The 72089-nt window shown below is 37.0% G+C and overlaps 4 protein-coding genes across 4 annotated transcripts; 2 read left to right on the top strand and 2 right to left on the bottom strand.

Annotated features, from left to right (window-relative positions):
- The first annotated feature begins 24353 nt into the window (after positions 1 to 24353).
- LOC135231808 (olfactory receptor 5AL1-like) lies at positions 24354 to 25439 on the top strand. Its single transcript, XM_064288994.1, has one exon. It carries the CDS (start codon positions 24354 to 24356, stop codon positions 25293 to 25295), a length of 942 nt encoding a protein of 313 aa, XP_064145064.1. The 3' UTR covers positions 25296 to 25439.
- A 5619-nt stretch (positions 25440 to 31058) lies between these two features.
- LOC135231807 (olfactory receptor 8U3-like) lies at positions 31059 to 32018 on the bottom strand. Its single transcript, XM_064288993.1, has one exon. The coding sequence runs from the start codon at positions 32016 to 32018 to the stop codon at positions 31059 to 31061; it is 960 nt and encodes a 319-aa protein (XP_064145063.1).
- Positions 32019 to 51297: 19279 nt separating this feature from the next.
- LOC135231806 (olfactory receptor 8U3-like) lies at positions 51298 to 52369 on the top strand. Its single transcript, XM_064288992.1, has one exon. The coding sequence runs from the start codon at positions 51298 to 51300 to the stop codon at positions 52252 to 52254; it is 957 nt and encodes a 318-aa protein (XP_064145062.1). The 3' UTR covers positions 52255 to 52369.
- A 13976-nt stretch (positions 52370 to 66345) lies between these two features.
- On the bottom strand, positions 66346 to 67310 carry LOC135231805 (olfactory receptor 5M9-like). Its single transcript, XM_064288991.1, is given in 2 exon segments — positions 66346 to 66662; positions 66664 to 67310. Coding segments are annotated over 2 exon segments (918 nt in total). The 3' UTR covers positions 66346 to 66391.
- Positions 67311 to 72089: the final 4779 nt, after the last annotated feature.

Raw genomic sequence — 72089 nt, 5'->3', positions numbered from 1 at the left:
TGGGTAGGAACTTGGATTCTTCATTCAGTTTGGCTAACCATTTTAGCGTTTCCAATTAATGTGATAAGAGAGTCAGTTCACATTTCTGTATTTCAACTGCTTCATCTGCAGAAGGCAGTAAGAGTTTCTTTTTCTCAGACTGACTGTAAGTAGAACGGTAACATAGAGTTTCCAAGAAGCAGCTGGTGGATTCAAACTTCAGACCTTTTGTGCTCTTCACTACTGTGCTACTGTCATGGAATGAGTTATGTCCCCCCAGAAATGCGTATCAACTTGGTTAGGCCATGATTCCATGATTCCAAGCATTGTATGGTTGTCCTCCATTTTGTGATTGTAATTTTATGTTGAGAGGATTAGGGTAGGATTATAACTCCACCCTCACTCAGGTCAGCTGCCTGATCCAAGGTAAGGGAGCTCCCCTGGAGTGTGGCCTGCACCAACTTTTATCTCTCAAGAGATAAAAGGAAAGGGAAGCAAGCAGAGAGTTGGGGACCTCGTACCACCAAGAAAGCAGTACCAGGAGCAGAGTGTGTCCTTTGAACACAGGGTTCCTGCGCCTGAGCAGCTCCTTGACCAGGGGAAGATTGAGGACAAGGACCTTTCTCCAGAGCCTACAAAGAAGGAAAGCCTTCCCCTGGAGCTGACACCCTGAATTTGGACTTGTAACCTACTAGACTGTAGAAAATAAATTTCTATTTGTTAAAGCCATCCACTGGTGGTATTTCTGTTATGGCAGCACTAGATGACTAAGAAAGCCACTAAGGCTCTGATTGTGAGGATTAGACCAGGTTATAAATATGAAGGGTATTGCACAGTTCTTAGCACATAGCAAGCAATCATAAATGTTGACTATTACATTTAATTATTAACATTATAATTGCATTAATGATTCCTTTGATTTGGTCTTAGAAAATGGAGTAACCTTTTTGTAAATAATTGCCAGAATGATGTACTTCATTTTAAAAATCCTCAAAATGGTACTATAAAAGCCAAAAAGTTATTTTGTAGTGATCTCTTAAAGCAATGCAATGCTTTTAAATTAATTTTTATGTGAGTTGATGAACATATTGTCAACTGATTTTTTTATTGGAGAAAGCAGTTCCCTCATACCTTCTACTCAATGTTATTAATTATATACATCATTTTCTTAAAAAAAATCATTAATTATAAATTATTAATATACTCAGATACAAACATTTAAAATAAAATTAGAACAAACATCCAGTGAATCTTTTTGTTGTTTCAAGTGCTTAGTGCAGTGCTTTAAGTTAACTTTCTCAGTTTATGTTCATAATACCCAGCTGTGTTATGAACAAGTTATTATTCTCATTCTATCAAGAGAACAAAATTACATAAATTTACTAGTATTCACATAGCCAATATCTGGAAGAACCAAGATTTGAATTTAGTTTTTTTTCAAACCAGAAAGTTCAATTTTTAATTACTTTCCTATACTTGCAAGTACAGTGGTAGAAGGTTGGAATTTTTCTTTTTTTTAATTGAATGCCGATTCCCAGAACATATATTTCTATAAAAAATTTTTGTAAGTTTGAATGCTCAAAAAGGTATGTGAGCCTGAGTCTGGTACAGAATCTAGACTCTTCACCCATGTAGCTTATATATTCAAAAATAGATAAATAAAGGGGAAGGTCACCACACATAGGGGCAGAGAACTTCTGCCTTTATCATTCTTTTGTCTATCAGTGACGTTAACTTCAAATGTGTCTCAGAATCTCCCACTTGTTTCCACAGCCAGATTCTTAGCTGTTCCTATAACGTATAACCAAATTCCACCTTGACACTTTGATGTCACTGGGTCCCGCTGCTCAACTGTCTTTGTTTAGAACATAAGAAAAGGACCCTAAACAACTCTGAGGTACAATTTTTTCTTAACTATAAATTGGGTCCTTGGGAGAAATAATCTCAAATGGATCTCAACCTGTGTGATCAGTAATCTAGTAAAATGCCAACTTCCTATGCTTAGTAACAGACCAAATTGAATGCCAAGAGGAAGGAATCAATATACATGTATAGTATATATGTTAATACCAGTAGTTTGAACCCATCCAATGGCTTTTCAGGAAAAAGACCCAGAGTCTGCTCCCATACAAACTAAGATTACAGGCAACAAAATCCTATGGGATGGGGCAGTTCTACTCTGACACAGGGTGTCTATGAGTTGGAATCGACTTGAAGGTACCTGACAACAACAGCAACACTAGTTATTCATTGTCTATAATACTGAATATACCACGGACTGCCAAAAGAACAAACAAATCTGTCTTAGAAGAAGTACAGCCAGAATGCTCCTTAGAGGCAAGGATGGTGAGACTGTGTCTTACAAACTTTGGTCATGTTGTCAGGAGGGTTCAGGCCATGAAGAAGGACATCATGCTTGGCAGAGTACAGGGTCAGTGGAAAAGAGGAAGACCCTTAACAAGGTGGATCAACACAGTGGTTGCAACAATGAGCTCAAGCATAGCAACGATTGTAAGGTTGGCTCAGGACCAGGCAGTGTTTTGTTCTGTTGTGCATAGGGTCGCTACGAGTCGGAACTGACTCGACGGCACAACAACAACAATACTCCAATATTACTTTGAGGGGATAAAAAATCTGTACAAAGAATATGGGCTTCTCTAAACTAATTCTTAAATAAGAAATATATTTGAAGGAATATGAAGGCATTACAAACTAGTCCACAAAAAAGGTGTAAATGAAATTCTATGAGAATAGTTACATTCTAAAAGTATTCCCAAAAAATTATCTTAAAATAATTTTATAATTATATTAGAGCATACTTTTAAGGAATTTTAACTTCATGCATTTTTAGATTATATATTTTTTGATAAACAGATTAATCCTGTTAATCCTATTTTTCACATATTGAGTTTGAATATGTGACTATGATTTATTAGCTGTGTAAAGTTAGATAACTTCTTTGTCCATATTTACTTTCACATTTATAAAATTGTAAATAATAGTTGTATATACTTCTTAGTATTAATAAGAGGATTAAATGAATTGATAAATGCTTTTACCACTTAGAATGGAGCCAAATAATGGCAAACACTGAATGAATGTTAGCAATTTTATTATTATTATTACAAATAGTACAAAAATGTTAGAACTTGGTGACGCTCTTTTATGCAAATATGATATTTAAGAATCTTATGTTGTATGGGGAGGAATCTGTTCTGTTTAGAACAAGGCAGTCTTTATTCAACCAGCTTATAAGGGTTGAAAACCAGCTAAGGCTAAAAAAAAATCTAATACAAAGTCTAAAACTTTTAACATCAATATCCAAAAACTATCACTTTGACTTTTATTCATATTATACTACTAATCCATTGTAGATACAAAATAATAATACTTTCATTTACAAGAAAATTTCATTGTGATATGGTTAATGAAGCAGGCAATATTGATAATAAAGTTATTTATTTAAGTCTCTCTTAGTTTTCATCCATTTTGCTAAGGTATTTACATAGATTTCTATCTGAATTTTTACACCCGGACGTGAGTTGAAATCAACTGCAGACTCCACAGGAAGAGATTACATCTCACTGAACTCTCAGGCTTGTTTGATTAGAATTAGTAGGACAGCTTGATTAAATACCTGGCAGGTAGTAGAATGCCACCAGGTTGTGTCCCTCTTAGTTAAACACTGATAAATGTTTGAGAGTTCAATGAGCTCATCTATTATTACATGTAACAAACATTTACATATCTAACATTCATTTAAAGGACATTTACATAGCACTTTTTATCACGGATTTTGTTCTAAGCAATTCATAGATTAGCCTATTTAATCCTCAAAAGAAACAAATGAGTCGAGCCTTATTATTTCCAAAACTGGGTACAGAGGACAGTACAGTTTAAGTCAGTTCTCCAATAATACGCAGCCAATAAGGAAAGGAAATGGCAGTCAAACTCGGTCAGCCTTATTCCTGAGCACAGAGTTCTTACAAAAACATCCTGCTCCCTTTGTTTTGGATTCACTTGTGTGTTTTTCTTTTCATGTCTGTGTTTGTATTTGACCACAATTTCACTAGCCTGTAAAGGTGCTGGTGGCTGGAACAGGAATCTAAAGTATACTGACTATCCAAGTGTGACCCTGATAGCTACAGATAATGACGATGTCTGTTGAAATAACAGTCAAATTTTCAGTCAGTTGGGAAAGAATTATAAGAAATAAAAGCAAGAGATTCCTTTCCCTACTTTTATGTAACAAAGATTTTTATTATTATTTTCTAGATTGCAACATCTTTAAAGTTTCATAGCCTTTATCTAAGACTTACTTCAAGGCTTCTTTTACCTCTTCGTTCCTTAGACTATAGATGAGAGGTTTGACACAGGGATCACCACAGTGTAAAAGACAGAAGCCATTTTGTCTGTGTCCAGGGTGTGATTTGATTTAGGCTGTAGGTACAAAAAACACTAGTGTGCCACAGAAAATAGTGACAGCTACAGGTGGAGATGGCCTTGCATCACCCCTGAGTGGAACAAATCCTTATGATGGAGATAATGATAAAGGTGTAGAAGAGTACAATCGAAGAGTAAGGGGTCATATAAAGCCAGTAAAAGCAAAGGTCAGAATTTCCTTCATATGTGTGTCTGAACAGGACAGAGCTAAGAGAGGAACGTCATTGTAATAGAAACCTCAATTTTATTGGGGCCCCTGTAAGTTAGACAGAAGGCGATAATGGCATGGAAAAGGGCAACTAGAAAGCTATATATATAAAATGGAACAACAATTAACTGAATGCAGGCTCTTTTTGACATCAATATTGAATAATCCAGAGGACTAGAGATGGCCATGTAGCTATCAGAAGCCATAGACACTCAAAGGACTCACTCATGCATCAAGCAGCCCAGTTGTGTTTCACAAACATGGAAAGGAATAGTGTTGTGTTCAACAACAAAGTTCACCATCATCTTTGGGGTAATGGCAGAAGAATAAAAAAGTACTACAGATTTCTAGCCAACATAGCGCTATAGAAAGAACCACCACGCCGTCCCTCCACAGAAAAGACTTGAAAAACTAAGTGAAACAGAGATAAGCATCAATCCTGGAACCTGAAGTGTCAAATGAAGAGAATAAGAATTCAGCCAAGCACTTAATGGAATAAGAAACTGACAGAGAACGGGGAGCAAGGAGAGATACGTGCAGAGGTACCCTGTCTGTTAATGAAGCTCGGGTTCCCCAGCTTGGACTCCTGTTGGAGATCAGCGGACAGGGAGCATAGGAAAGCAACTTCACAGAGCTCTCAGCAGGAGACAGAGCACCAGGTAACTAGTGATACAGACATTTCCACCTCCCATCCTCTTCCCTGCTGTTCCTTTACACTTCCCGGCTGGCAGCAGTGGCTTGGCCAGCCAGGAAGTGCAGCACCCATGCCACTTGGATTCACCCCACCCACATCGAGATCAGCCGACAAAGAGTATGAGAAAGCAGTTTCACAATATTCCCAGCAGAAGACAGAGCACCTGGTAGCCAGCGATATATGCTTTCCTAATCCCCACCCTTCCTCCTTCTGAGTTGGCCTACTCTACTTCCTGCCAGCCACAGTCTCTTTGCCAAGAAGCAACCGCTTAGGCCCTGGGCTGCTAGGATTCACGCCGCCCACACTGGCCAGTTCCCTGAGTGCCATTTGTCTGTTGCTGGAGTTGCTTTTATCCATTTCTTTTGGTTTCTTCAGTGCCTTCAAGCACCTCCCACTCCTTTCTCTCAAACACATGGCGCCATGTGCCATCTTTGCTTCTTCTTGAAAGGCTGTGAAGTTCTGCTCAACTGGGAAACCACTCTCCCAGCCCCCGGCCCACAACACAAAGCTGGTGGGTTCCCTGGGGCTTTGTTTTGTTTTGTTTTTTTGCTTTGTTTTGTTTTGCTTAGTTCTTGTTTGTTTGTTTTCTTTTTCTTTTCAAGGCTTGGGAGCGTCCTTTAGCTGGGCCTCACTGCAAGGCTTAGGAGCCCCTTTCCCAGTTAATGCAGCCGTGTCGGCGGGATCCCTGGGGGCATTTCTTTTTTCTTTTCTTTTTCTCTTTTTTCCTTTCTGTCTTTCTTCATTTCTCAGTTCTCCTCTCTCTATACTTACCTTCTATCCCTGTCTCCTGAATACCTGGAACTGTGTGGCATCCATCCCCCTCTAGCCAGGCTATATGGCTCAGCTTGGGAGATGCTTTCCCAATCTTCACAGCTGCAGCAGTGGGACACCTGGGGGCTTTTCTTTATTTTTTTATTCCAAATTTTTACCCAGTTATTTTTTCCCATTTTTTTTTCCTTTTTGTTTTTCTCCATTTCTTTGTTTCTCATCTCTCCACACCAATGGCAAGTTCCTTTAACACAGTTTTTTTTTTTTTTTTTCTGTTTTCTGGCTCATGTTTCCCCTCTCTCCTCTTCCCCATAACCATATAGGCTTCACACATCACAACCTCCCCCCTCCTTCCTGCCTACCTGCACCGTGTGCTGAATATCACACCTGCAAGCAGCAGAGGCACGGCCTACTGGAACCTGCCCACACTGATTCCTGGCCTGACCTGTTGGCCTGAGTACTGCTGCAACAACCTAGCCCAGCCCCTTCCCTTCAGCTGGACCTGACCTGTTGCACCATAGCTTAGCAAATGGCTCAGCTCATTGGACAAGGAGGTGAAAAGTGCTGTGACCACAGATGAGCTAACATCAAAGAACGCACAGCCCACCTGCTAAGATATAACCAAATAAACCAAAAGGCAGGGTGAAACAAACAGATCTACAATCACTAAATGAAGAAAATACTACTGAATGTCCTAAAGGCAGCAGAAAATATCAAAACATTAAAAAAAAAAAAAAAAGGCAAGGATGGTTCTAGTGGGCATCCAAAATAAAACACTGGTTGACTTTCCAGGAAAAGAAAAGGCCTAGAACTACCTAATGGGGAATTCAAATCTCTAATATTCAGAGTTATCCAAAAGTTGAAGCAAAAAGCAGATAAAAATGAGGAAAAAAATAGAAAACTTCATGGAAAACACAGAGGAAAAAATGAAGAATTTGGGGAAATAATAAATCAAAATAAATTCGCAAATAGAAATCATACAAAAACAATAATTAGAAATCCAGAAGATAAAGAACAAGATTTCAGAAATGGACAGGTTCATAGAAAGGCTGAGAAGCAGGTTTGAAATGATGGAAAACAGAATCAGAAAATTGAAGACAAACATTTGGATACAACTCGGTTTCAGGAAAAATCAGAACAAAAAACGAAGAAAAATAAGGAAACCCTGAGAATTATGTGGGATACAATCAAAAGCAAAAATTTGAGAGCAATCAGAGTTCCAGAACAGGAGGATAAACAGAAAGCAAAGAGAGGATCATTGAAGAACTGCTGACAGAAAACTTCCCTAATATCATGAAAGATCAAAAGTTGACCATCTGAGAAGCTTAACAAACCCCATATGGAATAAACCCCAAAGAATATCACCAAGGCATGTCATAATCACACTCGCTAAAACCAAAAACAAAGAAGGACTCCTGAGAACAGATCAAAAAAGTAAAAAACAAAAAGTCAGATACAGCGAAAAAGAAGTAAGATTAAATTCTGCTTATCAGGCAGAAATCATGCAGGCAAGAAGGCAATGGGGTGACATATATAAAACCTTGAAATAAAGAAAAAAAAATTTACAACCAAGGATAATATGTCCTACAAGACATTCTTTCAAATATAGTGGTGAAATTGGGGGATTTCCAGATAAACGGAAAATGGAATATATAAAAACCAAACCAAACTTACAAGAACTATTAAAGGGAGTCCTTTAGTCTGAGAGTGAACAGCATCAGACCACAGCCTGAATCTAGGACACAAGATTGTACCAGACAGATATGAACCTAGGAAATGAACTCTCAAGGAGTATCCAAAACCAAAAGAATTGGAACAAGGAACCAGAGAAGTTAAACTGTAAATGACCACAATGTCAGAACAATAAAAGAGGGAATAAACAGTGTAGGTATAGAACTTTCTTATGGAGAGGAAGGCAAGATGATACCAAGTAATAATACACTGCTTCAAACCTAGGAAGATAAGGGTAAATTTCAAGGTAACCACAAAGGAAGTTAACAACTCTGTTCATCAAAATAAGGAAGAAAAACATAAACTCTCAATAAAAACAAAGAAATCCACAAACAAAAGGAATTCAGCACAGGAGAGTCAGAGGAATAAAGAAAATGTCAGCATCAAAAAATAAAAAGCACTACAAAATGACAGCAGTAAACTCACACCTATCAATAATTACACTGAATGTAAATTGCCTAAATGTACCCTTAAAGAGACAAAGAGTGACAGAAAGGATAAAAAAGAAACAAGATCCATCAATATGCTGTCTACAAGAGGCACACCTTAGAAACAAGGACATAAATTTATTAAAAATCAAAGGATGGAAAAAAAAAATCAAGCAAATAACTACCAAAAAAGAGCAGGAATGGCAAAGCAAATCTTAGATAAAACAGGCTTAAAAAAAAAAAAAAAGATAAAGAAGGACACTATATAACCATGAAAAGGAAGATCCATCATGAAGACTTAACCATAATAAACATTTATAGACCCCATGACAGGGCTCCAAAATACATAAAACAAACTCTAACAGCACTGAAAAGAGAAATTGACAGTTCCACGATAATAGTAGGAGACTTCAACACAACACTCTCGGTAAAGGACCAAACATCTAGAAAGAAACTCTACAAAGGTACAGAAGAGCAAAGGAGCACAATCAGCCAACTTGACCTCATAGACATATGTGGAACACCCCACCCAGCAGATGCAAAGTACACATTCTTCTCCAAAGTACATGGAATGTTCTTCATAATAGACCTCATCTTAGGCCACAGAGCAACCCTCGACAAAATCCAAAATACTGAGATAATACAAAGTATCTTCTCTCACCAAAAAGCCATCAAAGTAGAAATTAACAACAGGAAGAGCAAAGAAAAAAAAATCAATTACTTGGAAACTGAATAATGCCTTGCTTAAAAGCCACTGGGTAATAGAAGAAATCAGAGATGAAATCAAATTATTCCTAGGATCAAACAAGAATGAAAACACATCATAATAAAACCTTTGGGTCACAGCAAAGGCTGTGTTCAGAGGTCAATTTATAGAAATACATGCACACATCAAGGGACAAAATCAAAACATTAACTATGAAACTTGAACAAATAGAAAGATAACAGCAAAAGAACCCCACAGCCACCAGAAGAAGGAAATAATAAAAATCCGAGCAGAAATAAATGAAACAGAGAATAGAAAAATAATAGAAGGAATCAATAAAGTCAAAAGTTGGTTCTTGGAGAGGTTCAACCAAATCAACAAACCACTGGCCAAGCTGACAAAAGAAAAGTAGGAAAGGATGTAAATAACACAAATAAGAAATGAAATGGGGGATGTTAAAACAGACAGAATTGAAATAAAAAGGATCATAACAGAGTATTATGAAAAACTATACTTCAACAAATTCGAAAACCTAGATGAAATAGACAAATTTCTAGAAACTCACTACCTACCCAAACTAATACAAAATTAAGTTGAAAATCTGAACAGACCTATAACAGATAAGAGACTAAAAAGGTAAAAAAAAAAAAAAACCTCCCACCAAAAAAGTCCTAGCCCAGATGTCTTCACTAGAGAATTCTACCAAACATTCAGAGAAGAGCTTACACCAATATTACTCAAACTATTTCAGAACATAGCAAAGGAAGAGATACTTCCAAATTTATTCTATGAGCCAGCATAACCCTGATACCAAAACCAGGCAAAGATGCCACAAAAAAAAAAAAAAAAATTACAGATCAATATCTGTCATGAAATAGATGGAAAAATTCTCAACAAAATTCTAGCCAATACAATTCAGCATCATATCAAAAAAATAATACACCACCACCCAGTAGAATTCATACCAGGTATGCAAAGATGGTTCAACATTAGAAAATCATTCAACATAATCTACCACATAAATAAAAGGAAAAAAAAGAATCACATGATCATCTCAACCAACTCAGAAAATGCATTGGACAAATTTCAACATCCATTCCTGAAAAAAAAACTCTCAATACAGTAGGTATAGAAGTGACCTTTCTCAACTTAGTAAAGGGCATCTATGCAAGACCAAGGGTCAACACCATTTTTGATGGTGAGAGGATGAAAACATTCCCCCCGAGAACAGGAATAAGACAGGAGGCCCTTTATCACCACTCCTATTTAACATACTGCTGGAAGTTCTAGCTACAGCAGTAAGGCAAGAAATAGAAATAAAGGGCATTCAAATTGTTAATGAAGAAGTTAAGCTGTCCCTATTTGCAAATGATATGGTACTGTACATAGAAAACCCAAAAGACTCCATGAGAAAACTACTAGAACTAATAGAAGGATTCAGCAGACTAGCAGGATACAAGATAAGCATTAAAAATCAGTTGGATTCCTATACACTAATAAAGAGAACAATGAAAAGGAAATCACAAAAACAATATCATTTATAATAGCCCCTAAAAAAAATAAAATACTTAGCAATAGTCTAACCAGTAATGTAAAGGACCTATACAAAGAATAGTACAAAACACTACTGCAAGAAACCAAAAGAGATCTACATAAATGGAAAAACATACCATGCTCATGGATAGGTAGACTCAACATTCTGAAAATGACAATTCTACACAACTCAATTTACAAATACAACACAATCCTGATCCAAATACCAACAACATTCTTTAGAGAGAGGGAAAAACATCACTAACTTTATATGGAAAGGGAACAAGCCCCAGATAGAAAAGCCAATTGAAGAGGAAGAATAAAGTAGGAGGACTCCCACTACTGATCCTCAGAACCTACTATACAGCTAAGGTATTCAAAACAACCTGGTACTGGTATGACTACAGATACACTGACCAATGGAACAGAATTGAGAACCCAGATCTATGGTCACCTGCTCTTCGACAAGGGCCCAAAGTCCATCAAACGAGGAAAAGACAGCCTTTTTAACAAACGGTGTTAGCAAAACTGAATGTCCATCCGCAAAAAAATGAAACAAGACTTATACCTCACACCATATGTCTTGGATTGGATTATGTCCCCCCAAAATGTGTATATTAACTTGGTTAGGCCATGACTCCCAGTATTCTGTGATTGTCTTCTATTTTGTGATTGTAATTTTATGTTAAAGAGGAGGAAGCAGAGTTGCTATCTCAGTGGGCCTGGAAGGTGGAGCTGAAGCCCAGGGCCAAGGGGCCTCCACTCAGAATCTGGACAGTGTGGCCAATACCTGGAATCTGGTGGGCAGGGTTATCGTGTAAATTGTTTCAGAGAACAGAGAATTATCTTGAAAGCTTTGAGGGCTAATGTAAAATGTCCTGCTGATTTGCTTGGTGCCTGCTATGCCTTTTCCTCCAAGTTTCTTCCATTTATAATGGAAGTGTCTAGCTTGTGCCTGTTCTGCCATTGTTCTTGGAAGCAGATAACTTGTATTCTAGATTTCACAGATGAAGAGGAATTTTTGGATTTTGGACTTGGAGTTTAGGCTTTTGCTATGATCTGATGGGGTGGATATGTTTTGCATGTTGCAAGGATGTCATTTTTGGAGGATCAAAGGGTGGAGTGTCATGGATTACGTTGTGTTCCCCCAAAAATGTGTGTATTAACTTGGTTAGGCCATGAATCCCAGTATTCTGTGATTGTCTTCCATTTTGTGATTGTAATTTTATAAAGTGGGATTGTAACACTGCCCTTACCCCAGTCACCTCCCTGATTCAAGGTAAAGGGAGTTTCCCTGGGATGTGGCCTTCACCACCTTTAATAGAAGAAAGGGAAGCAAGGAGAGAGTTGGGGACCTCATACCACCAAGAAAACAGCACGAGGAGCAGAGCGTGCCCTTTGAACATGGAATCTCTGCGCCTAAGAAGTTCCTTGACCAGGGGAAGATTGAGGACAAGGACCTTCCTCCAGAGCCAACAGAGAGAGAGAAAGCCTTCCCCTGAAGCTGACACCCTGAATTTGGACTTGTAACCTACTAGACTGTGAGAAAATAATTTTCTCTTTGTTAAAGCCATCCACTTGTGGTATTTCTGTATGGCAGCACAAGATCACTAAGACACCATACAAAGAAAAAAAAAAAAAAAAACTAATTCAAAATGGATCAAAGACCTAAATATAAAGCCAAAAACTATGAAGTTCATAGAAGAAAAAATAGAATCAATGCTAGAGGCCCTAATACATGGCATTAACAGGATACAAACCACAACCAACAACACACAAACTCCAGAAGATAATCTAGATACCTGGCATCTTCTAAAAACTGAACTCTTAAGCTCATCAAAAGACGTCACCAAATGAGTAAAAAGGAAACTTACAGACTGGGAAAAAAAAAATTTTGACTATTACAAATCAGACAAAGGTCTAATCTGTAAAATCTACAAAAAATTCAACACCTGTAAAAAAAAAAAAAGGCAAATAATTCAATTAAAAAATGGGGAAAGGAAATGAACAGAGACTTCACTGAAGAAAACATTCAAGTGGCCAACAGACACGTGAAGAATTGTTCGTGATCACTAGCCATTAATGAAATGCAAATCAAAACCACAATGAGATACCATCTTACCCAGGTATTACTGGCAGGAATCAAAAAAAAAAAAAACAGGAAATAACAAATGTTAGAGAGGCTGCAGGGAGATCGGAACTCTCATGCACTGCTGGTGGGAATACAAAATGATAAAACCATTTTGGAAAAAGACATGTGCTTACTTAGAAAGCTAGAAATAGACATACCATATGAACCAGCAAGCCCACTCCTGGGAATATGTTGTTGTTATTGTTGTTAGGTGCCGTTGAGTCAGTTCCGACTCATTGCGGCCCTAGCACAACAGAACGAAACACTGCCCAGTCCTGCGCCGTCCTTACAATCGTTGTTATACTTGAGCTCATTGTTGAAGCCACTGTATCAATCCACCTCGTTGAGGGTCTTCCTCTATTCCGCTGACCCTGTACTCTGCCAAGCATGATGTCCTTCTCTAGAGACTGAACCCTCCTGATAACATGTCCAAAGTATGTAAGACACAGCCTCTCCATCCTTGCTTCCAAGGAGCACTCTGGTCTTACTTCTTCCAAGACAGATATGTCCATTCTTTTGGCAGTCCATGGTATATTCAGTATTCTTCACCAACACCACAATTCAAAGGCATCAATTCTTCTTCCTTCTTCTTTATTCATTGTCCAGCTTTCCCATGCATATGATGCGATTGAAAATATCATGGCTTGGGTCAGGCGCCTATTAGTCTTCAAGGTGACATCTTTGCTCTTCAACACTTTAAAGAGGTCCTTTGCAGCAGATTTGCCCAATGCAATGCGTCTTTTGATTTCTTGACTGCTGCTTCCAGGGCTTTTGATTGTGGATCTAAATAAAATGAAATCCATGACAACTTCAATCTTCTCTCCGTTTATCATGATGTTGCTTTTTGGTCCAGTTGTGAGGAATTTTGTTTTCTTTATGTTGAGGTACAATATATACTGAAGGCTGTGGTCTTTGATCTTCATTAGAAAGTGCTTCAGGTCCTCTTCACTTTCAGCAAGCAAGGTTGTGTCATCTGCATAACACAGGTTGTTAATGAGTCTTCCTCCAGTCCTGATGCCCCATTCTTCTTCATATAGTCCAGCTTCTAGTATTATTTGTTCAGCATACAGATAGAATAGGTATGGTGAAAGAATACAACCCTGACACACATCTTTCATGACTTTAAACCAATCAGTATCCCCTTGTTCTGTCCAAACAACTGCCTCTTGACCTATGTAACGGTTCCTCATGAGCACAAATAAGTGTTCTGGAATTCCCATTCTTCGCAATGTTATCCATAATTTGTTATGATCCACACAGTCGAATGCCTTTGCATAATCAATAAAACACAGGTAAACATCCTTCTGGTATTCTCTGCTTCCAGCCAGCATCCATCCAACATCAGCAATGATATCCCTGGTTCCACATCCTTTTCTAAAACTGGCCTGAATTTCTGGCAGTTCCCAGTCGATATACTGCTCCAGCCGGTTTTGAATGATCTTCAGCAAAATTTTACTTGCATGTGATATTAATGATATTGTTCTATAATTTCCACATTCGGTTGGATCACCTTTCCTGGGAATAGGCATAAATATGGATCTCTTCCAGTCAGTTGGCCAGGAAGCTGTCTTCCATATTTCTTGGCATAGACGATTGAGCCGCTCCATTGCTACATCTGTTTGTTGAAACATCTCAATTGATATTCCATCAATTCCTGGAGCCTTGTTTTTCGCCAATGCCTTCAGAGCAGCTTGGACTTCTTCCTTCAGTACCATCGGTTCCTGATCATATGCCACCTCTTGAAATAGTTGAACATCGACTAATTCCTTTTGGTATAATGACTCTGTGTATTCCTTCCATCTTCTTCTGTTGCTTCCTGCATCGTTTAATATTTTCCCCATAGAATCCTTCACTACTGCAACCCAAGGCTTGAATTTTTTCTTCAGTTTTTTCAGCTTGAGAAACACCGAATGTGTTCTTCCCTTTTAGTTTTCCATCTATAGCTCTTTGCACATGTCATTATAATACTTTACTTAGTCTTCTGGAGAGGCCCTTTGAAATGTTCTGTTCAGTTCTTTTACTTCATCAATTCTTCCTTTTGTTTTAGCTGCTTGACATTTGAGAGCAAGTTTCAGAGTCTCCCCTGACATCCACCTTGGTCTTTTCTTTCTTTCCTGTCTTTTCAGTGACCTCTTGCTTTTTTCATGTATGATGCCCTTGATGTCATTCCACAACTCATCCGGTCTTCGGTCACTAGTGTTCAATGTGTCAAATCTATTCTTCAGATGGTCTCTAAATTCAGGTGGGATATATTCAAGGTCATATTTTGACTCTTGTGGACTTGCTCTGATTTTCTTCAGTTTCAGCTTGAACTTGCTTATGAACAATTGATGTTCTCTTCCACAGTTGGCCCCTGGCCTTGTTCTGACTGATGATATTGAGATTTTCCATCATCTCTTTCCACAGATGTAGTCAATTTGATTTCTGTGTGTTCCCTCTGGCAAGGTCTGTGTGTATAGTCACCATTTATGTTGGTGAAAGAAGGTATTTGCAATGAAGAAGTCGTTGGTCTTGCAAAATTTTGTCATTCGATCTCCTGCATTGTTTCTATCACCAAGGCCATATTTTCCAACTACTCATCCTTCTTTGTTTCCAACTTTCTCATTCCAATCACCAGTAATTATTAATGCATCTTGACTGCATGTTCAATCAATTTCAGACTGCAGCAGCTGATAAAAATCTTCTATTTCTTCAACTTTGGCCCTAGTGGTTGGTGCACAAATTTGAATAATAGTCGTATTAACTGGTCTTCCTTGTAGGTGTGTGGATATTATCCTATCACTGACACACCATTGTACTTCAGGATGGATCTTGAAATGTTCTTTGTAATGATGAATGCAACTCCATTCCTCTTCAAGTTGTCATTCCCAGCTTAGTAAACTATATGATTGTCCAATTGAAAGTAGCCAATACCAGTCCATTTCAGCTCACTAATGACTAGGATATCAATGTTTATGTGTTCCATTTCATTTTTGATGATTTTCAGTTTTTCTAGATTCATGATTCATACATCCCAGGTTCCTATTATTAATGGATGTTTGCAGCTGTTTCCTCACAATTTGAGTCAGGCCACATCAGTAAATGAAGGTCTTGAAAGTTTACTCCATCCACATCATTAAGGTTGACTCTCCTTGGAAGAGAAATAAGAGTCGCCACACGAATAGACATATGCACATCCCTGTTTATTGCAGCATTGTGCACAGGACCAAAAGAATGGAAACAACCTAGATGCCCATCAACAGAGAAGAGGAAAAATAAACTCTGGTATATACCCACAATGGAGTATTACACATAGATAAAGAACAACAATGAATCTGTGAAGCATCTCATAACATGAATGAATCTGGAAGGCTTTATGCTGAGTGAAATAAATCAATCATAAAAGGATAAATATTGTATGAGACCATTATGGTAAAAACACATAAAAAAGGTTTACATAGAAAAGGAAACAATCTTTGATGGTTTTGAGGGAGGGGAGGGGAAAAGTGGGGATGGAAATACACTAAAAAGATGATAGATAAGTGGTAAATTGGTAAAGGGTGAGACACTACACAATACTGGGGAAGCCAGCACACCTTGTACAAGGGAAGGTCATGGAAGATCCATAGACACATTCAAACTCCCTGAGGGACTGAATTGTCGGGCTGAGGGCTGTTGGGACCATGGTCTTGGGGAATATCTAGCTCAATTGGCATAACATAGTTTATAAAGAAAATGTTTTACATTCTACTCTTGTGAGTAGGGACTGGGGTCTTAAAAACCTGTAAGTGGCCATCTAGGATACTCCACCGGTCTCACCCCCTCAGGGGCTAGGAAGAATGAAGAAAACTAAAGATGGGAAAGATTAGCCCAAAGGACTAATGGACCACACCTACCACGACCCCCACCAGATGGTGCTTAGCTATCACCTCTGACTCCTCTGACAGGGATTACAATAGAGGGTCCTGGACAGAGCTGGAGAAAAATGTAGAACAAAATTCTAACTTGGACTGAAAGACCAGACTTGCTGGTCTGACAGATACTGTGAAACCCTGTGAATAAGGCCCCCGGACACATTTTCAGCTCAGTTATGAATCCACTCCTGAGGTTCATCCTTCAGTCAGATTGGACAAGCCTATAAAACAAAATGAGAGTAAAGGGGCACACCAGCCCAGCGGCAAGTACTAAAAGACAGGGGAGGACAAGAAAGCTGGCAATTGGGAACCCAAGGTTGAGTACAGACAGTGTTGACATGTTGTGGGGTTGTTACCCAATGTCATAAAACAATATGTGTACTAACTGTTTAATGAGAAAATAGTTTGCTCTGTAAACCAACATCTAAATTATAATTAAAAACAAACAAACAGAAAAAGGTCCTCAAAGGTCAGGTGGCTGAGAAAATAGTACATAGGTGTGTGGAGTCCAGTGTCAATCCCGATTAAGGTAATCAATCCAATGTTCCCCAGAATTGTGACCAGATAGATGACTAAAAGTATTACAAAATATCTGGCCTGGAGCTCTGGTTGGTCTGTAATGCTTTTAAGAATGAATTCAGTGACATAAGCGTTATTAACAGTAGCCATTTATTCCAGTGGATGTTATTGCAGTTGAAGAATAAAAATGGCATCTCTCAGGGCACCTGACAGTGTTGACAGAAGATGATCACTGATGTCTTGTTAGCCTTAAATTGCATCATCTGATGGGCAAAAAGTGCACCTTGGCTTTTACCTGCCATTCTTGCCTCAGGGAAGGGCGTCTTACTTTAAGAATAGTCTTCTTCAAAGTTATTTTTCTACCTAATTTAAAAAAGTGTGTAATGATTTTGCTTAAATCAAATTAAATCTTATCTAAATTAAACCACTTGAGACAACCACACCTAATATTTTGGTATTTTTGCTGCCACTATCTTTTCTTTGCACATATAAGCGCAATGGGAGTCCCTTGGTAATACAGATGGTTAATGTGCTCAGCTGACAAGCATAAGGTTGGAGGTTTGAGTCCATCCAGAGCTGCCTCAGAAGAAAGCCTAAATGACCTGCTACTCAAAAATCAGCCATTGAAGATCCTCTGGAGATCTACTCTGACACACACAGGGTCACTATGATTCACAATCTACTCGATGGCAAGTGGCTTTTTCATTCACATACGGTATTTAAAAATTCTCAATTTTTTATCATAAAGTCTTTTCTTTCAATCTCAACCATGATGTTATGATTTGAACACTAATTGAGGGTGATTATAAGGCTTCCATATAATGTAGTAATAAAATAGACCGTCTTAATGGTGGCAGGGCAAGAGATTTATTTATAATTTATCTCTCTTTTTTTTTTTTTTTTTGCTTAAAAATGGAAGCACATAAGTTTTTCTTTCGTGGCCCTTATACAACTTCAGGATTTATTGTGGTTCCAAGATGCCTGTCAAATCAAAATCAAAGGAAACCATACGGGAGATAAATGTATCAATGAGAACCTTAACTATGGTGGACGTTTACTACTGAGTCCTGGTGGTGCAGTGGTTAAGAGGTCAGCTGGTAAACCAAAAAATCGGCAGTTCAAATACTCGAGCCACTCCTTGGAAACCCTATCGGGCAGTGCTGCTCTATCCTACAGGGTCACTATGGCTCAGGATCCACTTGACAACAAGTTTGGTTTGGCGGCACAAGCAGTTTGCAATCAGTTACTAATCTAATCCTTGGAGATTCAAGCCCACCCAATAATACCATGGAAAAAAGGCCTAACGATCAGCTTCTATAAAGATTACAGCCAAGAAAACCTTATGGAGCAGTTCTACTCTCTAACATACAGCATCATCATGAGTCAGAATCTACTTAAGGGAACCAGGTTTTGTTTGATTTAATAGATAAATGGAGAAAGACAGACAGACAGACAGATAAAAACAGCATAAAGATGCCTATTGAAGACACTGGAGAGGATAAAATCAAAAAAGTATAAAAAGGTAAGGGCAGAAGAGCTTTGGTGAGAACCTGAAAAACAAATCATCTAAAGCACAGATAACAGAAACAGAACTTCTAAGTTAGGGAATCAATGAAATAGTAAATAAACTCAGAAACTGCTTTGCTCTGGAAACCAAAAGTATATTCAACAGAGCCTAATGCTATTGAGCTGCCAAAGGAGAAAAAGCAAACAGAAAAATGAAAAAAAAAACAAAAAACCTTCATTGGATTTGAGAATAGAGAGGTTCATAGAAACCTGGTGAGGAAATTTCAGTGGAATGATGGAAAAGGAAGGTAAATTACACTAGGTTGAGTTATAAGTGTAATTGACAAAATGGAGATAGATGTTCCAAGATATTTAATTGAGAAGTGGTAAAGGGAAGACAAAAGATAAAAGAGTAACTCAGATAAAGGTTCTGAGTAGATGGCAATCAAAGGTTAAGGGTGGGGGGATTATATTTGATTTTATTATATTTTACCTGTCTTACAGGTCTAAAAGTTGGATGTCGAAGTAACCTGGGACAATATGGTAATAAAGACAAGTCAAAGTAACTTATCCTCTGCTCTGGATGGGAGTGATTTCAATTCTGCCAGCTTTAAAAATTCAGAACCCAGTTTAAGTTTGTGGAAATGGTCAGTTGAATTTTGTTTTTTAAAACTCATTCCAATGCTGTATACTTTATATCATTTAGATGCTTAAAGATAGAGGGTAAAATAATGTGTCTTAGTCATCTGGAAAGTGGTTTACTAACATGTACTTTGTATCTTAAAAGATATAAAGACAAGAAATTAAAAATCTTATTTTTTCTTTAATATTAGTATTGTAAGTCTATCTGAGAAAAAAAAGAAATGGAATTAAGCAAAAAAAAAAAAAAAAAAGTTTAAAAGTTATACCAAACTCAATACCTAAAGATAAATGGTATTGATATTTTGGTTTTGAATTGCCATATTACATTTTCCACACTTAATTCTGGTAATTCATAATTTACTTGTGAATTGATGTATTCAATCCATAATATTTTGAGATAAACTTAAGGCACAAGACAACATTTTATCATGTTGTGAAAACCAATTATATTATTAATGCTGCAAAGTTTTTATTATTTTTAAAGAAAATACAACAGAGAATTCACAATTTTATTGCCTGTAAACTTTAATTGGAACACTCTTTCTTCTTTTGTAATTCCCTGGTGGGCTGGAATTTCTGCCTGAACCAAATCCCTTCACACTGGCAGCAGAAGTAATATCCAAACATAACAGGATTCTCCTCCACCTGAGTTTAACATAACATCCTGGAGAGCCAAGGCCATCTTCTCATATTGATCTTCATCTTCTCTAAATTGATCATTTCCTACAGAATCAATATTATTAAGATCATGTGGTCTGGAGAGATTTCCTGTAGAAGAGTTGTGTATCTATTTCATGACCAAAGGCAATTATTGAGCAGTGACTGAATTCATCCCCTTGGGACTCACAGACAATTCAGAGCTTCAAATCATTCACTTTGGTGCCTTCCTAGTGATCTCCTTAGTTACTAGTCATGTTACTCCAAGTACCCTAACCAACTATCCAGGCCTCTTTACCACTGTCTATGAATCATTATGTCTCCATGCCTCAGACCACAAGCTCTCCAGCTGAAGTGGGCACCTAAACTTCTACCCACTGGGACTATTACATCTAAGCAGAGATGGGATGAGAAACCAGTTTGTTTCTGAGTTCTTACGTAATCTAACATCCATTTGTGGACTAGGCCCAAATATTAACCACATCAATTGGTTGTAGGGAATCCCTAACCCATGCAATGGACTGACAGAAAGAACTATGTGCACAAACCACACTTGAGAGATAGATGACATAAACATCTGGACTGCCTGTCCATACAATATTTTCATATAATCCTGGAAATAGACTTTGTGGTTTTGACAGAGGGGAAGAAGTTTCAAATATCTTCCCAAAACAATTAATGAACAGATTTTCAGGCCCAAGAGTCTTTCAAGCTTCCTTGAAATTCTCTCACATTTCTGTGTAAAGACTACAATTAGTGTAATCATTACGGATTAATTAGAAATAAAAAAATGCAAAAATATATAGTGACTTCTATAAAATTTCTGTTCAAGACATCTTCGTTGTGGTTGTTAAATCCATGATATCAAAAAAGAAAAACCAAACACGTTGCCATCCATTCCAACTCACAGTGACCCTTGTAGGACAGAGAAGAACTGCCCCATATGGTTTCTAAAGCTGTAATCTTTACAGAAGCAGACTGACACATCTTTCTCCCATGGAGCTGCTACTGGGTTCGAACAGTGGACCTTAAGGTTTACAGTTGAGCACTTAATCGCTGTGCCACGCAGAAGGGTATTATTAAGGACCAGAAGAGTAATGTTTCTTCTACAAAATATTAACGCTGAATATGAATAATTTTGTGTGTGTGTTTGTGTAAAAAGAAGTGGTTGATTATGATTTTTCTATCTATTCATTTTTTATTGATTATTCTCTACACAAATGTATGTGTGAAATGGGATCAATGGAGTTTGTTAGAAGGTTTGATTTGTATACTTTTAAATGTTTTCCAGCAGAGTTCAGGAAATATAATGAGTTCTTTTTAACTTATTATTCTTTGCAACCAGAACTTTCAAGCAGAATTCTCCGAGACTGAACTAAATATACCAGTGGCAAATAGGAAAATCATGCCGATTGTTAATTGCAACAGATTCAGTTTCTCGTCTCGTGTTGAATCTTTGACACAATCCAAGTCATTACTTAGTGATGGGTTAACATACTTTATCTAATGCATACCATGACCATTTATTGAAATTCATAAATTTCATAAGACCAATATTAAAGTATGAAAAAGTAAGTCAATTACAATTAAACAACTTCCATGTTGTTTTCCAAAATCTTAGAATAATATTTGTTAAGTAATTATTCTTTATTAGACAGGCTCAGCAAGGTGATCTGTGATTTCAAGTAGCTGCTCCCAGCCTGTGCCACAAATTGGATCCCAAAAGATCAACCATAACGTAATCTGTTATGCTTGTGAGACATCATTACATTGTTCTTCATAAATTTTAAAGAATGATGTAATATAAGGAAAGGAAAAGGCTCTAGAGGGCTTAAAAAAACCTTACAAATTGTACTGACAATACTCAAGTAATGGTATTGTTGAATTCCCAGAATTGGCTTCAAGATCGATTGAATTGTTTTTGGTTTTGCTGTAAATTACTTAAAAACAACAAAGCAGTAGAAAAGAAAATATTAAATATAATTGAGGTAGTAAAAAGGGTTTGGAGTAACAAACTTTGGATTTGCTTTTATTATGTGACTGAAATATATGTTTATTATTAGAGGTGTGCCTGACCCCAAGCCATGGTATTTTCAATTGTTTCATATTTATGTGAAGCTGGAGAATAAATAGGAAAGAATGAAGAAAAATTGATGTGTTTGAACTCTGGTGTTGATGAAGAATATTGAATATACCATTGACTTCCAGAAGAATGAACAAATCTGTCTTGGAAGAAGTACAGACAGAATGCTCCATAGAAGCCAGGATTTGGACCAGCACCTGAAGAAGGACAGCATGCTTGCTAAAGAAGAGGGTCAGCAAAAAAGAGGAAGACCCTCAACCCTCAACCAGATGGACTGACACAGTGGCTTCAACAATGGGTCCAAACATAGCAAAGATTGGGAGGATGGCACAGGACCAAGCAGTGTTTCGTTCTGTTGCACACAGGATCAATATGAGTCAGAACCAACTCGAAGGCACCTAAGGACTACATTAGAAATTGAACACCCCCCCTACTAGGCACCTCCAAAAAAAAAAAAAAAAACAGTGAAATGATAAATGTGGAAGCAGTTAGATTTGTGCAACTCTTCAAAAGAAGTTGAATTTTATTTTTTATTTCATTTCTTTAAATTCTTCTCTTATGTTGGAATTGTTGGCATTTACCCAGAGTAAGGGAGGTGATTTAGAAAAGTATGAAATTGGGAAGCTCAAGGACATTGGTGTTGGGGTTAGCGTTATCAAAATTTCAAGACTTCAAGAAGCAATGTATTAAATGTGTGATCTGTGTGGGCACTGATGCGAACTTTATGGAGAAAGAACAGAATGACCTTGGTACCAAAATCTTCAATAAATGAGGAGTGATCTAAAAATACATAACGAACAACAAAGAAGATGGGAATCAGCTTCAAGCATCAGGAGAGTTTACTTGAGTGCCAGATATAACAATAAACTAAAAACAATGCCCTGAGCATGAATCATGCCTTATCTCACTTGCAAAATTTGAAATACCTGGAGAGTTACAAACTGAGTAGAATGCAGAGAGGTGGCCTGCGAAGAAGTAGGTCTTCAAGGGGGAGCCAAGATTTACTTTAAGCAAGGTAGGATAAAATGATTGAATATGTTGAAGAGTTTGCTAATAACAGAGCAAGAGATACACGCATTTCAAAGCAACACAGGGATGTAAGTACTAAAGAGAATAAGAGCCAAGAGGGGCAGGGATTCAAGACTAAAAGTTAGTGAAGCAATCAATGGAAGAACCCTTTTCAAAATATTGCAAAACAAATAAACACCTACATATACAACTGTGATGGGATTGTGCACACGCTTCTGCACAGTAAGTCTCAATGTAAATAATATTAATACTATTAAGAGCTAAATTTTACTAAGCACATAGCATGAATTAGGCACTGTTCTAAGTATTTGACATGGACATGGATCACCTTTCCAAAGCTGGTTTGTTTCTGTTCAGTGGGGAAGTTCTTTCCTCTCTGAAAGGAGATTATTTGAATAAACTATAGGGTCAGTATGAGTCGGAATCGACTCAACGGCAGCGGGTTTTTTTATAAGTTGAGTTTAGGGATTCAAGGCTGGGAGTTATTCTTTTTCATCCCATGCTGGTCCAGAAACATAAAGAAAACTAAAATCTCTACATCAGCTTGTATATCTCAAAAAAAAAAAAACAAAAAAACAAGATAGCTATATTATCAATCTATAGGCTTGATATAAAGATAATGTAAGAAAAAATAGAAGGGCAAATCACTTTGTGCTCATGTAAAGTTCATTAAAAAAAGATCTCATTTTAATTAGCTAGAAACCAGCTTGCATTTCTACAAACTCACCCAGGATGTTTTTCTTTTCCTGCTTTGCATTCGGAAGTTGGAAGATACATGATAAATGTGTGTTTCTGCTTCTCTTGATGCATCTCTAACCTTGTTATGCATATTTCAAAAACAGAGAGACTTTTCATACTTCTATGGCATTTTTCTCCTCTAATTCCAAATACTACGCAATTAAAGAAAAAACTAGAAATTACATGTAAAAGAAAAACATAAAAATGAGCCTGAATTTATGGTCCAGAGATCAACAGTATTCAAAATTTTACATATGACTGTTTATATTAAATTTTCTAGAACCAATTTTTGAGATTTATTTCCTTTTACTTATTTTTTCAAAGAATATAGCATACATTTACTCAAGGTTTTCCAATAACTTTAATAAATATTTTGACATGTGTGTTCAAAAATCTGTCCACAGTTAGTCTTATTAAAAATAGCTATGACATAGGTTTTTCAATTATATAAAATTTTACATCAATTACTTTCTACCTTTACAACTCCTTTCATAATTTCATGTTTTTGAATTTCTGTCTAAAACAGATGCCTTCATCCTAAATGCAGAGCTAGCATGAAGATTCTCCTGCTGGGTCAGAGCCAACTCCTAACATCTGCTTGATCTTTGCCAACAGACTCAAGATACTCAGAACTGTGATCTGGAGGGGTTTATTGTAATATTTCCATGGCCAAAGGCAACCATTCAGCAGTGACTGAGTTCATCCTCTTGGGACTCACAGATAACCCAGAACTTCAAGCCATTCTCTTTAGTGTCTTCCTAGTGATCTACTTAATTAGTGTCCTGGGTAATCTTGGTTTGATTGTGCTAATCCAAATCAGTCCTCAGCTTCACACACCCGTGTATATTTTTCTCAACCATCTGGCCTTTATTGATTTTTCTTTTACTTCATCTGTCACCCCAAACACCTTAGTGAACTTTTTCTGTGAAGTTAAAAGTATAACATTTTATGCGTGTGCCACTCAGGTGTGTTGTTTTATCACATTTGTAGTTTGTGAACTCTATTTGCTTTCCATCATGGCATATGATCGGTATGTTGCCATCTGCAACCCTTTACTCTATGTCGTTCTCATGCCTAGGAAACTCTGTATTCAACTGGTTGCTAGCACATATGTTTATGGTTTTATTGTGGGTCTTGTACAGACAGTGATGACATTCCGTTTGTCTTTTTGTGACTCCAATATGGTCAACCACTTCTACTGTGACGATGTTCCTTTGGTTGCTTTGGCCTGCTCTGACACTCAAGTCAAAGAGCTGATGTTGTTAATCATTGCTGGGTTCAATACACTTTTCTCTCTACTGATTGTGTTAATTTCCTATGGCTTCATTGTCTTAACCATCCTTAGGATCCACTCTGCTGAGGGAAGAAGGAAAGCCTTTTCCACCTGTGTGTCCCACCTGACTTCCATCACAATATTTTATGGGACTGTCAGTTTTATGTACCTACAGCCCAAATCAAACCATTCTCTGAACACAGATAAATTTGCTTCAGTGTTTTATGTAGTGGTGATTCCCATGCTAAACCCACTGATCTATAGCTTGAGAAACCAGGAGGTAAAAAATGCACTGAAGGGAATTAAGGAAAAGTTGTGTTTGGCTATCAGATAAATGAAGAATCATAGGGCAGGGATCAGGAAACTTAGAGTTATGTCTCGTCTAGTGCCACAATGTTGGCAAATGACAAATGACAAAACCCCCTTACTTGGAGTGTTCAAGCACAGTTTTTAAGGAATAGCTCTGTAGACTCATGGTGAGTCTCACCCACTGTTTATTCCCAATGATTTCCACACGAAATGCTATTTGTAAATTTTAGTAGAGTTTTTGAAAGGAGAGGGAGGAAAAGAGAAGGAGAAAGAGAGTGAAATCCTTTTTGACCATGATATTCTTCGTCAATAAAGTATTGAGAAATAGTTATTTTATCTGAAATCCATGTGATATTGAGAAACTTGATTATAGTAAAATAGATCAACATCTGCTATTTTAATTTGCAAACCTACTGCATAGATTATCTGGAAAACATGCCAACATTTAAAAGCGGGAATTTTGGGTTCGAATACTCTGGGTAATTTTCCCAACACTCTACTTTCTCTGCATCCCACTGGGAACAGTAACACTAGGAGAGTTACCATGACACTGAACATTTAGTGAGTGACACCAATTCAGTATCAGTTTAGCTCATTGGAGCCACTTCCTGTCATTATAATTCACTGCCTGTTATATGTGCATGTGTGGTTAGGCCTAGTCTATATAAGTGTGTGGTTAGAACTTGGATTCTTCATTCAAACAGTTTGGCTAACAATTTTAGTATTTCCAGTTAATGTGATGAAAGAATTAGTTCACATTTATGTATCTCAACTGCCTCATCTGCAGAAGGCAGTAATAGTTCCTTTCTCTTAGACTGATTGTGAAGATTAGACCAGGTTATAAATATGAAAGGCATTGCACAGTTCATAAATGTTGGCTACTACGTTTAATCCTTATCATTATAATTGGATTAATGAGTCCTTTGATTTGGTCTTAGAAAATGGATTAGGCTTTTTGGAAATAGTTGCCAACGTGAAGTACTTCATTTTCAAATCCACAAAATAAAACTATGAAAACCAAAAAGTTATTTTCTTTTGATCTTTTAAAGCAATTCAGTGCTTTTAAATTTATGTTTATGTGAGTTAATGGACATCTTTGAACTGATTTTTTATAGGGAGGGGCAGTTCCCTCATACCTGCTACTCAAAATTATTGATAATATGAATCATTTTCTGAAAAAAAAATCAGTTCATTCTTGTTATATTTAGTAAAGGTTAGATTAATAAATTATTAATTTACTCAGTTATGAGTATTTAAAATAAAATTAGAGCAAACATCAATTGGATTTTTTGTTGTGTCAGGTGTTTAGCACAGTGCTTTAAACCAATGGTCTCAGTCAATTTTCGTAATACCCGGCTGAGATAAAATTCTCCATTCTATCAAGAGAATATAGTGGTTTATGTAATTTACTAACATGCACATAGCTAATATCTGGAAGAACCAAGGTTTGAATCTAGTTTTGTCAAATCAGAAAGCTCAATTTTTAATTACTTTTCTATACTTCCAAGTACAGTTGTACAATGTTGGAATATTTTTTAAAAAGTGAGTGTTGATTCACAAAATCACTCAGAAAGTATATTTCAGTAAAAATTTTTTGTAAGCTCAAAAAGATATGTGAGCCTGAGTCTGGCACAGAACCTGGACCTTCCCCCCATGTTACTCACATAAATTGAAAAATAAAGTGAAGGAGAAAGTCACCATACATAGTGGCAGAGACCTTCTGTCTTCTTTATCACCCTATTGTCTATCAGTGACATTAACTTCAAATGTGTCTGGGAATCTCTCACTTGCTCGCATAGCCAGATTTGGTATATATTATGAAAACTGAATTCCACTTTGACACTTTGACGTCACTGGGTCCCATTTGCTCAACTGTCTTGGTTTAGAATATAAGGAAGAGACGCTGAACAACCCTGAGGCATGGTTTTCTTATCTATAAGTTGGGTCTTTAGGAGAAATGATCTCTAATGGATCTCAAGCTGTGTGATTGCCAATCTAGTAAAATGTCAACTTCCTATGCTTAGTAACAGACCAAATAAAGTGCCAAGAGGAAGGCATCTGAATATGGACGTCTCTAAACTAATTCTTAAATAAGAAATACATTTGAGAAAATATGAAGGAGTTACAAACTAGTCTACAAAAAAAGTGTAAATGAAGCTCCATGAGAATAGTTAAATTCTAAAAGTACTCCCAAAAACTTATGTTAAAATAATTTTATAATTATATTAGAGCATATTTTTAAGGAATTTTACCTTCATGCATTTTTGGATTATGTATTTTTTGATTAAAGATTAAAAGCCCACCAAACCCACTGCCATTGAGTCAATTCCGACTCACAGTGACCCTACAGACAGAGTAGAACTGCTCCATAGAGTTTCCAAGGAGCGCCTGGCGGATTTGAACTGCTGACCTCTTGGTTAGCAGCCCTAGCACTTAACCACTACACCACCAGGGTTCCCAAGGAATTAAAGACCACTTAATTTATCTATTCTGTAAATTCTCATTTTTCACATATTAAGCTTGAATACGTGACTATGTCCTATTAGCTGTGTAACACTGGATAACTTATTAACCTTCTCTGTATTTCACTTTTCACACTTATAAAATTGTAAATAATAATTGTATGTACTTCTTAGTATTAATAAGAGGACTAAATGAATTGATAAATGCTACTCAGAAAAAAGTCAAGTAATGCTAGCAATTTTATTGTTATTATTACAAATAGTGTAGAAATTTTAGACCTTGCTGATGCTCTTTTATGCAAATGTGAGGTTTAAAACTCTTATGTTGTATGGAGAGGACTCTGTTCTGTTTAGAACAAGGCAGTTCTCATGCAACCAGCTGAAAAGTGTTGAAAAGTAGCTAAGGCTAAGAAAGTCTTATACAAAGTCTAAAATTTTAATATCAATATCCAAAAACAATCAATTTGATTTTTATTGAAATTATACTGCTAATCCATTGTAGCTACAAAATAATAATTCCTTTGTTTACAAGAAAATGTCATTGTGATATGGCTAATGTAGCAGGCAATATTTATAATAAAGCTATTTACTTAAGCTTCTCTTAGTTATCAGCCACTTTACCAAGGTATTTGCAGAGATTTCTATCTGAAATTTCGTGTGTAGACATGAGTTGGAATTGACTCCAGAGTCCACAGCAAGGGATGATATCTCACCAACCTTTTAGGTTTGTTTGATTGGAATTAGTAGGGCTATTGATTAAGTGCCTGGCAGGTAGTAGAATCCCACCAGGTTGTATTCCTCTTAGTCAAAGACTGATAAGCCTTTGAGAGCTCAATGAGCTCATCTTTACATATAACAAATGCATATAACTAACAGTCACATAAAGAACACTTACATAGAACTTTTTACTGTAGATTTTGTTCAAAGAAATTCATAGATTAATCTGTCTAATCCTCAAAGACATCATACATGAAGAAAGCAAAAGGTCGTTAAAAAGACAGGAAAAAAAGACCAAAATGGATGTAAGAAGAGACTCTGAAACTTTCTCTTGAATGTCAAGCAGCTAAAACAAAAGGAAGAAATGATGAAGTAAAAGAACTGAAGAGAAGATTTCAAAGGGCAGCTTGAGAAGAAAAAGTGTTATAATGACATGTGCAAAGACCTGGAGATAGAAAACCAAAAGGGAAGAACACTCTCAGCGTTTCTCAAGCTGAAAGAACTGAGGAAAAATTTAACCCTCAAATTGCGATAGTGAAGGATTGTATGGGGAAAATATTAAAACACGCAGGAAGCATCAAAAGAAGGTGGAAGGAATACAGAGTCCTTATACCAAAAAGAATTGATCAGCAATCAAACATTTCAAGAGGTAGCATATGGTCAGGAACCGATGGTACTGAAGAAGGCTTGGCATTGGCAAAAAACAAATCTCCAGGGAATTAACAGAATATCAACTAAGATGTTTCAACAAATGGATACAGTGACGGAAGTGCTCACTCGTCTATGCCAAGAAACGTGGAAGACAGATACCTGGCTAACCAACTGGAAAAGGTCCATATTTATGCCTATTTCCCAGAAATGTGATCCAACTGAATGTGGAAATTATTGAACAATAACATTAATATCACATGTAAGCAAAATTTTGCTAAAGATCATTCAAATGGGGGTGCAGCAGTAGATCGACAGAGAACTGCCAGAAATTCAGGCCAGATTCAGAAGAAGACATGGAACCAGGGATATCATTGTTGATGTCACATGGATCCTGGCTGAAAGGAGATAATAGCAGAAAGATATTTACTTTTGTTTTATTGACCATTGAAAGGCATTTGATTGGGTGGATCATAACAAATTATGGATAACATTGCAAAGAACGAGAATTCCAGAACACTTAAGTGTGTTCATGAGGAACCTGTACACAGATCAAGAGGCAGTTGTTCTGCCAGGAAAAGGGGATATTGCATGGTTTAATGTCAGGAAAAGTGTGGTTCAGGGTTATATCCTTTCCCCATACCTGTTCAAACTGTATGCTGAGCAAATAATCTGAGGAGCTGGAATATGTGAAGAAGAATGGGGCATCAGGACTGGAGGAAGACTCTTTAACAACCTGCATTATGCAAATGACACAACCTTGTTTGCTGAAAGTGAAGAGGACTTGAAGTACTTACTGAAGAAGATCAAAGATCACAGTCTTCAGTATGGATTACGCCTCAACATAAAGAAAATAAAAATCCTCACAACCGGACCAATAAGCAACATCATGCTAAATGGAGAAAAGATTGAAGTTGTCAAGGATTTCATTTTTCTTGGATCCATAATCAATATGCATGGAAGTAGCAGTCAAGAAATCAAAAGACTCACTGCATCGGGCAAATCTGCTGCAAAGGACCTTTTTAGAGTGTTAAAGAGCAAAGATGTCACCCTGAAGACTAAGGTGCACCTGACCCAAGCCATGGTATTTTCGATTGTATCATATACATGCAGAAGCTGGGCAATGAGTAAGGAAGACAGAAGAATAATTGACACCTTTGAATTGCAGGGTTGGCAAAGAATATTGAATGTACCAAGGACTACCAAAAAAACAAACAAATCTGTCTTGGAAGAAGTACAATCAGTATGCTCCTTAGAAGCAAGGATGGTGAGGCTCTGCCTTACATAATTTGGACATGTCATCAGGAGGGTTCAGTCCCTGGAGAAGGACTTCGTGCTTGGTAAAGAACGTGGTCAGCAGAAAAGAGGAAGACTCTTAATGAGATGGATTGACACAGTGGCTGCAACAATGGGCTCAAGCATAACAGTGATTGTGAGCGTGGTGCAGGACCGGGCAGTGTTTCGTTCTGAAGTACATAGGGTTGCTGTGAGTCAAAACCAACTCAATGGCACCATAAAACAACAACAATTCTCAAAAGAAACCAAGTAGTTGAGTTCTACTATTTTCCAGAAGTGGATACAGAGGAACACACAGTTTAAATCAGTTGTCCAAGAATACACAGCTAATAAAGGAAGGAAATGGCATTCAAACTTAGGCAGTCTTATTCCTGAGCTGAGAGTGCTAATAAAAACATGCTGCTGCCTTTGCTTGGGATACTCCCGTGTGTTTTTTGTGTATGTGTCTGTGTTTGTATTTTAACACAATTTTAGTAGTCTGTAAAGCTGTTGATGGCCTGAAAGGAATCTAAAACATACTGACTTTTCAAGTGTGCCCCCAAAAGTTACAGAAAATGACAGTGTCTGTTGAAATAACAGTCACATTTTCATTAAGTTGTGAAAGAATTGTAAGAAATACAAGCGAGAGATTTCTTTGCATGCTTTTAGTTAAAGCATTTTTATTATCATTTTCTTAATTGCAACATCTTTAAAGTTTCACAACCTTTATCCAAGGCTTTCTTCAAGGCTTCTTTTACCTCCTTGTTCCTTAGACTATAGATGAGAGGGTTCAACATGGGGATCACTACAGTGTAAAACACAGAAGCCATTTTGTCTGTGTCCAGAGAGTGGTTTGATGTAGGCTGTAAGTACATAAAGATCAGTGTGCCATAGAAAATAGTGACAGCCACCATATGAGAGCCACAGGTGGAGATGACCTTGCGTCGCCCCTGGGTGGAGTGAATCCTTAAGATGGCGGCAATGATAAAGACGTAGGAGATGAGTACAACTGAAGAGGAACAGATCATATCAAAGCCAGCGAAAGTGAAGATCAGAATTTCCTTCATATGTGTGTCTGAACAGGACAGAGCTAAGAGAGGAAGGTCATCGCAATAGAAATGGTTAATTACATTGGGTCCGCAGTAAGTTAGACGGAAGGTAATAATGGTATGGAAGAGGGCAACCAGAAAGCTATATATATATGGAATAGCCACTAATTGAAGGCAGACTCTTTTTGACATCCGTATTGAATAATGCAGGGGACTACAGATGGCTACGTAGCGATCATATGCCATAGAGGCTAAAAGGAAACACTCAGTGATCATGAAGGTAAGAAAGCAGCCCAGCTGTGTTGCACAAGCATGGAAAGGAATAGTGTTGTGTTCTGCAACAAAGTTCACCATCATCTTTGGGGTAATGGCAGAGGAGTAACAAAGGTCTACAAAGGCCAGGTGGCTGAGGAAATAGTACATAGGTGTGTGGAGTCGAGTGTCAATCCTGATTAAGATAATCAGTCCAAAGTTCCCCAGAACTGTGACCAGATAGATGACTAAAAATACCGCAAAACATGGGGCCTGGAGCTCGGGCCGGTCTGTAATGCCTTTGAGAATGAACTCAGTGACATAAGTCATGTTAACAGAAGCCATTTATTCCAGTGGATGTTGCTGGAGTTGAAGATTAAAAATTGCAACTCTCATGGTTCTTGCCAATGTTTAGGGAAGATGATCATTGATGTCTTGTCAGCCTTGAATTACATCATCAGATGGGCAAAAATGCAGCTTAGCTTTTGCCTGCCATTCTTGCCCCAGGATAGGGTTTCTTTTACTTTCAGACTAATCTTCTTAAAAGTTATTTTTCTTTCTAATTTTAGAAAATAAGGAGTGATTTTGGTTAAGACAAATTAAATATTGTCTAAATTAAACCACTTGAGACAACCACAGCTGATATTTCAGTGTTTTTGCTGTCATTATCTTTTCTATGCTATATAAGTATGACAGGAGTCCCTGGGTTGTGCAAATGGTGAATGTGTTCAGCTGATAAGCAAAACATTGAAGGTTTAAATCCATTCAGAGGTGCCTCAGAAGAAAGGCCAGGTGATTTACTGCTGAAAAATCAACCATGGAAATCTGCTGTGACACACAGGGTCACCACGGTTCGGAATCTTCTTGATGGCAATTGGCTTTTTTACTCCCATATGGTACTTGAACATGTTCACAGTTTTATCACAAAGTTTTTACTTAAATTTTAACCGTAAAGTTGTGATTTGAACCCTAATTGAGGGTAATTATAAGACTACCATATAAAATAACACAGTTACGTAGACCACCTTCACTGAAAGATGGTGGCAGGGGAAGAGGTTTATTTATAATTTATCATTCATATATATATATTTTGCTAAAAATTGAAACTCATTTTTCTTCTATTGCACTTATAAAACCTCAAGATTTATGGTGGTTCCAAGGTGCCTTTCAAATCAAAATCAGAGACAACTATATGGGGAGATTAATGTATCAATGAGAATATTAACTACGGTAGATATTTACTGCTAAGTAAGCTGAATATTTAAGTACCCCATTATTGGTAAAGAAAAAGAGGTACAGTGGAGTTGTATAAGAATAAAAAAAATTAATTCCTAAGATCAATAAAGTGAAAAATGACGTAGAAACAAAATTCCCTGTAAGATTCTGCTAAATTTTGTCTGTAAATTTTGAAAACCCTATGGAGCAGTTCTACTCTGTGTATATAATTTTACATTAATGGGTTCGCCATGAGTCAGAATCAACTCAAAGGCAACTAACGACAGCATATATTTCTAGATTATATTATCAATTCCTATAATTCTTTAAAAGTATTTTTTCTATGACCTTCAATTAGTTTCTCCACCAAACAAGTCTCACCATCTATTGAATCATTTCCCCATCTCTCAATTTTGAGGAGAAATGCTTAAAATTATTTATACGTTTTACCCTCAGGGTGCCCCAGTAGCCATTGTTTTCTTTGCTTGATAGTAAGTTGCTCAAAATAGTGATTCTCAAACTTGGCTGCTCATTGTAATCATCTAGGGAATTTTTAACATCTCAGTGCCTAGGCACCTCATACCAATTCAGTCGGAAACTGAGGGAGTGGTATCCAGGCATCAGTGTTTTTAAAGCCCTCCAGATGATTACAGTGCACTAGGCTTAAGCTCAAGTAGCCTAAATAATGAATTCATTTATGGCGATGGCAACCTGAGCTCAGCTACATCCTCAAAATCATTGATTTCTTTTTTTGGTTTTATTTGAGTTACCTGTAGCTAAATTGGAAAACCTGGTGGCGTAGTGGTTAAGTGCTACTGCTGCTAACCAAAAGGCCACCACTTCGAATCCACCAGGTGCTCCTTGGGAACTCTATGGGGCAGTTCTACTCTGTGCTATAGGGTCCCCATGAGTCAGAATCGACTGGAGGGCAACAGGTTTGTTTTTTGCTTTTTTGGTATGGCTAAATTAGTTTGAATACGTGACTCCACTTAGCTAATGGAATTCAAATTGGAGTATGCTTATTCCTGTTTACATGAAAAGACTCACCAAGGGCTATGTGGACAAGGATAATTTTAAGGAAATCAATTTTTCAGTCGTCCATGTCCATACCTGTTCCTTTCTGAAACTGGTTTGACTAAGGCACCTGTTATCTTAGCTCTTCTTGGCCCCCCTGCTCACAATCTGCCCTTTATTTTGTGAAGGAAAAGCATACATCTCCCCACTTGGGAATCTTACTATGAATCCTTGCCCCAGAGATAAAAATATCTGGGGAGCTAAACAATTTGAATTTTTTTTTTTTATTGTGCTTTAAGTGAAAGTTTACAGTTCGTTAGTTTCTAATGCAAAAATTTATACACACATTGTTATGTGACCCTAATAGCTATGCCTAGAATATGTCAGCACACTCCTCCTTTCCACCCCCGATTTCCTGTGTCCTTTCAACCAGCTCCTGTCCCTTTCTGCCTTCTTGTTCATTTTGAGTAATTTGATGATGCCTTTCAAGATATTGTAACTACAACCCTCAACTCATTAAAAGTGAAATTTAAAGCCTAAACTTATTATTTATCAAAAGAGGAAATATATCTATATATATATATAGATATATATACCTACCTGGTGGTTTAGTGGTTAAGCAGTACTGCAGCTACTGCTGCTAACCAAAAGGTTGGCAGTTTGAATCCACCAGGTGCTCCTTGGAAACTCTATAGGGCAGTTCTACTCTGTCTTTTAGGGCCGCTATGAGCCAGAATTGACTTGATGGCAATGGGTTTGGTTTGGTCATATATATATATATATATATATATGTTTATAAATCATTCCTCTACTAAGAGTGATTGTAATTCTGTATATTTGATTTATAGATATTTTTTTTAAGGTAAGATAGGAAACCCTGGTGGCTTAGTGGTTAACTGCTATGGCTGCTAACCAAAAGGATGGCAGTTCAAATCTGCCAGATGCTTCTTGGAAATTCTATGGGGCAGTTCTACTCTGTCCTCTAGGGTCACTATGAGTTGGAATCAACTCGATGGCAGTGGGTAAAATAACCAATGAAACACCCTACATATTAAAAGTATATTACATTAGGATAGCTTTTTGGGGGGGAAATGGGGTGAAAATATGAATACAAGGGAAACAAACAAATATTTTATATTATCTAACTCTTGAAAAAGGAGTCCCTGGGTGGCGGAAACAGTTAAGCACTCAACTACCAGCCAAAATGTGGGCGGTTCAAATCCACTTAGAGGTGTCTTAGAAGACAGGTTTGTTGATTTGTTTTCAAAAGGTCACAGCCTTGAAAACTCTGCGGAGCAGTGATAGTTTGCATATGTGGGGTTGCTGAGGGTCGGAATGGAGTTGGAGGCAACTAACAGCAACTCTTAAAAAGGAGTTTTTTGGGTTTTTTTTAATAATAGCAGTATCAGTTACTATATCTATATTCTCATTGGTGCATTTAATATTTAGAGTAAAAAATTTTAAAATGCCAATCTTTATAAACAGAAAAATTATATTTTTTATGCCTATTTAAACTACTAAAGAACATTTTTAGATGTTTGCTGAAATATGTAGAAAAAAATATTTTTTTCAAATTTTTTGAGTGGACACCAAAAATTATCAACTATTCATATTTTTATTCCTTGTTGGTAGTTGATTAATTCTTTAAGAACAAGCAGTTTAACTTATTTAGTTTTCTCCTAGCCTTTGCAGATTCTAGTTTGTCCACCTAGATTATTAATATATCACTGCTGAAAAAATTAAATTTTTCTTTATGCTAATTATAAAAAGCTTTTGAGGACATATCTCTGAAATTTCTGTAGACACTTTGGCACCTAAGATAATGGCAAAGCTTCACACAGAAAGTACTCAATAATATGGGAGAAGGATATGATCACTGGGTAACCTCCTCTGTCCTATCCACTGCTCTGTTGGTAAAGATATTTCCCCATTCCTTTACTGCCTGGTGTTATCCAGGCTCTGTCCTATGCTTTATAATGGTCTGCAGGTCTTTCCCAAGCCAGAGCACTCTTCCATTTCTGGGCTGTGCTTTGGTTTCTTTGCCAGATCTTACCAGCCAGGCTGCAGAGCCATACTGTTTAACACCAGTATGCTCCAGGTAATAAATTAACGAGCTGTCGGATATTTCCTCCATACTTCCCAACACGCATACACCCATTAAGCCATGACATGGAGTTAAGCCTGTGGTTTGAGACCTATTGCCTTGGAGCCCTTCTTGAGGTCAAACATCTTCTCTGAGAAGCCATATCAAGGAAATGAAATATTAAGGGGTTTCTAATTTATTTCAGGATTCAAAAGTTATGGTGAGCATCCATTCTTTATTTTAGAGGGAAAAATTTACCTTTATGTTCAGCATTTTCCAAGAAGCCAAGGATTGATTTTTAAAAACACTGTTACCAGAGCTTGAGTGGAGAGCCATTCATGATGACCTGCCTTCTTTGGAGAAATTAGACAGGAAACCTCACCTGCCTCCAAATCTGTCCTCCATGAGCCATGTAGTATTAATTTTTTTGTTTGTTTACTGTGTGTGTGTGTGTGTTTGTGTGTGTGTGTATGTGTGTACTACTAAAGAAGGGAGTGCAAAGTCTAGGAGGTTGTTTGTCTAACTCAATTTGGAGTCAATTAAGGATTTTGTTTCTGTGTGTGTGTGTGATTGATGAAATAGAATTTTAACTGTAAATATATGTTGCCCTAAAAATAGAGTAGAAAATTCTAGAAAGCAGAGAGTATGAAGGGAAGAAGTGTAGTTAAAATGTTAGAGGTATTATCTCTGAATGCAGCCTGTTCGACTTAATACCATAGCTCACCAAGTAGAAAGATTTGTAATGGGGAGATGGAGCTTGGGTGTAGGGTTGGCAATTGGCTCTATATCAGACTCCATCTGACTCACCTGCTTAGCAGGGATCCTGGCTCCCAATAAGCTCATTCTGAATTTGTTTGGGAAATTTATTGGTTCCTGGGTCCCTTTGGATCTAAACTTGAAACTCTAGAGATATCTGAATGCTGTAATACTTCCTTCCATGTTTCTCTCAAAGTGAGATGAGCTAGATAAATTATATTGAGGATTTGAGAATATTACTACTAACTACCTGTATTCCTGAAGGGATCATACTTCGAATATACTGATCAGAAATTCCCATGAAGGCAGAGTTAGGCTATACTACTGGAAACAACGTAAAAAGATTATAAATAAAACTTGGTTCATTAGTTAAGGGCACAATGAAGCTTTGTGAAAAATAAGACCAGCACTTGAATCCTGAATAACTTATTTATGAGATCTTGGATAAGGTCTGTATTCTTTTTAAGCCGCAAATTCCTCATTTGTAAGCTATAAGTAGTAATGTGACCTTCTTTATAGTGCTTTTATGATATTGGATAAGTAAAAAGGGCTCAGTAAATTCTGGAAAGTAGTAAGTGCTCACAAAAGATTTTTAAAACAATAAGAGAGAATCAGATCCGTAAATAACATCAAGATGCCCCAATAATCTAAGCGAAAAATAAAACTGCTTCTACCACAGCTTCAGTCTCTTTCTGGTTGTCATCGTGTCATCTTTAATGGAAAATAATCTTTCCACGTTCCTCAGAACTCACTTCTCCGTATAAATCTATATATAACTCATCATTCCGAGGTCTAGGTCTAGTTTCCAGAGGTTCTTACTGTTCATTGCAGCTTTGCCATTGAATCTCTTATCTTTTTCTCATTAAATTGCCTTTCCACATCTTTTATGAAAACCCTGGTGGCGTAGTGGTTAAGTGCTACAGCTGCCAACCAAAAGATCGACAGTTCGAATGTACCAGGAGCTCCTTGGAAACTCTATGGGGCAGTTCTACTCTGTCCTATAAGATCGCGATGAGTCGGAATCAACTCCGTGACAATGGTTTAGCATCTTCTATATGCATTATTTAACAGAAAGGAATAATACTTTTATTTTCTTACCGTTAATTTCAGAGTATATGAAGATCAACCCTTACCGGCTCATTTTGTGATTATTTTTCTAATTCAAAATTGAAAGAAAGGAAACCTGTTATTATTGATGGTGAAATTCAGTTTCTTTTCAAATAGAAAATGATTAGATAAGTATATATGCACACATACATTTATGAAACGTGTGCTTCACAAATGTATATGTGGATATATACCTATCAAATCATTTTCTAATTTGAGAAGAAACTTAATTTTATACCTACTAAATTTTATGCCTACTGGGAACCCTGGTGATGTAGTGGTTAAGTGCTACGGCTGCTAACCAAAAGGTCAGCAGTTAGGGTCCGCCAGGGACCCCTTGGAAACTTTGTGGGGCAGTTCTACTTTGCCCTATAGGGTCGCTATGAGTTGGAATCGACTTGACAGCAGTGGGTTTTGGAGATATATATATATATATATATATGTATGTATGTATGTTGTGAGTTTTTCATATATAGTAGCCAAACCAACATTTTTGAAAACTTGTCTACTATTTCCAATTTCTCATAATCTTTTGCTCTTTCTGTTCCAACTTTCCCTCCACCACTAAAAGTAGCATTTTTAAGTTATTGACTATCATACTACTGATAAAGACAACGGGTATTTAAAAATTTTTAGTTGGTTTTCCTTTGGAATTTTGAAACTCTTGTACATTGCCTCATTCTTTGTCTTTTTTGGCACTACACTTTATTTTTCTTCTAACTCTCTTGATAACAGTTTTAGCATTTTCTTTTCAGCTGTTAGTTCTGCTAGTACATGACTCTCTTCTAGATCTTTTTTGTTGTTTTTTGCCCACATTCTCAATTTTTAAAAATATTTTGTTGTATTTTTGATGTAAGTTTACATAGCAGGACAGGTTCCCGTTTGACAATTTCCACACAAATTGTTCAGTGACATTAGTTACATTTTTCACAATGTGCCAACATTCTCTGTTTTCTATTTGTTCCATTTCCAGTACTCTAGTTTCCCTCCCACTTTATCTTCCTTCTCATCTTTGCTATTAAGTAAATGTTGACCTTTTGGTCTCATACAGATGGTTTTTTTTAGTAGAACGCTGTTCTTAGAGTCAATATCCTTTATTTTGTGTGCCACTCTACTATTTCTGTAAGAGGTAATCTCAGGGGATAATTTTGGTTCAGTGTTTAAACAGTATTTTGGGGAGATAGTCGTAACCAGTCCTTTGGTCTCAACTGGTCCAGACAGTAGGGCCTTTTTTAATAAATCAAGTTTTATTGTACATTTTTCTCCCATTCTGTTTGGGACCATCTATTATGACCTGGTCAGAATGGTCAGTGGTGTAGTCAGACACCATCTAGTATTTCTGGTCCCAGGATAGATGAGGTCATGGCTCATACACATCAGCCTGATAGACTTGTTCCTTCTCTGATGTTTTGGTTACTTTTTTTTGCTTCTGATGAATATAGCCCAATAGTTGTATCTTAAATGGCCACCCACATGCTTTAAAGACACAAGATGCTAATGACTTCGGTAGGATACAGAACATGAACTTTGTGAACTATATATGCCAATTAACTGAGTTGTCCCATAAGACTGTGATCTTAAGCTTTCAAACCTAACAAACCAATCTTGGAAGCTGTTTGGTTATGTCTGAGGAGTATCTGCAGTAGTGTCTTCAATGAATATGTGTGACTGCATACATGTATCTTTATTTACACATGTCTAGAGATCACTTGTTTAATTTTCAATGAGTCTCATACTCCATTTTAGACATGTTGTTTCACCTCCAGAGCCATATAGCCAAGTACCTAATACCGATGTTTCATTGTTGTTTTTGTCAGGTGCCTTCATGTTGCTTACAACTCATGCTGACCCTACATACAATGGAACAAAACACTGCCAGGTCCAGTACCATCCTTACACTCATTGCTATGTTTGGGCCCATTGTTGCAGACACTGTGACAATCCATCTCAACGAGAGTCTTCCTCTACTTTACTAAAAAAAAAAAAAAAATTTTTTTTTTTTTTTTTACCAAGCAATATGTAATTTTCCAGGAGCTGCTCCCTCCTGATAACATGTCCAAAGTATGTGAGACGAAGTCTTGCCATTCTTGTTTCTAAGGAGCATTTTGGTTGTACATCTTCTAAGACAGATTTGTTGGTTCTTCTGGCAGTCCATTTTTTTTTTCTGGCAGTCCATAGTGTATTCAATATTCTTTACCAACATAATAATTCAAGATCATCAATTCTTCTCCTTTTTCATTCTCCAGCTATTGCAAGATACAAGGCAATTGAAAACACAGTGGTTTGCGTCAGGCACATCTTAGTCCTCAAAGTGACATCTTTGCTTTTTAACACTTTATAGAAGTCTTTTGAAGCAAATTTTCCCAATGTAATAATATATTGATTTCTTGGCTGCTGCTTCCATGGGCATTGATTGTGGATCCAAGTAAAACGAAATTCTTGACAACTTCAATATTTTCCCTTTTTATCATGATGTTGCTTTTTGGTCCACTGTGAGGATTTTTGTATTCTTTATGTTGAGGTGTAATTCATACTGAAGGCTGTGGTCTTTGATCTTCATTAGTAAGTGCTTCAAGTCCTCTTCACTTTCAGCAAGCAAGGTTGTGTTATCTGCATATCACAGGTTGTTAATTAGTCCTCCTCCAATCCTCATGCCATAGTCCTGTTCATATAGTCCAACTTCTTGTACTATTTGTTCAGCGTACAAAATGGAAAGTATGGTGAAAGGATAAAATCTTGACACACACCTTTCCTAGTTTTAAACCAGGCAATATTCCCTTATTTTCTTCAAACTACTGCCTCTTGGTCAATATACAGATTCCTCCTGACCACAATTAAGTGTTCTGGAATTCCCATTCTTCACAATGTAGTCCATAATTTGTTATGATCCACACAGTCAAATGGCTTAGCATAGTTAATAAAACACATGTAAACATATTTCTCCTTTCTCTGATTTTGGCCAAGAGCCATCTGACATCAGCAATGATATACCTTGTTCCACATCCTCTTCTGAATCTGGCTTGAATTTCTGGCAGTTCCCTGTAGACGTACTGCTGCAACTAGTTTTTAATCTTTTCCCACAGATGTTGTCCATGAACTTAGGGAATCTAGAGCAAACTCTACCATGAATTTAGAGAAAGTTGACTTTTGAATTTCTTCTTAAGAGATGAGAGGGGGCCAGACATTATACAGAGAGGTGAGGCTGTAGAAAAGTATTTCAATGACACAGGGTGTGCAAAAACTAGAAGTGCAGCTACAGTCACTGAAGGAGAGATAGATTTGTGGGAGACAGAGAAGGAAAAAGCAGGTGAAGGAATTAGAAAGACATTACAAAGAAGTGATTCATGTCACAGAGAGCCTTATAAATCAAACTAATGAGTTTTGAATACATCTGTAATACAGGAAAAATTAAAATATACACAAGAATGATACAATCAGAAGTAGCCTTTTCAAAGGTTCCTTCAACAAAATAGTGATTTAACATGATGGAATGCCATGCAGTGAATACAAAAGAGTCTGATATGAGGGAAAGTTAGTAGAAAATTAATGGAATTCAAAATTAAAAAAAAAAAAAACACGTTACAATGTATACATACCCGAGAAAAATGAGGAAATTTAGAGATTTATGTTTATAGTTTTGTATCACTTTGGTTGTGCTATTGATGTGGTGTGGAATTCATAGAAGAGTGGAATTCTTTTGGGGGGAGAATAAGCATTGCTTGGGTTGAAATATATTAAAAGGTTTAATGATATTTGTATGTATGTATGCATCTATACATCCACATATATATTTATCTAATGCATTATTTGTACCATTACTGCAAATAATATCAGCATCCTAGATTTTCATTATCATTATTATAAAGAACACTACCATAATGTATTCTTGAGCACTTTAGATCAATTTTTTAAAAAAACTATAAAGAAAAAATATACACCAGGGCTTCCACTCTGGAGTTACATTTTCAGTCTGATTTCTAGTTAACACATTTATCATCTGTGACTTGAGACAAATTATTTAAATTATTTTTCTCCATTTTCTTATTTGAAATATGGAACCATTTTACCTATATCATAGCATTTTGTCAGAATTAATGATATAATGTATGTAGACTTTTTTAGCACTTTGCCTGAGATTTAATAAGGACACAATGAATGTTAGTCACTGTTACTATTATTGCTAACATTATCATTCTACCCATAATCATTATAACATCATTAGTCTGCAGTTTGCAAAGTAAATTCATATCCTTTATCTGTTTACTCTTAAAAATAGCCCTGGGCTGTAAGTAATATTCTTATTTGTTAATTGAGGCTCAGAGTTTAGGATCTCCCCAAGAGTACATGGCCACATAGTAGTAGAGCCTGGGCATAAACCTAGGTCCTGCTTCAAATCCACTTGTCTTCCCACTTCACCATTGTGTCCCCAAAGGAAGGTGCCTTACCGCAGAGGAAACACTAACCCTGAGGAATCAGATAATTACCTCACCACACTTCAAACTAAACTGAAAATTCATTAATCTTAATGAAAAAGTTGAAACTTTGTGTTTGTTGAGATTAGTTTCCATTAATACGTCCCCATGAAGAAGTTCAGAATCTAATCATTTTAATAAGGCCCCTGGAAACTGCTTAGTAGGGAAGCCCTTTATAGCAATTACTGTAGGGAATTCTGTTTGCAGGGAAGAGTTTTGTAACAAGATCCAGAGAGACACTGTCATCATCAACACTTCAGCAAACTCTGACTGCAGCTTCTCTTCACTCAATGACCAGCAATTATTTAATTAAAAGGAACAGATGAGTAATGGTAGCTCCAGAAAAATAGCACTTAAATTTGTTTTTTCCCCATATACACTTAACGTTTGCAGCCTAACTAGAAATAGACTCTTTAACCTAACTCATTTTGTATTACATAATGTGGGTAGGCAATGGGCATTTGGGAACTTCCAAATTATGTGGTGAGATATTGCATATTATTCTGTGCCAAATAATTTAGAAATGTAATCACTGATTAAAGTTCTTCAAATTTTGTGGCAAACTAGCATTTCTATCACAATTAAATGTTTTTGACCTATACTATGACTAGAAAACTATCCTAGAATGCACTAAGGCTGACTTAAAGGTTGTTCAATAATTCCCTGAACAAAGAAATTTAAAAAAATCAGCAGTTAAATTAAAGGTTTACTCTCACGGAGACAATGTAAATATTAAATGTGAAATATGAATGCTAGCAATGCAAGATGACATATTTCATGTCTACAATATTTGGATGGGAGTGATGGTCTGTACACTGCAATAATTGGTGAAGTCTTACCCACAGCCTGTCAAATAAATGGTTAAGAGATTGACATATTCTCTGTCTCTTACCTGAAAAATTTTTATGACATTGGGCACCTATTCCTTCCTTTACTGAAACTTATTTTCCTCATGTGCAAATAGAAAATGGAAAAACAAATTATAGATTTAATATTAAAACTTGCAATCAGGGGCTGTTTTCATTGTCAAATGACAATAAAAACACTTAGTATAGTGTCAGTCTTATTATACATATATACATACACACACACATACATACACTGGTTCCCTCTAGCAAATATAGTTTTATTTTCAATAGTGCACATGTGTTTTCAGACAAAAGGATAATCACCGTTGGGAAAAAAGACATTTCCCATATTTTCTGGATGATATAATGGTTAACCTAAAAGATCCAAGATGAGCGAATATAAAATTATTACACTTAACAAAATTGTATTAACATGGCCAGTTATAAAATACATATGTCAAAAATACAGTGGTCTAACCATGCATCACTATCAGGCACAATAATACTATTGGCCATAATAAAGTACGCAAGAGTTGAGAATTTTTATAGAACATAGGACAGATATGAAGACACTTAGAAAGTTTACTGAGGGGCATTTAAAAATTCATAAATGATGAAAAAGCATAACACATTTCACAAAGGAATATACCCAATATTTTAAAGATGTTAATTCTACCCCAAAGTTAATTTATAAATATGATACAATGATAAAAGTATAATAAATTAACAATGAGGGTTCTCTTTTGGAAAATAATGGAAAGATTCTAAAATTGTATATATATAATTTATATTTTACATATTTCATAATTATTTTTCATTATATTATAATTATGGTACATCTTAAAATTAATTTGAGAAAATAATAGACAATTCTTCGTATAATTGTAAATTTTTATTGTAGTAAGTATGTATATTACAAAACATTTGATATTTCAACTTTTTTACATGTACAGTTCAGTGACACTAATTACATTCGTCATGTCGCACAACCGTCATCACTATCCATTTCCAAATTTTTCTGTCACCCTTAACAGAAAGTTAAATGTTACCTTAGGAAATACAATGAACAATATTAAGCTATGTTCATGTTTAAAATAACCTTAACAATGTTATTAAAGCTGAAAAAAAAGAAAAAGCTCCATTAATGAAATGTGATAGAAATCAGGAAAAAAAAAAAAAAACTCAGGTTAGTAGGAGTATTTGAAATCATTTCATTATTGCCTTGTTAACACATACTTGTATTCATATATCAACAAAAGGACACTAGGCTCCATTTTAAGCCATCTTTTCATGTTATAGGTTTCACAGAATCACAAAATTTTTCTTCATGTCTGATCACAGTTTGAGAAGATCTATTTACCTCCCCACGCATTAGTGTCTCCCATCTCCACAAGAATGTATGCCGTCAGAACAGGGACCCTATCTGAATTTGTGCTCTATTGGGTCCCAGGCACATATCATAGTGTTTGGCATAAAGTAAGAGCTCAATATTTTGAATAAATGAGAAATAAATGCATTAATCATTGAACAAGGTTCTGGCAATCAGTCAATCATACAGGGAAAAATCAAGGTAACCTTGTAAAATCCTAATTTATTCCATACCCTAAAATATAGATTGATGAAAGAGTTAAATATAAAAATTAAATAAGTAAACAAATAAATAAAACATTCTAGATGGGTATTTGCATAATGTTCTGGGTGGATAAAGTCAGAAGAAAGTCTTTCTTAGAAGCAAGAATGAATACGTTAATAGATGTATTTACATTCATTTAAAAAAATACACTTCTAATTTTTCAAAACATAATAAAATTTTGAGGAGTATATTAAAATGTCAAGATGATTTGCAATATATGACAGCATATTGACATCTTTTAAAATAAAATAGCTGTATAAATCAATAAATAAAACTGAAACAAATGAATGAAAAGACACCAAAAAACATGAACAATTTAAAAGAAATGTGAATAAGCAATAAATATACAAAAATATCAACTATATTAATGATCACAGAAATATACATAAAAGAGAAAATATGCCATTTTTAAATAATCAGCTGGAAAAGTAAAAATTATATATACAGATATATTTCTCTTTTTTAGTACAGAAAAAAATGGATACTTTTACAGCATTGGTGGGTGTCAAATTCCCAAAAACTCTGTGAGAGATCAATTTATTGTTCAACAGTTATTTATTGAGCCTTTAGTTTGTGTCCTGCACTATAGACAAAGCAGTAAAAAAGAGACCAAAACCCTTACCCACATAATAAACAGTAGAGGGAACAAAAAAGCTAAGTGAAAATATTATGTAGTCATAAAGAATTTGAAGGAAAAAGTAAATTAGTTAAGGGAGATAGCATTTGTAGTAATTAATGCGTATATAGCAGTTATAACATTCTGGCACTATTCTAGCTCTTTACCCTAACTCATTTAATCCTCAAAACAGCACTCGAGGCAGTTACTATTACTATTTCTATTTTAAAGATGGTGAAAACAAGACACAGAGATGTTGTGTGTCTGGACCAAGTTCTCATTGCACAAAATGTCAGATCAGAATCTGGACTCAGACAACCGGATTGCAGTGTTTTTACTTTCACCACCATGAAAGAGTCAGGGGGTAAAGGAGCAAACCATGGAGATATGTGAGGAAAGACCACTCCAGATAGACGAAGCCGGTACAAATACCTAAGACCAGCTGGCCAGGATGAGTAGAAGGATGGGTGAGGGGAGGGAGGTTAAGTTAGATGAGAGCAGAAAGCAAACAGAAACAGATCACATTGGGCCTTACAGGCCATTGTAAAGGACTTTGGATTTTTCTCTGGGTGAAATGGGCAAGCATTGCAGAATTCTGTTCAGAGAAGGAAGATCTCCAAACTTACTCATAAAAAGCGTTACTATGGATACTGTGTTAAAAATCATTTGTAGTGGGAAAGGATGAAAACGAAGAACTTAGTTATAAAGTTATTTACATTGAAAAAGATGGTAGATAAGACTACAAGGCAGTAGTGTAGTTGGTTAAAAAAAAAAAAGCTAGATGAGGATATATTGAAGATAGCGTCAATCAGTGTTCCTAACAGATTGAAAGGTAGAATATGAGGAAAAGGAATAGAGTGTCATTCTAAGGAATTTAACTGGAACAGACTGAGTTGCCATTGACCGAGCTAAATAGAATGAGAAGGCAGCAAGTTTGAGGTGGGAAGGGACAGGATGTCAGCAACTCAATTTTAGACACTAAAATTTGAGATGCTTAGTCCGCATCCAAGTAAAGATGACAACAAGGATGTTGCATATGGAAGTCTAGAGTTCAAAGGAGTGTTCTGGGTTGAGGACACACATTGGGAGATACTGGCATATAAAAAAAAAATTTTAATAGATACTGTTAAAAGCTAAAAGACAGAATAAAATTACAATGAAAAGGAAGATGCGTAAAAAAAAAAAAAGAATTGAGCCAGCGGTTCCCCAACATTTGGAGGTGAAGGCAATAAGGAGGAGCCAGCAATGCGGACTGAGAAGGAACAACCAGAGAAGTAGGGGGAAGGAATGCAAGTGAAGAAATTTAATCAAGAAATAAGTAACTTTTGCAAGTATTGCTGATAGATCAATTAACATGATGATGGAGAATTGATCATCAGTTTATTTCACTGAACCCTCTCTTCACTTATTGACATAGCTAAGTTCCAAAGACGAGGTTGTTGGGCAAAAATTGACATTATGTGAAAACGGAGGATGACCATATCAGATCACAAAATATTATGTGGGACACATATATCCCACTGGACCCAACAGGCAGAAAATGTAAATGAGTGCTGTAAGCCCCACTGGTCACAAAAGGGTGACTGCCAAATGCGTACTGTTAATGAGCAAAATAGTACATTTTTTACTATCGTCTTAAAAGGGAACTGTCAGGTAATGAAATAGTTGATAAGTGAGGAGTAGGTGAATAATATGGGGGTAAAAGACTTCTGGAATGATCCAAGAGAAATCAGAGGAGATAAAGTGGAGATAACATGTAAAGACAGCTTTTTCAAGGAGTATTGTCAGAAAAAGGTAATTAAGCAGTAAACAAAAGTTTTAAAGTAGTCATATCCTTTTATTCAACATTACTATTTTTTTAGGATTTTACTCTAAAAATACCAGGTCATCTAAACAAATCATGAATAAGAAAATTTATCATAGTATTATTATTCTACTAATTAGGAAAAAAAATCACATAATATCAAAATATGGACTGCTTATCCATATATTAAAATGCATGTTTAGGAGAGACTATTAAATAGTATGTTAAACCCTGATACATTGTTGGTGAAAAATGAAGATCATATTCATTAAATTGTTCTATGCTCTATGATCCCGTCTAATAAAATATATGAAAAAAAGACAAATTATATACAATCTTAAAGAACAGTTATCTCTAGTGAGTGATTTGTACATAAAAAAAATTTTTTTTGATTTGTACATATTTTATATAATTTTCTTTGTACCAAATGTTATAAATCAGCATACATATAGTTTATTTATTTTCTGGAAATATATTTATACACAGATATGTATATATGTGTGTATATATATGTGTGTGTATATATATAATTTTTTCTTTTTTTTACAAAAGAGAATAGAAAAAAATGCTATGTGCCTGTCAAGGTACCTATAGACAGAAGCTGGTTAGTTTTATTGAATCATTTTAGTCAATCAAAAAATAGTTTTAAATATTACCTAATTGTAAATTAATAAGAAAGGGATGGCTTATTCAATCAATAATAAGTGATGGCTTATTCAATCAATAATAGCGGGGTAAATAGCTATTTGGGCAAATATCTAATTACATGTTTGCCTCAGGTCATACAACAGATTAATGTCCTGATTTTATAAAGGTACATCCTAATAGAGCTTGTAGTTTATAAGAAAAATAAACAGTAAACCCTATTAGGATGTAGCTAAAAAATTTGTTATTGTATTAATTGACACATTTAGAAAATAAAATATAAGTAGGTTTGTCCGCCTAGAAACTTAAAACTTATGCATAAAGCGACTCTTGTAGGAGATGGTAGAATCAGGGTTTCAAAATGATGCATTCCGTTTGACTCCCTGCTAGGAATTTACATTTCCACCCCAGATATACTGAATCAGAATCTACATTTTAACAAGATCCCCAGGTCTTGTATACATGTATACATAAGGAGCACCTGGGGGTCTCGTTAAAATGTAGATTCTGATTCAGTATATTTTGCTTGGATAGGCAAATTCTCAGCAGGTGGTGAGCCCGAATGAACTGATTTGAAGCCCTAGATAAAACAAATGATTAAGTCATTTGTTTTATCTCTCATTAAGATGCTCACAGTGAAGAGAAGGGATGAATGTAAACAAGAGATGCAGTACCTTAGTACATTAGAAGTGGTCGTGACATCTAAATTGTTTGCCCTTTTTTTTTTTTCTTTTTGCTTCATTTTGTTTATACAAATAGGATTGTACACATATTTTTAAAAAAGACTAGTGGCTCCACGGCGAGGCATTGTAATTCAGATATTGCCTCATGCTACTTTTGTCTTTACAGGATAATCATTTACTTATTAGACCTTTCCAATCACAGCTGGGCCTTGGAGTTTCAATGACCCTGGGACAATCATGTCTGGGGAACATCGAGAATTAATTCTCAAAAGAATAGATAATTCACCACATAAAGGCATATATCACCCATACACATACTCTCACTACCTGAGAGTCATTTGAAAGGAGACCTCTTTGGAAATATTCAAGGGAAGATTTCTTCTAAAATCAGGTAGGTTGACAGGCTCAATCAGTCATTCACAATAGCCCCCCAAACCATCCATGATTTTAACCCATCAAAAATCAAACAGATTACTTTGTCCAGCTCTCTTCCAACTCAATGAGGTTGATGTCTATAAATGGGACTAAATAACCTTCCTAAGATTTGTACTTCCTTCAAAAGGAGAAAATATTTTTTGTCTGTTGATAAAACTCAGATGTCAATTCCTATGGAAAAATAACATTTGTGTGTATGAGTTGCCTTTCTTTGAGGAGAAAATTTTGATAATTTAAGAGAAAATAGATATCAAGGAGACAGGTGAAATTAGTGCTCAAAAATGGGAGATGGTCTTTCAAAAACTTGAAATAAAGGAAGGTATGAGGGTTTTGCTTTTTTTTTTTTCTATCATCAATGTAAAGAGAAGAAAATGAGTCTGAGTCCAGTGTATGTGCAAAGAAAAGTAACTCAATACCAAAGCTCCCACTAATTTTCTCTGAACTTCCAAAGTGATATTTGTCATGGAAGCTGCTGTAGAATCAAAGTCAATACATCTCCATGTCTAAAGGTAGACAGATGCTAGTCAAATCAACATGCTCTTACTTGCTCTGTTATTTTCACACCCAGAATGGTGAACTCTAGAGCTGTGTTAAGACATTCTAGAAGACAAGTCAATTCAACAGCTACATTCTAACACATCACTTACACAGTGGGTGTTGGCTCCATCAAGAAGAAAATAAATATTGGTGGGAGGGGAGAAGAAATGTTTTCTTGTTAGGTTTCCTGTGTGTATGGTATGTATTTTTATGTATGAATGTGTGTGTGTATATGTCTGTGTGTGTTTGTATTTTTTCGTTTGTTCAAGAATCCATTAGTTATCAGTTATAGTGTTAAGCCTGGCTTAATAGAGGACAAAAAGAACATCAAAAAGACAGATTATTTGACCATAAACACTGAACTTAAAAAAAAAAAAACAGTTTCTTCTCAGTGCTTAATACATATTGGGAGGAAACATGGATTGGTCTTCCTATTTTATATACTGTATAACTTTGTAATTTGATATGGTGAGAATATCTTATCAATTTACTCCCAAAATAAAGTTAGCTTCCTAACCTTCAGAGGTTGAAAGGGGAATAGAATTCCCAATAACCTCACCACGCAGGTTGTGAAAACCATATGCACGTTATATACATAAGACTGAGATAAATTAATTCTCATGGTTGAGATAGGAATGGGAGGGCACTGAGAGAAGATCTGAGGGGACTCCATGAACAAAGAGGCAGCTAGTGGAGGACATGTCTTTTTACTTTTTATCAACCCAGAGTCCAAAGAAATGACTTTTATCACCCACAGAAACACTGCTCTTATGTTCTGGCTCTTGCTCTTTTCCCTGCATTTTCCTTTACAAGACCTAGATGGCAGATTGAACAACCTGGACCCTTAAGCAAAAACCGAAAGTCTATACTGATATATTCACAATTGTGGGCATAAAGGCTATTGCTTTAACAATAACTTTCCAAAGTCATGAGACAAGAGTGTTACTGCCTAAAAATGAATTGTTCTTTTCTCCATAAAAGAGATTACAAAAGCAGGAATTTAGGCTCTTGTTTTAATTGAAAATTAACCACAGGCTTCTAATTTCTAATTATAAATTTTGAATTTTTATAGTAATTCAAATGGAACTCCATGGCCTATTTAGAGAAGTACGCCTTTTAATATACATACATATATATAATATTCTAGCCCTGCTGACAATTTTATACTTTTAATTTTAGAAAGCAATATTTGGAAAAAAAGTAGTCACATATAAATTCAAAATGCACCCAAATATACAAGTAGAAATATTTAACTACTCCTTTTGTTTTTCCCATTGAGTATCTTGCTTTAGTAGATTAAGGTTCTGCTCTACTGCAGGGAAAATAAGAGAGGACAAAAAAAGGAACTTTTTCCTGTTTCAGTATAATTTAAAACTGTCTGAATTTTAAAAAGTAAATATTCTTCGTTGCTGTTAGGTGCTGCTGAGTCTGTTCTGACTCATGGTGACCCCTGTGAATGAAACACTGCCTGGTACTTTACAAACATATAAAGCTTTTTTTTTTTTTAACTTTACTATGTAGCCTTTGATTTCTTTTTTTTTTTTTCTATTAGGACTTTAATTTTGGCTTCGTACATATATAAATAGACAGGGTGTACAGTTTGAAATGGATTGTGTTTGTGTGTTCTGTTATCCTGTATTAGTGAACAATGTCATTTCAAAAGCCAAAGAAAGGCACAAGGTTTGACATCAGATCACAATTTCTGGTCCCAATAATTCCTCTCTTGCCCCATCTTCTTCTTCTCCCCCAATCCCAGCAGATGAAAGACTGGAAAAAATGGCTGAAGGGAACAGCACCAGGGTGACTGAATTCATTCTTTTGGGTTTTTCAGTTCACAGAGAGATCGAAATTATTCTCTTTCTGCTCATCTTAGTGGTATACACTCTAACTTTGGTAGGGATCTTTGGAATGATTTCATTAATCTGGTTGGATTCTCGACTTCACACACCTATGTACTTTTTTCTTAGTAATCTGGCCTTTGTGGACTTTTGCTACTCCTCATCAATAGCCCCCAAGTTCCTGGAGACTCTTCTGACCAACCACAGATCTATATCTTTCTACACTTGTGCAACACAACTGGGATTTTTCCTGAACTTCTTGATTTCAGAGACGTTCCTACTTGCTGTCATGGCTTATGACCGCTATGTGGCCATCTGCAATCCTCTTCTCTACGTGGTAGTCATGTCCCAAAAGGTGTGTATGCAGCTGGTATTGGCTCCCTACTTATACAGCTTTTCTGTTGCTTTGCTCCACACAGTAGTTACTTTTCGACTGATTTATTGTGGCCTCAATATCATCAATCACTTCTATTGTGATGATGTCCCATTAATGGTCCTTGCCTGCTCAGACACCAGCCTCAAAGAGATTCTGATTTTCATCTTCGCTGGATTCAACACGATCAGCTCTTTGACTACTGTCCTTATTTCTTACTTGTACATTGTGGCTGCCATCTTGAGAATCCAGTCCACAGAAGGAAGGTGCAAAGCGTTCTCAACTTGTGCCTCTCATCTCACCACAGTGACTGTATTCTACGGGACTCTGATTTTCATGTATCTGCAGCCAAAATCAAATCATTCCCTTGACACAGACAAAATGGCTTCTGTTTTCTACACAATAGTCATTCCTATGCTGAACCCCATGATCTACAGCTTGAGGAACCAAGAGGTAAAGAATGCCCTGTGGAAAGCCATTGAAAAATGTTATGTCTTGTCTCTAACAAATTTAAAAAGATAATTTCCTTACTTGGAACAATACCACATACCAATGCATTGTTTTTTATAAATATTTTGTTGAAGTAAATTTGCTTTTTTTCACCCTTTATGAGTAAAATTCCTTTGTACTAAGTTCTATTTTCCATCCATCCTGTAATAAAATGTAATGTATAAAGGAGTAGAATTAAGGCTTTTAACAAATTAATACTAGTTCCATACAGGACCTGGATATATATGACCTGTATTCTTATGCCATTGATACAAGATTCAAGGGCCCTTCATAAGTTTTTTTTTTTTTTTTTTTTTTTATTATTTAATGAAGGATCTGAGGGAGCAATGAAGTTGATGAAGTGAATTTCTTGTCCACACCTATGGCATATTTCATGCAATAGTCTGCTCCTTAGCTGTACCTGACTGCTAACTATCATTCTTTGCTCTGCCTCTGACCACTAACAGGCTTGCTACTGGTCACTCCCTGAAATTACATGATTACCATGTCCTTTGGAAAGATGTTATTTCTACTACACAGGTCTCACATCAGGATTAGATTTTGAAAGACCAGGCACCCTTTTGATATCCTAACACAATCAAGAATGTATACCTATTTCTAGATTCCCTAAGCAATGCTACCAGTTCCAAAGGTTTTTGGAAGGTTTGAGAATACGAGGAAAATATAGCAGAGTTGGAGGAATGAAGATCTGGCTTAAAACCAAGTGATAAATATGGTGGCTTTCTGATTCCAAGAATATAGCTCTTTGTTGGGGTTACTATGGATTCCCTGTTTGGCAAAAATGGTTAACATGCACATCTGTTAACTGAAAGGTTGGATGTTTGAGTTCACCCAGAGACAACTGGTCCTTCCAAATAACATGTCCAAAGTGCATGAGTCGAAGCCTTGCCATCCTTGCTTCCAAGAAGCACTCTGTATTTCTTCCAAGACAGATTTGTTCATTCTTCTGGCAGTCTGTCTAAGTCATCTAGTGCTGCTATAACAGAAATACCACAAGTAGATGGTTTTAACAAAGAGAAAGGAAAGACCAGGCACTCTGCTTCTTAAAAAAAAAAAAAAAATCGAGCATTAAAAACACTATGCAGCATAGTTCTACTCTAACACAGGTTGAATTGCCATGAGTTGGAATCAACTCAACAGTAACTGGTTTTGGGAGTTACTATAAAACAACATCATACAAAACCAATTTAACCTTTCAAATATAATGGAATAGACTTGCTTCTTCATTCATTCAAATGTTCAGTGTTCATCATGTGCTTGATATTGTGTGACATCACTGCAGAATAAAAGCAAACATGCCCCCTCCCCAATAGTGCTGCAGGATTGGTAGAGGAGGCAGATATCAATCAACTAATCATTATATATATATATATATATATATATATATATATTTAATTTCAAAACGAATTAGTGAGATTCAGATGTAATTAAGATGTCAGAGAAGAGTGATTAAGCATTTAATGTGCTGCCAAGTCCAACAGTACAGTGGCCTGAGCCACTAGTCCCAAAGTACCTGTAGAGTCCTGCAAGTGAGTGAGAATTGTATGAGGCCCCAAGGAGAACAGGGGCACAAGTGAGACAAGACAATGCTAATTTTTTTTTTCACTGCAGCACTTTTTTTTTTTAATAATTTTTATTGAGCTTTAAGTGAACGTTTACAAATCAAGTCAGTCTGTCACATACAAGCTTATATACAACTTACTCCATACTCCCACTTACTCTCCCCCTAATGAGTCAGCCCTTCCAGTCTCTCCTTTCGTGACAATTTTGCCAGTTTCTAACCCTCTCTACCCTCCTATCTCCCCTCCAGACAGGAGTTGCCAACACAGTCTCAAGTGTCCACCTGATACAAGTAGCTCACTCTTCATCAGCATCTCTCTCCAATCCATTGTCCAGTCCCTTCCATGTCTGATCAGTTGTCTTCGGGAATGGTTCCTGTCCCGGGCCAACAGAAGGTTTGGGGACCATGACTGCTGGGATTCCTCTAGTCTCAGTCAGACCATTAAGTCTGGCCTTTTTATGAGAATTTGGGATCTGCAACCCACTGATCTACTGCTCCCTCAGGGGTTCTTTGTTGTGCTCCCTGTCAGGGCAGCATCGGTTGTGGCCGGGCACCATCTAGTTCTCCTGGTCTCAGGATGATGTAAGTCTCTGGTTCATGGGGCCCTTTCTGTCTCTTGGGCTCCTAGTTATCGTGTGACCTTGGTGTTCTTCATTCTCCTTTGATCCAGGTGGGTTGAAACCAATTGATGCATCTTAGATGGCCGCTTGTTAACATTTAAGACCTCAGATGCCACATTTCAAAGTGGGATGCAGAATGTTTTCATAATAGTATTATTTTGCCAATTGACTTAGAAGTCTCCTTAAACCATAGTCCCCAAACCCCCACCCTTGCTCCGCTGACCTTTGAAGCATTCGGTTTATCCCGGAAACTTCTTTGCTTTTGGTCCAGTCCGTTTGAGCTGAACTTCCGCATACTGAGTAAGACAATGCTAATTTGGAAGAGATTAAAAACAATAGGAGACAAACTATCACCCCTTATTCCCTTTGTGAAGCTCACCAGACTCTAGTGAAATATCACCTCTGCCTCACTAGTCTCTCAGTATGTCATGGTGTACCTGTGTTGGCTTAGTCACAAAGTGTAATGTTTGCTCTGGGATACTCACTGGGAGGAATGAATTTACATTCTATAATTCATCGCTCTTAGAGTCTAACACAATCTCTGTAACCATTCCAGGTGATGGTAGAAGGGTGATTCACTTAGTGACCAAAGAAAATGTGTACTATTTTGACTGTTTTCCTTGCTTCAGCTGCTTCCTGCTCTCTGAGAAGTCCCCTCTTTCCCAAGGTCAGAATGTGACATCCATCATTGTACTAGTGGTCCTAACCCTATGAGCACAGATTGGGGAGGTCGCATAACTGAAGTTGAGCCAATTAGGTATCTTTCCAGGGAATTTGGAACCAGAATCTGATAGTTCTAGCAAGTCTTAGTTGATCACTTAATCTTGTTGTTACTGTTATTAGGTGCCATTGAGTTGGTTCCAACTCATAGCAACCCTATGTACAACAAAATGAAACACTGTTGAGTTCTGTGCTATCCTCACGAATGTTGTTATGTTTGAGCCCATTGTTGCAGCTACTGTGTCAATCTAACTCATCAAGTGGCTTCCTCATTTCATTCTCCCTCTACTTTACCAAGGATGATGTCCTTCTTCAGGTACTGGTCCCGCCTGATAACATGTCCGAAATATGTGAGTTGAAGTCTTATCAACCTTGCTTCCAAAAAGCACTCTGGCTATATTCCTTCCAAGACAGATTTGTTCATTCTTATGGCAGTCTCTCTTAGTCATCTAGTGCTGCTCTAACAGAGACACCACAAGCGGACGACTTTAACAAAGAGAAATTTATTCTCTCACAGCCTAGGACTCAAGTCCAAATTCAGGGTGCAAGCTTCAGGAGAAAGCTTTCTCTCCGTGTTTCTGGGAGGAGGTCCGTGCTATCAATCTTCCCCAGTCATGGATCTTTTCAGCACAAGGACCCCAAGCCCAAAGGTTACTGTATTCTCCTGACTCTTGTTTCTTGGTGGTATGAGATCTACCAGAGCTGACACAGAGAGAAAGCTTTCCCTTGGATCCGGCAGACTGAATTTGGACTTCTAGCCTCCTAGACTGTGAGAGAATAAATTTCTCTTTGTTAAAGCCATCCACTTGTCATATTTCTGTTACAGCAGCACTAGAAGACTAAGACAGAATTTGGTACCAGGAATGGAATGCCGTTTTAACAGATACCTACCATGTGGAAGCAGTTTTGAAACTATGAATGGATAGAGGCTGTAAGAGTTTTAAAGTGCCTTATAGTAAAAGCCTAGATTGTCTTGAAGAAACTGTTGGTGGAATTATGGATGTGAAAGACAATTCTGGTGCGGATTCAGAAGGAAATGTGGAAAGCTGTTACACTGAAGACAGCACAGATGGCAAGAGGCAACAGCAGAGAAACAGTAGTAGCAGAACCAGCCCAGTGTGAGATAGTGCTGGAGCACACCCACAGAGTGAGAGAGCTGAGCTCCTTTGTGTAGGAGGCTTCCTGGCAGAGTGGGGTGCCTATGAACACTTATTGGTGGAGCTAGGCTTACTGACCCACAGAGCAAGACAGCTGAGTGCCTTCCAGCTAAAGTTTGCTGGCAGAGTGGAGTTCCTTCAGGAGCTCATCGGTGGAGCTAAAGAGATTTGGAACACTCGCCTGAGCAGGGCAGAAACCAGCTGAGGGGCCAAGAAGTCAAGGGACCAAGAAGCAGATACGAAAGAGACAAGGATCACAGGAAACAGAACTGCCTCAGTTTCAAAGGGTACAGCTATGGCCTATGAATTATGGTAGAGCTTCAAAGAGTGAAGCCACAGTCTCCTAGGTTTCAAAGAGTCAGATCTTCACCAACTTGGTTTGTTGTGTGGGGCTGCCATTCACAAGTGCGAGGGGATGGAGCAGGTCCACTGCCCAAAACTGAGGGGGTGGGGCTGCCACACCCAAAGGGCAGAGCTGAGGGGGCAGCGTTGCCATTCAGATGGACTAGGAGAATGGAGCTGCCCAAAGCCGAGGGAGCAGAGTTGCCATTTCAGTAGGCCTGGAAGGCAGAGCTGAAGCCCAAGGCCAAGGGACCTCCACTCAGAATCCGGAGAGTGTGGCCAGTACCTGGAGTCCAGAGGGCAGGGCCATTCTGTAAATGGTCTCAGAGAACACAGGATCTTTCAAGCCTCAAGAACTGATGTAATGTGTTCTGCTGATTTGCTTAGTGCTTGTTATCCCTTCTTTCCCTCCAATTTCTCCCATTTGTAATGGAAATGTCTAGCTTGTGACTGTTCCACCATTGTACTTCAGAAGCAGATAACTCATATTCTAGATTCCCCAAAGCAAGAGGAATTTTTGGATTTTGGACTAGGAGTTGAATTAAGACTTTGTTATGATATGATGGGGTGACTATGTTTTACATGTGGCAAGGAAATGAATTTTTGTGTGCCAAAGGGTGAAATGTTATGGATTGAACTGCATTCCCCAAAAATGTGTGTCAACTTGGCTAAGATATGCAGTATTGTGTGACTTTCTACCATTTTGTCACCTGATGTGATTTTCTATGTGTTGTAAACTCTACCTCTATAACGTTAATGAGGTGGGATTAGAGGCAGTTATGTTAATGAGGCAGGACTCAATCTACAAGGTTAGGTTGTGTCTGAAGTCAATCTCTTTTCAGATATAAATAAGAGAAGTGAGCAGAGAGACAGGGAACCTTATGTCACCAAGAAAGCAGCTCCAGGAGCAGAGCTTGTGCTTTAGATCTGGGGCCACTGCACCTGAGAAGCTCCTAGACCAGGGGAAGATTGATGACAACGATCTTCTCCCAGAGCAGACAGAAAGAGAAAGCCTTCCCCTGGAGCTGACACTATGAATTTGGAATTCTAGCCTACTAGACTGTGAGAGAATAAATTCCGCTTTGTTAAAGCCATCCACTTGTGGTATTTCTGTTATAGCAGCACTAGATAACTAAGACACAGTCCATCATATATTCAATATTCTTAGCCAACACCATAATTCAGAGACATCAATTCTTTTTTGGTCTTCCTTATAATCATTGTCCAGCTTTCTCATGTATGTGAGGCAATTGAAAATATCATGGCTTCGGTCAGGTGCACCTTAGTCCTCAAAGTGACATTTTTGCTTTTTAACACTTTAAAGAGGTCTTTTGCAGCAGATTTGCCTGGAGCAATATGTCGCTTGATTTTCTGACAGCTGCTTCCATGGGCATTCATTGTTGATCCAAGTAAAATGAAATCCTAGACAACTTCAGTCATTTCTTGGTTTATCATGATGTTGCTCATTGGTCCAGTTGTGAGAATTTTTGTTTTCTTTATGTTGAGGTGTAATCCATACTGAAGGCTGTAGTCTTTGATCTTCATCAGTAATTGCTTCAAGTCCTATGTGCTTTCAGCAAAGGAACGTTGTGTCATCTGCATATCACATGTTCTTATTAAGTCATCAACCAAACCCAAAGTGACATTATTCATACAGTCCAGTTTCTCCTTTATTTGCTCAGCATATGGATCGAATAATTATAGTGAAAGGATGCTACCCAGTCACATACCTTTCTTTATTTTAAACCATGCAGTATCCCCTTTCTCTGTTCAAATGACTGCCTCTTGTTCTATGTACAGCTTCTGTATGAGCACAATTAAGTGTTCTGGAATTCTCATTTTTTGTGATGTTATTCATAACAACTATAATCCATAATTTGTTATGTGGCTTTAAATTGAAACAATTTTTTTATAAGTGAAAGATGAAAGGAATCTAATTAATCAGTCTTCTGATTATATGACTTCCACTATGAGTTATGTACTGTAATATGTATTAAAGTGGATCTAGAGACCCAGGAAAGGGTTCATATGGACTTATGTTGATACTAGACAAAAATTAAACTATGTTGCTTATGCATTTCAGTTTTACATATAATCCATTTTTTCTTCTGATATGACTTGACTCCTGTTTTCTATTTTCTCTGTCATTCTTGCTTCAAACTCACCAAAAGGCCCATAATCAGACCCAGACATGACCAGAAATCAAAATCTGCCTGCATTTCAAGGTATGACGTCTTAGCAGAAGAGAAAAAAGCTACCTTTTGGAGCCTAGTGATGAGTTCACACCTCAGTTCTATCATTTGCTAACTAAACAACACTGGACGATGTCTTGGACTTTATCACAAAAACTCTTCAAGAACAGCTCTGAGTGGTAGGCAGTCTTGAATCTGCTGCTTACAACAGAATTATCTTAAGAAGTTTTGGTCTAAGGCAAGAAACTGTAAGTACATTATTGTGATAAAATTTAAAAGCTCAAAATGATAATTATCAAAGAGCCAAAAAAAACCAAACTTTTAGTCAATTCCAACTCATGCAACCCTATAGGACAGAGTAGAACTGTCCTATACCATTTCCAGGGAGTGGCTGGTGGATTCAAACTGCTGACCTTTTGGTTAGCAGCCAAGTTCTCAACCACTGCACCACCAGGTTTTTATTTTCTAACTCCAAGTCTTTGCACATTTCATTAATTTTATCTTGTCTTCTCATGCCGCCCTTTGAAATCTTCTGTTCAGCTACTGTACTTCATCATTTCTTCCTTTTGCTTTAGCTACTCGACGTTCAAGAGCAAGTCTCAGAGTCTCTTCTGACATCAATTTTGGTCTTTCCTTTCTTTCCTGTCTTTTTAATAACCTTTTGCTTTCTTCATATATGATGTCCTTGATATCATCCCACAACTAGTCTGGTCTTCAGTCATTAGCGTTCAATGCATCAAATCTATTTTTGAGATGGTCTCTAAATTCAAGAGGAATGTACTCAAGGTCATTTTTTGGCTTTTGTGGACTTGTTCTGATTTTCTTCAGCTTCTACTTGAACTTACGTATGAGCAATTGATGGTCTGTTCTGCAGTCGGCCTTTTTCTGATGGATGATACTGAGACTGATATCAAAGAGCAGAGATATAGAAATATTGGTTCTCTTCCCCTAAAGCTAGTAAAAGAGAAAAGCCAATGTAATGAAATAACTCATATGTCAAAAGCTGTCTTTGATGAATCTATAGATTTACCGACTTCTTGCAGTAATGGAGTGGGTTACAGATAGATGGCATTGAACTTAGCTACAAGATTTAGAAACTTTCAACCAAACCATAAAGGACAGACACAACAATTAAAGATATAAAATTCTGTGAGATAGGGCATTGCCTCAATGCAACTATAACCAGATGTACAGTATTGCCTCAGTATAGTTATAACCAGACTATACTTGCATAAAAGTAGAGGTCATAGCAGTAAGTTAAAGTGGTAAAACTGGCAAGGAAGAACAGGCTTTCAGTATAATTTGTTCAAAATACCTTGTGTTTTGGTCACTAGAGTGGATGAAAAGAGTACTATGAAGTGTTTACACCTGGGTCAGTAGGAGAAATGGACACATGAATAATAATAATGATGCCAAGAATTTACAGTGTGTTCAGTATCTGTCAAGCACTATGTTATATACCTTTAATCCTCATAACAACATTCTAAGGAAGACAATATCAGCATCTCCATTTTACAGATGAGGAGATTTAGCCACAGAGCTTAAACTAAGAACTCTGCGGCTCTACAGTTAGGATGTGGTAAAACAGAGACTCAACCCAGGCACTCTGACCAATAAAATACATACAGACTTAGGCTGCTTCACAAAGTACATTTCAATGCTAGCTAAGACTTCCTTTTCTAAATATATAAACACAATCGTATTACATTAGCATAAGAGCCTTCTTTTTCCTTCACGCCAACATCCTAGCATCACTGAGATCATTGTGGAAATAAAGATGTGATCAGCTAAACTTTTACAATAAAGAATGCAGATATCAAAGGAGGTAATTTTCACTAAAATGTCTATAGGCTTAGCCTCTTTGCCATTTTGTAATGTATTCCTGCTTCCCCAGAGAGCATGTCCTTTCCTTGATGGTCAAGCCTCATGAACATAAACTGAAAAGGACAACAGGACAGTTGCTGTGTTGATATGTTTTGAGGGAGAGTAATAGTTTGTGTACTGAAGGGGAAAAAAGTATGTGCTATAAATAAATAAATACACATGTATGCATACACATTTATATAAACACATATATCGGTGTGTTTATAGATAAACGTACCCACATATCCACATAACCTGTAAGTACTTATGCATGTGCAATTTTATAACTGTGGGGTGTGTGTGTGTGTGTAAGTATAATCAGGTTGTTACGGGTATATATAAAATAGCAAGAGAAACTCTATTATGCAAACACAGAAAGAACGAGAGGTGAAAATGTGAGGGATTATGTTATCTCAGTTCCCTCCAATTTTGTTTGAGTACCAAATCACTAAAATTAACAACTATTATAATAACATAGTGAAGAGGCACCCAAGCATCATGGAAAACAAGAGACTTTGACACACACTTATTGGATTTTATGTTTCAGTTCAACCAGTTAATAGTCATTAACATCGTGGGAATTATTGAATCTCTCTGAGAAAATAAAAAGGGATATATATAAATCTCATAGGGTTGTTAGTAGTAGTATCTGATTGGCAGATAGCACCCCAAAAAGTTACTGCGAGTAACATAGATGTGTGTGTGTGTGTGTAATTGTGGTAATTTAGCATAGGCCTCTGTTCTCTAATCTTTAATTATTGTTATATTTTATGATTTTCCAACACTGGCATATGTTTTGGACTATTATTTGCTTAGTATATTTCCCTTAAATTGACTCACACGTTTATTTAAAAAATCTGAAAACTAAACTTTATATAACCACTGCAAATGAAAAATCTGTGACAATTTGACAATTGCCCTAAATAGAGAGCAACGAAATTAAAAATAGACATTTAAAGTAACAAAGTGTCTGTGTAATATATAAAATCATCTCATGCACTGTATTTTTGGAAATATTGGCAAAAGACACGACTATAACAGGAGTTAATCAGAATTCTATTAAAATCACTTTAGCTAAAGGCAATTGATTTTCGATTTATGTGAAGGCTTTAATATTATTATATTAAACTATGCATTCTTTCAATTATTTTTATACCTGTATAACAACACCGAACCAAAAGTCGTTACTGTTGAGACTATTCCAACTCAATGCCAACACCATCATTAAAGGGACAATGAGGAATATGCTTTTTGAATGAATTGCCTTAAGGTATAATTTCTAGACAGAAAACAATGTTTGATAATTATGGTTTTCATACCCTCAAACAGTTTTTTTTTTTTTTTTTGGGCGGATGGACATCTATAATCCGTTGCCGTCAATTCTGACTCACGGCAATTCAATAGCAAAGACATTAATCTTGAAAGTCATAGCTGTCAGTTGCTGGCGCAGGCACTCAATAAAGGAAAAATGTAATTGTCCTTATAATTGTTTTCTTTTGGTTTCATTTGTTTTGTAATTACAAATGGATAATATTAAATAGCTAAGAAACCTAATAGCTCAGAGTTTATACAGTAAACCACAGAGTGAGAAAGCACTCATAATGACAAAAGACCCAGTTTCTTGACTAATAAAGGCTCAAACTGAAATTAGGAATATGAGTAGGATTTTAATGTTCAGTGTTCCTGAAGCTTTGAAAAGAGATCTGGTTCCCCTTCGTCTGGGTAGCATACTGGATTAAGGTGAGGAATCGCGAAATCATTAAAAAACAAAACAAACAAACAAACAAAAAACCAGTGCCGTTGAGTCGATTACGACTTATAGCGACCCTATAGAACAGAGTAGAACTGCCCCGTAGAGTTTCCACGGAGAGCCTGGCAGATTCGAACTGCCGAGGCTTTGGTTAGCAGCCATAGCACTTAACCACTACGCCACCAGGGATTCCCACAAAACCATAGAGGTACCAGAAAAAAAAAGAAAGAAAGAAAAATTCAGGTAATTCGAAGAGCTCCAACCATAAAAGGATTGATGGCTCAGCTCCCAAGGGTGTAGCCAGGGAGACTGAAAGAGCCTCATATTAAAACCGTAGTTCCAGAATGGAAACCAAACAAAAAGCCACGGTAAGGATAGTGTAAAAAGCCTGATGGAGGCTCACCTAGTCCATGCCTACAAATGTGGTAGACAAAAAACAGCTGAGAATTCCTGAGCCCAAGAAAAAGTCTATTGGTGTATGAAAGAGCTAGTGGAGAGACTTGGCCTAGAATTGAGAGACAGGGAATTGATTCATAATCAACTGATGTGACAGCTGAAGGTCAGAACAAATCCAAGGACATCTGATTTGGCAAGGCAAAAGGGATATTACCTAATGTCTAAGACCAGATGGGAGAGTTCCTATTTCTTCTGATTTAACCAGATACATCTAACACAATTCCAGAAAATGTAACTTTCTGCTGAAGGCTCTTTGCCAAAACTTAGTAGCAAGGTGATGTCTGATTAATAAGGAAAGATGGAAACTGTGGTCTATAGCTGGGTGACCAGGGTTTTATTTATTAAAGGAAAAAGGAAATAACGGCGATTGGGTAATATCTTTACCATAAGGATCACAGAAAATAGGGACCCTTGGAATGTCGTATTATGTCAGTCTCTGAGAAGACAGTTCTTGCTTGAGCAGCCTTACTTCGTATACTTGACCCTAACTCTTCTGAAGCAAATTCGGGTGGTGATTAAAAAACATTAGAAATTGTTAACATAATTCCCATTACCAACTAATGGCATGGCCTCCTCTTGCTCTCAGAATCCAGGGTTAAAAAAGGATACTGCCCGGTCTGCCTTTCCTCAGATCCAGTCTAAACAAGTTACTGGGAAAATGCCACCGGATTGATTAGTATATTGACATGAGTGACAATACTTTTGGTGTTTGAAGTAGTTCACCTTAACAGAGGCATTGCCACAACTATATGCTACTTCTCAGAGTCTTTCTATACATATTCAACTGTATACCCTTTTTAAATGAGATTGCTACTACGGGACATTCTACTCTATCCTAGGGTCACTATGAGTTAGAACCTAACAACAACAACTTAAGCTAGAATAAACTCTCTCCAGAAACCATGCCTACCTGCCATTTGTCTTTATGCTAGTAAGTTAGAAAGAGTCATATAAGGTAGACCGATTTAAGTTGTATATTGTGCACACAAAAATTAAGATAAATTGAACAGTGAGCTTTGTTTTTACAAAGCCCAAATGAAATACCATTTTGAACCATACTGATCAAATTAGAACACACGCTCAATGCAATAGCATTAAGTTGAGCTGACCTACTTATCTGGTTGATCTACGCTAGATGCTAAATGTTTGATTTAAACTGCTAAATACAGAGCCAACGAATGTAACATTACTGGGAAGAAGCTGTAATCAAACAACAATTTCAAATCAACCAAAGGTTTAATGGGACGATATTCTATGGTCAAAGGTCAGATTTTAAATAATAGATGATCTTTTAACATTGGAAAGTGTATAGTATAATCCAAACCGATGAGTAAAGTTAGGGTGGGAAAACAGGTTATAAAATATAAGCATTGTTCACTCTCTCAAGCAATGCCTACTGAGGATAAGTCTTATGAATGTATTAAGGTACTAAGTGAAGATTCCAAATACAATTTCATTTTCAAAAATCCATTTATGTATAAATATTCTAGGATACTTTCTTAGGGAAATTGGAATCCATCAACATCCCGTACTCATGTAAAAGCAATATATATATATATATATTTTTCTGCTGAAATTATATTTCACATGAAATCTAGGCCAAGGACTACAGACAGAAAATATGCCATGGAAATCACATTCAACTATAACATAAAAAAAAAAGTACCTCCAAATTAGCATTTATTTATCCACAACTTTTTTTTTATTAGCTTTTATTGAGCTTCAAGTGAACGTTTACAAATCAAGTCAGACTGTCACATACAAGTTTATATACACCTTACTCTGTACTCCCACTTGCTCTCCCCCTAATGAGTCAGCCCTTCCAGTCTCTCCTTTCGTGACAATTTTGCCTGCTTCCAACTCTCTCTATTCTCCCATCCCCCCTCCAGACAGGAGATGCCAACACAGTCTCAATTGTCCACCTGATATCATTAGCTCACTCTTCATCAGCATCTCTCTCCTACCCACTGTCCAGTCCCTTTCACGTCTGATGAGTTGTCTTTGGGAATGGTTCCTGTCCTGTGCCAACCGAAGGTTTGGGTACCATGACCGCTGGGATTCCTCTAGTCTCAGTCAGACCATTAAGTCTGATCTTTTTATGAGAATTTGGGGTCTGCATCCCACTGATCTCCTCTTCCCTCAGGGGTTCTCTGTTGTGCTCCCTGTCAGGGCAGTGATCGATTGTGGCCGGGCACCATCTAGTTCTTCTGGTCTCAGGATGATGTAGGTCTCTGGTTCATGTGGCCCTTTCTGTCTCTTGGGCTCCTAGTTATCGTGTGACCTTGGTGTTCTTCATTCTCTTTTGCTCCAGGTGGGTTGAGACCAATTGATGCATCTTAGATGGCTGCTTGTTAGCATTTAAGACCCCAGATGCCACATTTCAAAGTGGGATGCAGAATGTTTTCATAATAGAATTATTTTGCCAATTGACTTAGAAGTCCCCTTAGAGCATGGTTCCCAAACCCCCGCCCTTGCTCCGCTGACCTTTGAAGCATTCAGTTTATCCCGGAAACTTCTTTGCTTTTGGTCCAGTCCAGTTGAGCTGACCTTCCATGTACTGAGTATTGTCCTTCCCTTCACCTAAAGCAGTTCTTAAAAAAAAATAGCTACTGATTAATCAGTAAAAAACCCTCTCCCACCCTCCCTCCCTCCCCCCGCCTCGTAACCACAAAAGTATGCGTTCTTCTCAGTTTATACTATTTCTCAAGATCTTATAATAGTGGTCTTATACAATATTTGTCCTTTTGCCTCTGACTAATTTCGCTCAGCATAATGCCTTCCAGGTTCCTCCATGTTATGAAATGTTTCACAGATTCATCACTGTTCTTTATTGATGCGTAGTATTCCATTGTGTGAATATACCACAATTTATTTACCCCTTCATCCGTTGATGGACACCTTCTTGCTTCCAGCTTTTTGCTATTGTAAACAGAGCTGCAATAAACATGGGTGTGCATATATCTGTTCGTGTGAAGGCTCTTATTTCTCTAGGGTATATTCCGAGGAGTGGGATTTCTGGGTTGTATGGTAGTTCTATTTCTGACTGTTTAAGATAATGCCAGGTAGATTTCCAAAGTGGTTGTACCATTTGACATTCCCACCAACAGTGTATAATAGTTCCAATCTCTCCACAGCCTCTCCAACATTTATTATTTTGTGTTTTTTGGATTAATGCCAGCCTTGTTGGAGTGAGATGGAATCTCATCGTAGTTTTAATTTGCATTTCTCTAATGGCTAATGATCGAGAGCATTTTCTCATGAGTTGCTCCAATGGCTATGCTTAACACAATTCTATGTACACCGTGAATGACATTATGTCAGTTTAAATAAAAATGTTGTATATGTAGGGTATAAAGCATGCTCAGTCTTTGGAGTTCATTCATGGGGTAAAACATCACTGTGGTAGATTGAACCTTTTCGTATATGTAAGGGTTGCCTTTAAAGAAGTGCTGAGGTGCCGACATGCCACAACAATGTGCACTACAGTTTCATTGCCCCAAATTTGCCTTTATGATTGCTTTATTGACTGCCTCTTTCACATCCTTGTTCCTCAGACTGTAGATCATGGGATTTAGCATGGGAATGACTGTGGTATAAAACACAGCCACCATTTTCCCCTGCTCCATGGACTCCTCAGTGGGCCGCCTAAGGTACATGAATATCAGTGTCCCATAAAACATAGTAATAGCTATCAAATGAGAACCGCAAGTAGAGAAGGCCTTCCTCTTCCCATCAGCAGAGCGCATGCGTAGCACAGCTGTAGGAAATCAGGACTACTGAGAAGGAATATGTGAAGTTAATTCCAGCAATGACAATCATTGTGTATTCTTTGATGTGAACTCCTCCACAGGCAATCTTGATGAGAGGAGGATCTGCACAATAGAAGTGGTTGATTTCAAAGTTTCCACAGAAGTACAAGCCATATGGCCACAGTGTGCATATTAGACTAACAGAGAATCCATAGATATAAGGCACGGAGATAAGCCGAACACAGACAGTCCTGGACATTTTGCTGCCATAAAGCTAAGGGTTGCAGATGGCCATGTACCGATCAAAGGCCATCACTGCCAAGATATAGACCTCCACATGGACAAGGGCAATGAAAAGGTAACACTGCACCAAACACCCCACATAAGAAATGGTTTTTGTCTCTGATAATAAGTTTTCCAACATTTTGGGAGTGACATTGGAAGAGAACCACACATCAACAAAAGACAAATGACTCAGGAAAAAGTACATGGGGCTCTGAAGCTGGGGACTGATGCTGATCAAAACGACCATACCAATGTTCCCCATCAGAGTGATCATGTAAACTACTAGGAACACCACAAAAAAGAGAACTTGTAACTCTTGACAACTGGTCAACCCCAGAAGAATAAATTCTGTCACATCTGTGAAATTTGGCATTGCCTTTACAGAGACACAATCTGTATGGCCTATAGAGAGAGACAAAACATGAATAGATTTGTTTTATTCCTGAAATATTTGAGTTCTGTTTAACCTTATTTTAATTCAAATAATTTAGAAAGCAATGTGGTTTTTGCACAATGTCCAAGGTGGTAATAAATATATAGGTATCGTTGTTCTCTTCAATTGGTCTTATACAAAATTATTTCAATAATTTTCCAGCTTCTTATCTGTAAAAGAGGTATATTACATTTATTGCTAAATTAGAAGTAGGCATTAATATATTTGCTAGGTTATTACAATAGGGCTACTTTAAAATCAGAGGTCATAGAAATGACCAAAGTCATACTGAGAGTTTCAAGAGAAGGACTAAATCCATTCCAATATATTATTTTGTAGAAAAGAAACCTGAGGCCCATGAATGTTAAAGCACACTCCCAAGGTCAGATAGCCAGTTAGTGCAAAACTGAGAAGTAAATAAGGGGCGTACTTTGATACTTCATTGAATACTGTCTTCACACATCTTACTTACCTCTCAACATCAAGAAAAATACAAATATGCATGTGATATTAGCTTACCCATTTTTACAGATCTTGGAGGGTAAGCCCTTTCATGCATAATTTTATGGCACAATGGACTTATAGATTGGTGTTACAATCTAGTCATCAAATAAATCTAGTTGACATATTTGTCCTACAGTATGCCAGCATATGATGTCATGTTTTCAAAATATAGAATTCCTAGTCATATTTTACTTTTTAAGCTAAACACTAGGCTGGCTTCATTGCTACCACCTGCAGAGGTAAGGCAAGAAAGACTTCATAGCACAGGCTATATCTGTTTTCCAGTTATCACAGAAAAGTAAACTAAAAGTGTATCAATCGTTTAGCACCCACTATCAAAATTATGTCCATGGATAAATATCAAAAGGTAAAGTGTTACGTTAACTACAGTGGCTATTTCAGATTCCACTAGTTTTCAGAACCAATTAATTCCACCAATCATTCACATTCCAACTTAATGTCAGTACAAATTAAATGTTTCCAAATAATATCTTCTATTTTTAATGCACTTCCCCTGTTAACTTCTTGCAAGAAGTAAAAATGTACCATAAATGCTTAAGGAGGTATTTACAGAATTAACACCATTTTAGGAATTTCAGTTTTCCATATTAACAGTGTTTGGGGAGGTCACTGACTTATAAATGGACCTTTGTTTTTAATTGTTCCCATTATTTCATTCTATAAACATCAAGGCCAAGCATATGAGAGATGCATTTGTTAGATTATGTCCAGAACTATTCTAAGTTCTAGAAAGATGAGGATGAACAAGATATATTAGACTCCTTCTCTCATCATACTTTTTAAAAAGAAATAAACAATAAGCAAATGAGATATTTTAGATAGAGGAAACTGCTGTGGCATGAGTACACCCTGCTAATAGAATAGGTAATAAGGTGGGGGAGGGGGCGGGTTACAAATGCTGTGGTCCAAGAACACCTCTACGAGGAGGTGAATTTTGAACTGATGCCCAAATAGTGAGAAGAATCCAGCTATGTAGGAATATGGAGTAAGAGTGGAGTTTAAGTACAAAAGCTCTGAAGAGGAAATGTTAGCTTGGCAGGGTCAAAAAGGACACTGCAAAAGTGTGTTGACTTGATGATCATATCTTGATCCCTTCACTTAGTAGCAGGGCATACTTGAAACAATTAATCTTTATGAACTATTTTCTTATCCCTAAAGTACTTAACATGAGAATTATATATGCTAGATTTAGAATATAAGCAACAGCATGATAAACAGGGAAAAGATTGAAGTTGTCTAGGATTTCATTTTATTTGGATCCACAATTAACACCCATGGATGTGGCAGTCAAGAAAACTAAAGATGCATTGCATTGGGCAAATCTGCTGCGAAAGACCTCTTTGAAGTGTTGAAAAGCAAAGATGTTACCCTGAAGACTAAGGTGCGGCTAACCCAAGCTATGATGTTTTCAATCACCTCATATGCATGCAGAAGCTGGACAATGAATAAGGAAGACTGAAAAAGAATTGATCCTTTGATTATGATGTTGGCCAAGAATATTGAATATACCATGGACTGCCAAGAGAATGAACAAACCTGTCTTGGAAGAAATACAACCAGAATGCTCCTTAGAAGCAAAGATGGTGAGACTAAGTCTCACGTACTTTGGACATGTTGTCAGGAGGGATCAGTCCCTGGAGAAAGACATTGTGCCTGGTAGAGTGGAGGGTCAGCAAAAAAGAGGAAAACCCTCCATGAGATTGAATGGCACGGTGGCTGCAACAATGGGCTCGAGCATAACAAGAATTGTGAGAATGGCACAGGACTGGGCAGAGTTTCCTTCTGTTGCACATAGCGTCTCTGTGCGTAGGAACTGACTCAATGGCACCTAACAACAACAACAACAACATATTTAAAATGACCTGAGTGCACAACTTAAATAAGCACTGAAGTTTTAGTTCTAATCTAAGTTTGCCCTTACGATGGATTTCCATGATCATAGCTCATCTTTTTTGGTTTGTTTTATGTGTTAGTCATTGGAAAGCTGCAGACCCTTGCTGTGAAAGAGAGCTAAGCTCTTGGACTTTTCTATATAAAAAACCCTGACCTCGATAGCATGAACCTATAATTCTCTACCTAATAGAGCTTGACTTGGGTTAGTGGTACTACCATGCACTCGGCCACCAACCAAAAGGTTGGCAGTTCAAATCCACCCAGAGACACCTCAGCTGAAATGCCTGGTTATACACTTTGAAAAGATCACAGCCATCGAAAACACTATGGAGTCCAGTTTTATTCTGAAACACATGAGGTCAACATGTGTCAGAATTGACTCCATGGCAGCTGTTTGGTTTGGTTGGTTTTGGTACATTGTTTTAAGTACAACATATTACAAAGCATCTTAGAAACATAAATAACACCATTATCATGAAAGAGGACCAGTTTTCTAGATCATTGTCCATTTTGTTTCAGTCTCTGTGTGATCTGTGCCTTTTTCTTCTTCCACACATTATCACTGCAGGCCTGATGGTGCAGTGGTGAAGAGCTCAGCTGCCAACCAAAAAGTCAGCAGTTCAAATCCACCAGTCACTCCTTGCAAACCCTACAGGGCAGTTATACGCTCTCCTATAGGGTTGCCATGAGTCAGAATCTACTCCATGGCAAAGTGCATACATTAACACTAGCCCTGTGGTAGTAGAGTCTGTGTTATTCACCTTAGAAGCCCTTAAGTTGCCTAACTTAGTGTTTGCATAAAGCAGATGCTCAATAATATTCACAAATATGGTTCTTTTAAGCTTCCTGATCTTTAAATCAGCTTCAGATGATACATTACAAACTCCAATATTTGTAAAGCTGTCTAGGAAAAATTTTTGTAGTCAAAGTAGCAGATGCTTTATAACATTAATAAGAACAGGTAATTTTATTGAATGTTTATTAAGTTCATGCACGCAAAAGTCCTACAAAACAGGTTCTATTAGCAGCTCCATTTTACGAATGAGAAAATTAAAGCACTGAAAGATTAAGAAAGTCTCCCTGGGTCAGATTGAGTGGATTGAGATGAAACCCAATTAATTCGACTTTAGCATTGTAGCATTAAAACCCAGTGCCGTCGAGTCGATTCCAACTCATAGCGACCCTATAGGACAGAGTAGAACTGACCCATAGAGTTTCCATGGAGCGCCTGGCGAATTTGAACTGCTGACCTTTTGGTTAACAGCCATAGCACTTAACTACCTCATATTGCTGACACTTTGATAGCCTATGATATTATTCTATTTCTTTTTATTTTAAATTTAGTTTAATTACCCATTAAGACAGGAGAAAGTTATCCTTTAGATAGTTTATCCTTGATGGACTAGAAGAGTTTTGAATAAACTCCTAAAGCAGGCTGGACTACAGATATAAGTCATTGCTTACCCCTATCCATCCAAGGTGGGGCGATCCCATTGACCTAAGATCAGATGACCGACTGACTTCAGGGAGAGAACTCATTTATTATATTTAGGTGTGAATTACTGATCAAAACTATTGAGAACATGGAATGTGTTCTTAAAAAAAATAATAATGTTTATTAATGCTTGAAGAATTTCCCATAGAGAAAAATAGTGAAAATATAATCACTGGTGCAATTATTCCATTGGCTCAAGATCCCCAATTCTGTTCATAGATATTTTAAAATAACAGTGTGAAAATTAATGGCATTTAGCTGTAAAGAAGAGTAAAAAGAGAATATCTGCACAATAAAGACGCTGTAAATCCCCTATAACAAACTCATTTTTACGAAGTTTTTACTATGCTGTGAATACAAATGGAGCCCTGGTGGCACAGTGGTTAAGGATTTGGCTGCTAAACAAAAAGTCAGCAGTTTGAATCTACCATCCACTCCTTGAAACAGTTCTACTCTGTCCCGTGGGGTAGCTATGAGTCAGAATCCACTCGACAGCAACAGGTTTGGTTTGGCACGAATAAAAATAAAAATAAGAAAATTTCCCAGTAATATAAAAACAGTCAAACATTGTGGTAAAAATAAATCTAAAGATAAGGTGTTAATCTTCTCATCAAAAATGAAGCAAAATTGTAAGACTTGACTGCAATAATCTTCACTGCAAAGCACGCAGAACTTGCAGACCTACCTTCAGCAAAAACGAGCAGCAAAGAGTAATTTCTCACCATTTATAAAAGAGTCTTGAACACTGGGAGCATCTCCCTAAGGAACCACCCAGGTAATTAAGAAAGGAATAATGACTAAAATTC

Source organism: Loxodonta africana, chromosome 7 (assembly GCF_030014295.1).
Source record: "Loxodonta africana isolate mLoxAfr1 chromosome 7, mLoxAfr1.hap2, whole genome shotgun sequence".
Classification (NCBI taxonomy): domain Eukaryota; kingdom Metazoa; phylum Chordata; class Mammalia; order Proboscidea; family Elephantidae; genus Loxodonta; species Loxodonta africana.
Note: the sequence above shows the minus strand (reverse complement) of the source record. Positions and strands in the feature narration are given on the sequence as shown.

Excerpts from the sequence above, each read along its gene's own strand:
- LOC135231808 (XM_064288994.1), top strand. The coding sequence starts at position 24,354 with ATGGCCAAAGGCAACCATTCAGCAGTGACTGAGTTCATCCTCTTGGGA.
- LOC135231807 (XM_064288993.1), bottom strand. The coding sequence starts at position 32,018 with ATGGCTTCTGTTAACATGACTTATGTCACTGAGTTCATTCTCAAAGGC.
- LOC135231806 (XM_064288992.1), top strand. The coding sequence starts at position 51,298 with ATGGCTGAAGGGAACAGCACCAGGGTGACTGAATTCATTCTTTTGGGT.